The following is a 72089-nucleotide window of genomic DNA, read 5'->3' on the forward strand; positions in this document are numbered from 1 at the left end:
GTGAAGCATTGATGCTAACCACCATGCTACCGTGAGGCCCTTACCGTGATCGCTGTCGGAAAATATAAAACTGGCAGGCTAGGCTTTGAGGGTGACGGAGATGGATGAAGCAAAGACAACATGGGAACAGGGAGAGTAATCGCGACTCGAACCAAGTCTTCACATGGAGGATAAATGCCAAAACTAACTAGTTGTGCTGAATGGCCTGGCTCCATGTTCCAACTTTGCAAACATTGGTTCTCAAATACAAGGTGATTTTTTTTTTCTATCAGTGGGAGCACACTTGCTTCAGAGATTGCGGATCCAAGCCCCACCCCAGCCTTGGACATACTCGAAGCGGACACCTCAATGCAGTAGCATGGGATTTCTGCATTGTCAGGAGCGCCGTCTTTCATTGGGACAGGTGGATGTAGGTATCCAGGAAATTGTCAATTCATCATTAAATCAGATTATCTGATCATTTATCCAATTGCTATCTGTGGAATCCTGCTGGATGCAACTTGGCAGCTGCATTTTCTATTGTAGCAGATAATGGATGTCAAGAGAACAGTGCAAGATCATGAAAGATGCTTTATAAATTCAAGTTCTTTCTCGACTCAATTTTCCTGGCACGCAAACATGTTTGTAATTAAAAAATTCAACAGGTACCATTCAAATTTTTTTTAAAACACTGCTAAAGTCAGATGATTTTTTGAATGAAATATTTGATAAAGTTTACTATGTATAACAGCATTCATATTAATAAATGGTCCGTACAAATGGTGGTACCCGAGTAACAATAGAGATCAGCTCCACTTGCCAAGCTGGTCACTGCTTATACATCATTCCCCTCATTGATCTAATATGTATTATCTAGCAAAACAATTTTGGTTTTGTTCAAGTTTAATAATACAAATTGCTCTCTGACACTAAGCAGAGGGAATAACAGACTCAATTAGACTTCAAACCACACCTCAAGTAATCAGACAGGAGAATGCCAATTATCAAGATCACTGGTTTTTGATTTTGAATGCATAATACTGCTCTAGACAAAACAAAATTAAAAACTGGGGCTGGTATAGCACAGTGGGCTAAATTGCTGGCTTGCAATGCGGAATAACGCCAGCAGCGTGGGTTCAATGCCCGCACCGACCTCCCCGAACAGGTGCCGGAATGTGGCGACTAAGGGCTTTTCACATTAACTTCATTGAAGCTTACTTGTGACAATAAACGATTATTATTAAAAACATAGTAGTTAACCAAATACAATTAGAAACAATGTTGACAAGGAAAGCCCCCCCTAAGGGGGGAAAAAGAAGTTAAGTTTTAAAATAGTGGTTTACCTTAAAGTGCATTTGGAAGGATAGACTATGTTTTAATCAGTAAAGCTTCAAGTACTTTTCTTGTCAATAAGGGCAATTTGTGTGTGAAGTAGCAGGTACTAGACAAGGTTTAGTTGCCTGGAGAATAGTTACTTGCCTGGGGTAAAGCAGAAATCTTCAAAATTGAGTTCAGTTAACAGATTTTTCTCCAGTTGTGCTTTCACACAAAATGTATTTCAAAATAATAATTAATTACAACATGTATTCAAATTTCCCCCCCTAAGTTTAGATTCAGATAGTAAAAAAATAATTGTTGTTTCACATAAAAAGCTTTCTGGACACCAAAAGCACACAATGGTTTCATGCAACTTACGTTCAACTTTGCATACAAATCTTTGAAATACCACAATACCGTAAACTCTCCGTTCGTTGGAAGTTTAATATTTACCATAAACAGTTCAGATTAGAAAACCCTGAGGTGTAACTTCAATGATTATGCACATCACTACATTTTAAATCCAATCCTGGGTGCGTGATTTTAGTTTGCAAAAGCATATTAATGCATAAAATCACTGACAGTTCTCAAGCAAAAAGCAAACAATACATTTAACCATCGGGGACTGTGTCTATTTCATTGAACCAAAAACAAATTAAGCCGGCCAGGTTAACAACCATATATGTTTAAAATCAAAGAAGAATCAATTTTCTCGACCAAACACAGGTCAGAAAGAATAGTTAATTTTCCTTGGTCTCACAAAGTTACGGCTTGGCTCAAGTGAAAAGGAAACTTTTATATTAATAAAATAGGCAACTACACAGCAGTACCCCGCTGGTGATTAACCAGACATACCAACTCATCCCCTTCTCCGGAAATTGAAGCTCAGCGCAGTCTTGGTGCCGTATCTGACCAGCAAAATGAGCTTCTGACCACATACCCTTGCCATCACCAAGACCCTCAATTTCCACCTTCATAACATCACAAGACTTACCCCAGCCTTAATTCACCTGCTGCTGAAATCTTCATCCATCCCCTTGTTACCTCTCGACTTAACTAGTCCAATGCACTCCCGACTGGCCTCCCATAGTCTTCCCTCCATAAACTAATTGCTGCACCATTGGTGGCCATGTCTTCACCTGCCAAAGCCTTAAGCTCTGGCATTTTCTCCCTAAACTACTGCCTTTCTTTTCTTTTAAAATATTCCATAAAACCGGTCTGTGTAGCTAACCTGTCCTGGTATCTTTATTGTGGCTGTATCAAATTTTGTTTAGTTAACACTCCTGTGAAGCACCTTGGAATGCTTTATTACGTTAAAGACACTTACGAATGAATCTTGCTGATGTTTGTTCTTTTCGAAAGTTAAGGAAATAAAATGTCACCTTTTAGAAACAGTTACAATTTTCACAATTGGAACTTTAAAAAATCTTTAAAATCAATTCACTTTGAGATTATGAAGGGTCTTCACCCAGCAGAGGGCGAACCTCCTGTCCGTTATTATTGCAAGATACCAAAGCCTGGATTTTCTCTTGTTGATATTGCCGAGCCCGATTATACAGAAACACTCCAATGATGACCAGAATTGTCCCAAAGGCAGAGAATGCAGTAATCCTGTTACTGAAGATGATGATACTGAGCCAAATTGAAAGGGCATGCTTCACAGTACTGGCAACACTAAATTGTTGGAAGCAAATAGTTAAATATTAAACACATGTGGGTGTCTAATCTTTATTTCACATTGTAAACATTTACTCACTCCTTACCCCAAGTTTACAAGTTTCTGTAACTGTAATTATCAGTGATAATTAGTAAAACAGCCTTTTAAGAAAAAAGATGAACAAATATAAAAGGACAGGAAAAATTAGTTATCATCAGCTAAAATAACACAATCTGAATAAACAGTCTATAAACTAACATTGACTGCAAAGGTGCATATGTGGCAGGTTCACATGTACAAGGCAAGTCAATTTATTTCATCATCTTGGGATGAACTCTATGTACATGGGAAATGATGGACAATCAATACACAGCCAATTCTCAAAAAAGGAATAATTTAATAGGCACAGCTGACAAATTGAAAATGCAACAAGGTTAAGAAATATTTGCTAATCCATATTTAGAGTTTTGTAAACATCTGTTGGGAAGTTTTGGGGATGAAAAAAAAAGCTTCATATCACAAATAGGAGAAACTAGCTTTTGTATTTCAGTGCAAATAGCAAATAGCAGATTTTCTGCATTGATGTTTTCAGCACATTAAATTCTTAGCGAACACCTCAACTGAACCCAATGTGAATATTTCAATCAGGATTTTGAGCCAAATTGACATTGGGTTCCGCCAGGGCTACTGAGCTCATGAATTCATTAAAGCCCAAGTTCCCTCCCGAAACAATTATATTATTACTGGGCGCCGAATGCCGAAAAGGTGGAGCTGGGTCGGGGGAAGAGTCCTAGTGGGTTAGAATAGAGGAGTCTGTGAAGGGGGTTGGGGTTGAGGGCGTTGGCAACAGCACCGCTCCCAATGCCCCCGGGTAAATATTCGGGGAGTCCGGTGGTGGCGGCAATGTTGAAGATCTGGGGGCAGTCGAGGCAGAGGAGTTGGAGTATTAAAGGATTTATTTCTGGGAAGCGTTTTGCAAGGCTGGAGGGGTTAGGGAGAAATATGGACTGGGGCAGAGGGAGGTATTTAGATATCTGCAGATCCGGGATTTTGCCTGCCTCCAAATTGTTGGAGGAAGTCTTGACGGCAGGTAGAATGGAGAGGGAGGTGGTATTGGCAATTTATGGGAATATTCTGGGGGAGGACAAGGTATCATTGGAGGGGATTAAAGCGAAGTGGGAGGAAGAGTTGGGGGAGGGTATGGAGAACGGGCTATGCTGTGAGGTGCTCCGGAGGGTGAACGCCTCAACCTCATGGGTGAGGTTGGGGCTGATACGGTTGAAGGTGCACCTCTTGAGGGCGAGGATGAGCCGACTTTTTGAGCAGGTGGAGGATGTATGCGAGTGCCATGGGAGGATCCCTGGAAATCATGTTCACATGTTTTGGTCCTGTATTGGGGTATTGGTGGGAGGTCTCGAAGATCATCCCGGGGGTGGTGCATGTGAGGTTCAAACCAGGGCCCCGAGATGTCTGAGCTGTTGCCTTGCTGATTGCCCGGAGACGGGTCCTGTTGGAATGGAGGTCAGCTTCTCCACTCTGTACCTTGGCGAGGTGGGGGCACCTGCTGGAATTTGTCACGTTTGAGGTGGTGAAGTTTGAGTTGGGGGGCGTTATCCCATACTGTTAACCATGTATGGGATGACCGTAGATTCTCTTTTTGGTCTTTCTTATTTTGTATTTGGGATGTGGGAAGAAGTTTGGGTTTGTATGTTGAAGGGGATGCTGGTTTGGGGATTGCTATTGTATTTGTTGTGTTGGTTATCTTTTATGGGGTGTATATTTGATAATACAAAAATGGAAAATGAGAAGAATAAAAAGATTTTTTTTTAAAAACGCCCCAAGTTCGAACAATGACAAAAGGACTGAGTTTCAGAGGTAAGGTAGAGTGACTGCCCTTGGGGAAAAAAACCCAGCATTTCACCAATTGTGGCACCAAGAAGCCCGAGCAAATTTGAAGGAGGTGGTGCACGTGAGGTTTAAACCAGGGCCCCCGAGTACATCCATCACTTTGTTTTATTGTATGTTCTTTCATGGCCATGCTCCAATAGATTTCTCTTTTGTATTTTAAGAATCGCTGAATGGATAATAAGGCTTTAAAACTTTCATGTGTGATTCAGTTAGAATTGTCCGAGTTCTATGGTTTGAATTATAAAGAGAGTTTAGTTATAGCAGAACACTTGTGCCATTAAGGACAAGAGCAAGAACCTACACATAACTGAATAAAACATTGCAAATATAATTTAAATTTACTGGGTATGTGCATTGTTCCTCTTTTTGTTGATGTATGAAAAAAACCTCAGTAACATTAACAGAGGAAAATAGATTCTGCTATTCCAAGGCCGTTACACTTAGATCAATGAGAACCATGCTCTCAGCTTAAGTCTCTAAATGTAATTTCTTCTAACATTTAATTAACTGCAGAAGTTGCAGACACACTTTGTTTTCTATTCAAATTCGTACTTTTATCATTTTACTGACTTTTATTTCTCTATACATTAACTCACCTGAAGGTAACAGGTGATATCTTTCCCATTAAAGCATATGCAGTTACACTCTGAATGTGAAATAGGACTCCATCAATTAGAAGCAGCAACACAACATCTTGGGTAAAACTGAAACTCTGTTCACTCTTTTCAAGAACTGGAATATCCTACAAGACAAAAAAGAAAGGAGCTAGGTTATTGACCTTTATGTCAGTTGCATTAAGGTAATTACAACATGGACTGCTTTGAGTCAATGTTAACCGCTACATTCCACAAGCAAATTAAATCTTCCCAGAGGTAATATAACTACAAATGCCTAACTCCATTCAATTGTCAGCAAGCATAACAATAATTAGCCCTACCGTTACAATAGTGCAGTAAGAAGTCTTACAACACTAGGTTAAAGTCCAACAGGTTTGTTTCAAATCACTAGCTTTCGGAGCACTGCTCCTTCCTCAGGCGAATGGATAGGTAGGTTCCAGAAACATATATATAGACAAAGTCTTTGACTTTGGGGTTGTAAGACTTCTTACTGTGCTCACCCCAGTCCAACGCCGGCATCCCCACATCATTACAATAGTAAGCATGGATACATAAAGCATTCCTTATGCACACAGAAAGCCATTTCCCAGTTGCACAATACATGTTATAATTAAAGTTAATCTCGTCTGCTGTTGCTAAGGGCAAAAAGATGTATCCACTGCATCTCCTTTACTCTGCCTTTCCAATTAACTTTCACTTTTTATCTTTCCTTTTGCACTTTTAAGATTATTACATTTCACAATCGTCATTTCTGCACCTGTCAGGAGGCCATTTTCACTTCTTGCAAGTCTGTTTTTTCTTCTGTTTGGACTGTATGTATGTTTGTGTAGTTTGCTTCCATCAATGTCTGTGCCTTCAGTCTAGCATTGGGCTGGTAGGAAGGGCGCCTGAGAAGTCAAACATCAGGGTAACAACAGTGTGGATAAGGATTTTACTGGCAGTGGGAAAAGGTGAGGTAAATGTCAAGGCAGAAATAGAAATGAAAAAAAACTTGATTATGTTTGCATGGGTTTCAAACTCAATTGGAATTCAAATAGGACAAGAATTACCCATCTGAATCATCCTGAGCTGTCAGATGGGAAGACAGGTGGAATCTGGTCAAGGTTTTCAGCAAACTAAATAGGTAGCTTTAGTCAAACTAATGTTCAGTTGAGTTCTGGTTAATTCACAGTTTAATATTAGAGAAACAAATTGAAGGGCGGCAGGAGGTGTAGTGGTTAGAACTGCTGCCTACGGCGCTGAGGACCCGAGTTCAAATCTCCCTGGCTCACTTGTGTGTGGAGTTTGCACATTCTCCCTGTATCTGCGTGGATTTCACCCCTGCAACCCAAAGATGTGCAGGTTAGGTGTATTGGCCATGGTAAATTGCCCCATAATTGGAAAAAAAAATTATAATTGGGTACTCTAAATTTATTTTTAAAATAAATAAATAAAAATTTAAGATAAAGAAAAACAAATTGACACCATAAAGTTGCCAATGGGGGCAGCACGGTGGCGCAGTAGTTCGCACTGCTGCCTCACAGCTTAGAGGTCCCAGGTTCGATCCTGGCTCTGGGTCACTGTCCGTGTGGAGTTTGCACATTCTCCCCATGTTTGTGTGGGGTTCGCCCCCACAACCCAAAGATGTGCCAGGTGGGTGGATTGGCCACGCTAAATTGCCCTTTAATTGGAAAAAATGAATTGGGTAAAAAATGAAAGGCAAATATGCAAATTAGCAAAATTAAGAGGGAGAGAACAGAACAGTGGGCTATTCCCCAGATGTCCAAGAGAGAAGAAAGCATTATTGTGGTGAGTCTATGATTCAGCAACTGGAATAAGACAGTACGTTTTAGTTATATAATATTGAGGGCTCAGCCCATCAGGCTTGCTTGCTGGGTCTCAGTGTTAATCATAGATTGCAGTGTGCCTTAAAAGCAGATTCCAAGTCGGACTGTAAAAGTAGAGCAGCACATGGAGCATGCTTTCCTGAAATACAATGAAATTATAAAAATGCAAGTGAAAGCCTGAATCTTTCAACAATAGTTTATGAGGAGTTTCGGCTCGGTTAAACCCCTTAAAGCTTTAAGGGCTGTAGTAACATTCAAATCAAAATGTAACTTTTTAAAACTGCATGGAGGCGTTGCATAACATGATATCGAGTTTTAACTAAAGCACCAGGAGATGACTTGATAATCTGGTGCCCTACCCCGAAATTGTTTTATAGAATAGACGTCAAAATGTCTGGGAGGAGGTGACCTGCCCATTATTGATCTAGGTATTGTGAGAACACCAAGCAAAAAAAAGAAAAATAATGAATAAAGTTGAATTCCATTGGCCCACACATCGTTCTAAATTTGATTCCTAAAAAAATTATTTTCCCAGTTTCATACCAAAATCTGATCCAAAACAAAGTATGAGAGTCAGCACACACTAATTTTAGCCATTTTATTTAAAATGTTTTGGATGTTGCTGATCTTTATTAAATTTTGAATGCGGTCCACGGGTAAGATGCATGTCCCCGGCTTTCAGTCAAAGGAAGGACAATATTTTCTCAAAAAGAGTGCGTAACTTCATTCTCATATTTTAAAAAGTCAGACATGAAAATGACTTTAAAATAAAACACTAGACTGTTGCAAGTCACAGATAACGCAACCAGGTTGAAGTGTGCCTAGTTTCTCAGGAAGATCCAGGATAAAAAGCTTACATTGGAAATAAAAACCTTGCACTTTTAACAGAAATAAAAAATTGTGGTTTTCCTTGTGCTCTATTCCTTCACATGTGGGTCAGTTAGCTTAGCTGGCTGGCTTGTGCTGCAGAGCGTGCCAACAGTGTGGGTTCAATACTGTGGATATTTCTACTTATCTTAGTTAACCGCGTGCCTTCCCTTATCTCGACCAAATGACCACACAACCAGTTTGTTAAAAAGATGGTTTATTTACATACACAAGAGTTATCTCAACATGCAAACACAATATCTACTACGAGTTAAACTACACCTATCAGCTACAATAACCTATACTTAACTTCAGGGCAACCGTCACTGTGCAAATGGATACGGTCTTTATCTGGATTTCACTTGTCTGGTTCGAAGAAAGTGGCTCGGTCACTGCTGGGCTCATCCGTCAGGTAGCGATCATTGGTCTTGAACTTAGCTGGCTGTTCCTGCTGGAATTGGGCTGGCACAGGCCGGATCCAAAAGAGAACAGTTCTGGGATTTTGCGCTCTTTGGGACGGTCCTTAACCTTGGACCCAATAGTTCGTCAGAGCTCTGATCACGGTCTTCGATTTCGGCCGATAAAGGGGCGGGTGCCTTGGTGGCTGGTCGCTTCCTTAGCGGTTATTGACCTTGGCAGTTGTGTTTTCTGACTAAGGGGAGTGGCGCCGATCAGTCTGTGGCTGTAACGGTTGCTTGATTGGAGCTCTATTGTCCTGGGAAGATGGGCCATTAAAATGCAAACGAGCAGCGGGTGCGATCAGGTCTGGTTACCTGTATTTTAGATACATATAGGCTGTGTATCTGTCTGAGTCCTGGGTTGGCCATAATTCCCATGGTCCTTTGCAGGTGGCCATCTTAGATGGCTACAAATTCCCATACCGCTGAGGTTGTTCATGAAGGCCCCGCCTTCTCAACCTTGCCCCTCGCCCGAGGTGTGGTGACTTTCAGGTCAAATCACCACCAGTCAGCTCCTTCTCAAAAGGGAGACCAGTCTCTGGTTCCTCTGGGGCTGGGACAAATTTCACTCCTTTATCGGTACATACAAAAATTGTAGAGACTGTTGATTGCTGGGAATTATGTTTCCCAGGGTGTTAATGTGTTGTAACCCATTTTGATACATGTTGGTAATAAAATGCATTTTTTAAAAAAAGAATGACATTTGGATTTGGGAGAAAACAACAAATATATTTTGGCTAGCTTAAAGGTCGTTCTACAGCTTTTAATAAATCCTCTTACCATAACAAAAATCCACGTTGGAATTAGCATTACCACAGCCGCAGCACTGGTGTAGAACTGCAGTTCAGGTGGTCTAGATATCCAAAGAGAAAACATTGTAAAATACCTGGAAGTGATAGAATGATTACAGCACAGGGGAGTTCATTTGACCGCTCAGGTCTGTGCAGTCTCTCCACAAGAGCAACTCAGCTTGACCCCCTTCCCCAACTTGTTTGGTAGCCCTGAAAATGTTTCCTTTCAGATAATTATCCAACTCTGTTTTGAAAATCACGCTTGCACCTGCTTCCATCACAAAGCGCATTCCAGGTCGTAATTGCTTGCTATGTAACAGGTGTTTCTTCACATCACCTTTGATCTTTGTTGTTCCCTTAGAACGGTGTTCTCGGCCAATTTTATTTGGAAGGTATTGGAAGTTAAGGAGCTTACAGCCTTACAAACAAAAAGCAGGAATGTAGAACTAAGCGCAACAGCTCTTAAGAATCAGCACATAGCTCCTTCTGTGCTGCCAACTATGATCAAATAAGCTGCGTAAAATGTCTCCAAATTCAATTATACTTCCTAAGCGGCACGATAGTACAATGGTTGGCACTGTTGCTTCACAGCAGCAGGGACCCGGGTTCAATTCCCGGCCTGTGTCACTGTCTGTGCGGAGTCTGCAGGTTCACCCAGTGTCTGCGTGGGTTTCCTCCGGGTGCTCCGGTTTCCTCCCACAAGTCCTGAAAGACGTGCTTGTTAGGTGAATTGTACATTCTGAATTCTCCCTCTGTGCACCCGAACAGTCGCCGGATTGTGGCGTCTAGGGGCTTTTCACAGTAACTTCATTGCAGTGTTAACGTAAGCCTACTTGTGACAATAATAAAGATTAGGGGGCAGCACGGTGGCCTAGTGGTTAGCACAACCGCCTCACGGCGCTGAGGTCCATGGTTCGATCCCGGCTCTGGGTCAATGTCCGTGTGGAGTTTGCACATTCTCCCCGTGTCTGCGTGGGTTTTGCCCCCACAACCCAAAAATGTGCGGAGCAGGTGGATTGGCCACGCTAAATTGCCCCTTAATTGGAAAAAATAATTGGGTAATCTAAATTTAAAAAAAAAAATAATAAAGATTAGCTTTCAAATCACTGAGTTTACTAATATTGTTGTGTCATTATGTTTGTCATATTGCATGCCGTAATACGCTAAGCATGTGCAAGTTTCTAAAATTTATCAAGGGGAGGGGGGGAAAGAGAGAAAGGAAATCAATCGCTCAGTATCCCTAGGAAGGATATCCATTTTATTTCATTTCCCAGCTTTCTTGCTTTGTATAAAGTACATAGGGCAAAAAAAATTATTTATAATCGCAGATTGGGATTAGCTGCTCAGGATATTTTTTATATAAATATGCCAAAACAGGATTGGCAGCTCAGCCGAAACGTTTCTGCAACATTAACGCTGCTGTATAAATGTATATTAAAAATTAATCTACCTCCACATTTTCCATGCAGTAAAGGAAAAGTAATTAAAGCAGCACATTCTCGCATAAGGACACAACAGGAAGACAGATAAAATACACTGGTGGGAGGAAGGCTTGGACAATATTGGTAAGTCAATAGAGTGGGGGAAAAGTGCATATGTTCAAATGGAAATAAAAGTTTGATTTTATTTTGATCATGGGACATGTTACAGATCGAGTCACATCAAGTTAATTAACTGCAATACCAAAACAATGAAATTGAAATAGTTGACACTTACGAGAATTTATATTTGTCTCCACTAAGCAACTTTTTGGAGAAGACATTCTGTAAACTAAAAAGAAATGTGTTACCATAGGTGCCAACTCTGAGCATACTTCAACATAACGGACAGGTTTATGGATTTAAATTAGCAACTATTTTCTTGGCTGGAAATACAGTTTAAAATTAGTCTCACTGTCATATCACACAATTCTATTAAGGAAGCAAATTGCAGACTTCCGGTGGCGGCGATGTCCGAGTGAGCCGCACATTCGGGCTCTCACTCCGGCGGGCGTTTAGGTGCTGATTCCCTCCCGATAGCGGGACCACGAAGCTGAAGGAAGGCGGCAGGGAAAGTGCTGAGGAGCGGGCTGCGGCACATGGAACAGCGGGAGTCCAAGAGGCAGAAGGAGAGAGAGAAAAAGGGACAGAGTCAAGGAGTTGAAGAAACTTACCTGGAACCTAAGATGGCGGACACACGGACCCCGGACTCAGCAATCCAGCAGGCGCTGAATAACATGCTCCAGGTAATGAAATCCAGTTTTGAAGCGCTGAAGCGGGACAGCTTGGACCCAATTCAGAAAGCGGTGGATCAGCTGAACCAGAGGCTGGATGCGCAAGATGTTAAAGTTAAGGAGCTGGGAGAGGCGGTGGAGGAGCAGGCGGATGTGCAGACGGTTGCGGCGCTAGAAGTTGACGGGCTGAAGGAGCGGCAGAGAAGACTGCTGGACAGAGTGGAGGAGCTGGAGAATAGAGCCCGCAGGAACAATCTGAGGATGGTTGGCCTCCCGGAGGGGGCTGAGGGAGCTGATGCCGCAGCGTTTGTAGCAGACCTGTTGATGCAGCTGATGGGGGCCGAAGCCTTTCCGCGACCTCCGGAGCTGGAGGGGGCATACAGAGTGCAGGCGAGGCAGGGGCGGCCAGGTGGACCCCCCCCTCCCGATGGCGATTAGGTTCCACAGGTTCGTGGACAAGGAGCGGGTGCTGCGGTGGGCAAAGAGCGCCAGGAGCAGCGCGTGGAACAACAGTGTCCTCCGTATTTACCAGGACCTAAGCCAAGAGGTGGCTCGGCGGCGAGCAGCCTTTAAGAATGTCAAGGAGGTGCTGTTCAAGAAGCACGTGAAGTTTGGTCTGCTGTTCCCGGCTCGTTTATGGGTCACGCACCAGGGTCAACACCACTACTTCTCCGAGCCTGAAGAAGCGATGGACTTTGCGAGGGATCAGGGGCTGGTCCCGAAAAGAGGCCACACGGGCGCGAATTAGGAACCGTAAACTATCGTATGAAGGGACGCCGAATGGGCCTGGACTGCTGTTCAACGGTTTGCTGGGTCAAAGATGCCAAGCGGAACATTTGGGACTCTTTCCTTTGTTCATGGACATTGGCTTGGGTTTTTTTGGGGGTTTTTTTCTCTTATGTTTTTGTTTTTTTCTGTTTTTAACTTTTCGGGCAGATTTTTACTTTTTGTGCGGCTCGCGGAGGACACTGGAGCCGGCACGGTAACGAAGGGGGGCCGGTCAGCAAGGGGGGCCAAGGACGTGGGTTAGGGGGTTTTTTGGTTTTTGTTTTGTTGATGTCCATGCCTTCCTGTGCCAGTGAGTTTGCTCCAGTGGGTTGGAGAGGGGGATGGGGCGCCAGGGAGTGGGGAGGAGGACGGGGAAACAATGGGAATGAGACAGGAGGGCGCCGGAGTGATGAGTCACCGGGCTAGCAGATTGGCTAGTCAAGGGAGTCAGGTGGGTGGGGGGGGGGGGGGGGAGAGAGAGAGAGAGAGAGAGAGAGATCACAGCCAGTGGATGGCAGGGGTGTGGGTATCGGGGGATGTTGTTGGGGGGGGGTTGTTCTGCTGACGTGGGAGAGACTTGAAATCAGCACTGGAAAGGAGGTAGAGGGTGGAGGCAGCCAACAGGCGGGCCAGGAATGGCGCGACGCACGGGCCGGGGGCTGGCCTGAGAAAGGCTATGGCTGACCAGCGTGTTTAGGCCCCCCGACCAGGTTGATCACCTGGAACGTCTGGGAACTGAATGGGCCGGTTAAGAGGGCGCGGGTGATCGTGCACTTGCGGGCTCTGAGGGTGGACATAATTATGTTGCAGGAGACACATCTGAAAGTGTCTGACCAGACCAGGCTAAGGAAGGGCTGGATTAACCAGGTCTTCCACTCGGACTTGGACTCAAAGTCCAGGGGGGTAGCAATCAAGCGGGTGCAATTTGAGGTGGAGGGCATAGCCGCATACGGGAGAGGGAGGGAGGGAAGAGGGGGGGGGGGGGGGGGGGAGATACCTGATGGTACGGGGCAGACTGGAGGGGAGAAGAGTGGTGCTGGTGAATAGATATGCCCTGAACTGGGATGACGTGGACTTCATTAAAAGAGTGCTGGGGAAGATCCCGGACCTGGACTCTCGTAGGCTAATAATGGGGGGGGTCTTTAACATGGTCCTTGACCCGGCTTTGGATCGGTCGTGTCCCAGAAGGGGTAGGCTCCCAGCAATGGCAAGGGAGCTGAAAGGGCTTATGGAGCAAATGGGGGCAGTGGACCCCTGGAGAGCCAGACAGCTGACAGGAAGGGGCTACTCGTTTACTCGCACATCCATAAAGTATATTCTAGGATAGATTTCTTTGTCCTAAGCAGGGATTGTATAGGGGAGGTAAAGAATACGGAATATTCGGCAATTACTATCTCAGACCATGCCCCGCATTGGGTGGACCTGCAGATCGGGGGGGGGGGGGGGGGGGGCGAACTACCAACGCCCGCAATGGAGGCTAGACGTGGGACTCCTGTCGGAGGGGGGGATCTGTGAGAGGCTTCGGAGGTGTATGCAAAATTACTTGCAGGTGAATGACACGGGGGAGGTCTCAGCGGCGACCTTGTGGGAGGCGCTAAAGGCAGTAGTGCGGGGGGAGCTGATTTCAATTGGGGCCCACAGAGCCAAGGCAGACCGGGCAGAGATGGATAGATTGGTCAGGGAAATGGGTCGGATAGATGAAGAGCACGCGGAGTCCCCGGGGGAGGTTTTACTCAGGGAGAGGCAGAGACTACAGGCGGAACTGGGGGCACTATCCACGAGTAGGGCCATGGAACAGCTTAGGAAGGCGAGGGGCGTGGTGTACGAGGATGGGGAAAAAGGCTAGCAGACTGTTAGCGCAGCAACTTAGGAAGAGGGAGGCAGCCAGGGAAATAAGTAGAGTGATGGATGGGGAGGGGCGCAAAGTGGAGGACCCGGCAGGATTGAATAGGGTATTCCGGGACTTCTATCGCAAGCTGTATACTTCGAAGCCGCCGGAAGAACCGGAGGAGATGAAAAGGTTTCTGGACGGGTTAACATTCCCAACAGTAGATGGGGGCGAGTGGATGAGCTGGGGGCCCCGATTAGAGTGGAGGAGGTATTGGGGAGCCTGAAGGCCATGCAGTCGGGGAAAGCCCCGGGGCCGGATGGATACCCAGTAGAGTTCTATAGGAAGTTCTCTGAGCTGGTGGGCCCGGTCTTGGCGAGGGTTTTCGATGAGGCAAGGGACAGAGGGACCCTGCCGCCGACAATGTCGCAAGCCACTATATCACTGATATTGAAGCGGGGTAAAGACCCGGAGGAGTGCGGGTCCTACAGGCCAAGCTCCTGGCAAAGGTACTGGCGGTTAGAATGGAGGACTGCGTACCGGAGGTGATTGGGGAGGACCAAACTGGGTTCGTGAAAGGTAGGCAGCTGGCGGCCAACCCGAGAAGATTACTTAATGTGATAATGATGCCCCCGGCAGGCAGGGAGGTGGAGGTAGTGGTGGTGATGGACGCCGGGAAGGCCTTTGACCGGGTGGAGTGGGACTATCTATGGGAGGTGCTCGGACGGTTTGGGTTCGGGGGGGGGGGACTGGTGAATTGGATCAAATTATTATATCAGGCCCCAAAGGCCAGCGTCAGGACTAACAGAGGAGTGTCGGAGTACTTTAGGCTATACCGAGGGACCAGACAGGGCTGCCCGCTCTCCCCGCTGCTGTTTGCGCTGGCCATAGAGCCGCTGGCGATTGCGCTGAGAGCCGCAGAGGGATGGAAGGGGATGGTGAGGGGCGGGGTAGAACATAGGGTCTCTCTTTATGCAGACGACCTGCTCCTGTACGTGTCGGACCCAGTGACCGAGATGGGAAGTGTACTGGGAATGGTGAGGAAGTTCGGTCAGTTTTCAGGATACAAATTAAATACGGCCAAGAGTGAAATGTTTGTGGTACAGGCAAGGGGCCAGGAGAACAGATTGAGAGGGCTACTGTTTAGGCTGGTTGAGGAAAATTTCCGGTAATTGGGAATCCAGGTGGCACGAGACTGGGGCAGGCTGCACAAGTTAAATTTGGCCAGGGTGGTGGAGCAAATGAAGGGAGAGTTTCGGAGATGGGTTGCACTCCCGCTGTCAGGGAGGGTGCAGACTGTAAAGATGACAATCCTCCCTAGATTTCTGTTTGTTTTTCAGTGCCTCCCGATCTTTGTCCCACAGTCCTTCTTCAAAAGAGTTAATAGGATGATCATGAGCTTTGTTTGGGCGGGAAAGTCTTCGTGGGTGAAGAAGGCGATGCTGGAGAGGAACCGCAGCGAGGGAGGGCTGGCTTTGCCGAGTCTGATTAATTATTACTGGGCGGCCAACATCGCTATGATAAGGAAGTGGATGGTGGGTACGGGGTCTATCTGGGAGCGGGTGGAGGCGGCTTTGTGCAGGGGCTCCAGCCTGGCAGCCCTGGTCACGGCTCCTCTACCGCTGCCGCCGGCCAGGTACTCCACCAGCCCGGTAGTGGTGGCGACCCTGCGGAAATGGGGCCAGTGGAGGAGGCATGTGGGGGAGATGGGGGCGTCTGTTTGGGCGCCAATCTGCGACAACCATCGGTTTGCCCCCGGGAGTATGGATGGGGGGTTTCGAGCATGGCGGCGGGCGGGGGTGGGAAGGGTGGGCGATATGTTCCTGGAAGGGAGCTTTGCGAGTTTGTGGAGCTTGGAGGAGAAATTTGGTCTGTTAAGGGGAAATGATTTTAGGTACCTACAGTTGCGGGACTTTGTCCGTAGACAGGTCCCATCTTTCCCACGCCTCCCGCCAATGGGGATCCAAGACAGAATAGTCTCTAGGGGGGAAGAAGGGGAGCGTAGAGTCTCTGATATTTATAAGGTGCTCATGAGGGAGGAAGGGTCCCAGACGGAGGAACTGAAACTTAAATGGGAGGAGGAGCTAGGCAGGGAAATGGAGGACGTGCTGTGGGCAGAGGCCCCGAGTAGGGTAAATTCGACCGCAACATGTGCCAGGCTCGGGCTGATTCAATTTAAGGTCGTTCACCGGGCCTATATGACGGTGGCTCGGATGAGCAAATTCTTTGGGATAGAGGACAAATGCTCTAGGTGCGCGGGAGGACCAGCGAACCACGTTCACATGTTTTGGGCATGCCCTAAGCTTAGGGGGTACTGGGAGGGATTTGCGGGCGTCATGTCCCGGGTGCTAAAAACAAGGGTGGCGATGGGTCCAGGGGTGGCAATTTTTGGGGTTTCGGAAGACCCGGGAGTCCAGGGGGAAAAAGAGGCCGATGTTTTGGCCTTTGCTTCCCTGATAGCCTGGCGACGAATACTACAGGCGTGGAGGGACTCAAAGCCCCAGAGACTGAGTTGTGGCTTGCGGACATGTCGAGTTTCCTGGGTATGGAAAAAATTAAGTTTGCCTTGAGGGGATCTGTACAGGGGTTCGCCCGGAGGTGGCAACCATTTATTGACTTCTTTGCGGGAGAGTGAGCGTCAGCAGGGGGTGGGTGGGGGAGGGGGTAAGAGTAGAGTAGAGTAGGAGGGATAAAATGGCGGGTAGTACCGGTGGAAGAGGAGCGGGCTTGTGCAGTATGTTACGATTGAAGTATTGAATGTACGTGGATGTTTGCACATTTTTGCTTTCTTTCTGTTGATGTCTGTAACAGTTTACAAAGCCAAAAACTACCTCAATAAAATTGTTTATTAAAAAAAAGGAAGCAAATTGCAACACGAGGCTGGGATTTAGAACAGTGTTGAAACATGCCCCCAATGTAACCAAATTCCATACAACACAACAATTCAAGATTAGAATCAAGGCCAATTTGCAGCAATTAAATTACTTCATTTGAACAAGGTTTGAGATTGTTGCTGATTTTAACGGAGATGGAGGGAAATAAAGACAATTTTGAGGAACTGCAGTTTTTTCTTAAATTAAAGGCATTTTTGCTTTGTGTTCAGGTTATTTTAAGGTGTGAATAAAGATCATAAGATACAGGAACAGAATTAGGCCATTCGGCCCACTGAGTCTGCTCCGCCGTTCAATAATGGCTGATATTTTTCTCATCCCCATTCTTCTGCCTTCTCCCCATAACCCCTGATCCCCTTATTAATCAAGAGCCTATCTATCTCTGTCTTAAAGACACTCAGTGGTGTGGCCTCCACAGCCTTCTGCAGCAAAGAGTTCTACAGATTCACCCACCCTCTGGCTGAAGAAATTCCTCCTCATCTCAGTTTTAATGGATAAATAGTGAGATAAATTTCAGAAAGCCGAACAGACTTGGGTCTTAGCAATGTTGAGACTTGCTGATGCTAAAATGCTTAAAAATAAAATTAGCTTGTTAAAGGCCATTGCGGCTAAAAAGTAATATGTGGAGGCGAGCGGAAAACGTATAGCTAGTCACGTATAGTCCTGAGAGTTAACATGGAAAGGGGAAGGTTTGAATAACTATAATTTTAATTTAAAATAAGCATTCGGAATTATAATTGATGTGTATGCACTAATTCCAGGCAGATGGTCAATAAATATTCATCTGAAATCTTCTGCATAGGACAAAGAATTACAGCAGAGAAACAGGTCATCAGACCCAACTGGTCCAAGCTGATATTTAATCTCCGAAAAGCCTCTTCATATCTCTCTTCATACCGCTCAATTAATATAACATCCTCTTCCTTCATACGTTTATCTGGTAGGCATCAATGATATTTACCTCAACAATTCCTGTAGCCATGAGTACCAGATCTCACCATTCTCTGGGTAAAGAGGATTCTCCTGAATTCCCTACGGATTCAATTGTGACTCTTAGGTTTCTGGTCCATATGCTTGGTCCTCACAGTAAAAGCACATTTTCTACATCTAACCCAAATCTCAATCTTGGTCACAACAAACCTCTTCTTTTTAGAAAAGAGACCCAGCCTGTTCGATCTTTCCTGATTAATATAACCTACCAGTTCCAGGACTCAATGGGGACTCTCTCCTCCAGCCTCTCTCTCTCCACCAATGGGAAGGACAATCAATTGATCGAACTTTCCTCTGGACTCTAATCTATAAAGATCCCTATAGGATGCTTCGAGAGCCGCATTGACTTTAGACGGGACAGAAACCAGGCTGCCACTCAAGTCCCTAATGTGTATAATCTCTCAGGAAGCCGCCTGCCGAACCGATGAGCTAAAAGGTGGCTGGCCTTCCCCCTGTATTCACCCTTTGAGCGCCACAGCTGACTCACCACCTTACCTGTTGATAACAATTCAAATTGCATCTGCAACTTTTACCGACTCCCAAGCAACTCAGGGGTAGAGTCAAGTGAGTACTATGTTTCTATGTTCTCATCAATGTCTATGCACCAAACTGGGACAATATGGAGCTTGTTAAGAGGTGCTGGCTTTCTGCTGCTCCACCACACCCACCCCCCACACACACGCATATGAAACAATCATCCCACCGAAGAAATACAAACATACATGTACAAGGAATCTTAACAACCATCCACACCCACTTGCCATCCCCCAACAACCAGAAACCGCGCAAATACACACACAATCAACTTCAACCAAGCCCGTGTCTTTATAGGAAGGCACCCGCATTCTCCAACACAGTCCAAGTCTCAAAAGTCACCCAGAGCTGTGCCAGGTACGCCATCCCAAACTGACTCCACTCCTATACAGAGCGGCTAGAGTACCCAATTCTTTTTATTTTCCAATTAAGGGGCAATTTAGCCTGGCCAATCCACCTACCCTGCACATCTTTTTGGGTTGTGGGGATGAGATCCATGCAGACATGGGGAGAATGTACAAACTCCACATGGACAGTGATCCAGGGGTCCTCGGCACCATGAGGCAGCAGTGCTAACCACTGCACCTGCCTAAACTTGACTATTCTAATGTCCTGGCTGGATGCTCAGGTTTTACAGTCTGTAAAAGGATGTGAATGCTTTAGGGAGGGTGCAGAGGAGGTTCACCAGGATGTTGCCTGGTATGGAGGGTGCTAGCTATGAAGAAAGGTTGAGTAGATTAGCATTGTTTTCGTTGGAAAGACAGAGGTTGAGGGGGGACCTGATTGAGGTCCATAAAATTATGAGAGGTATGGACAGGGTGGATAGCAACAAGCTTTTTCCAAGAGTGGGGGTGTCAATTACAAGGGGTCACGATTTCAAGGTGAGAGGGGGAAAGTTTAAGGGAGATGTGCGTGGAAAGTTTTTTACGCAGAGGGTGGTGGGTGCCTGGAACGCTTTGCCAGCGGAGGTGGTAGAGGCAGGCACAATAGCATCATTTAAGATGCATCTAGACAGATATATGAACGGGCGGGGAACAGAGGGAAGTAGATCCTTGGAAAATAGGCGACAGGTTTAGATAAAGGATCTGGATCGGCGCAGGCTGGGAGGGCCGAAGGGCCTGTTCCTGTGCTGTAATTTTCTTTGTTCTTTGTAAGCTTGAGATCATCCAAAACCCAGCTGTTCCTATCCTAGCTCACAGCAAGTCCTGTTTTATTCATGACTGTGTGCTCGCTAACCTACACGGAAGTATTTCTTGACTGGGTGCGATTGATCAGATTCTCCTTTTGTTTTCAAATCCCTCCTTGGCCTCGCCCCTCCCTATCAATGTAAACTCCGCCAGCCCCACAACTCAAGATATTTGTACTCTGTTAATTATGACCTCTTCAGCATCTCGATTTTAATTGTTTCACTATTAGAGCCGTGCCAAAGTTTAGTGTCAAATTTTCCTCAATAATTCTCCTGTGAAGCACTCTGATACATTTGATTACATTAAAAGTGCTGTACAAAGTTAAGTTGCCATAACTAAAAGCTTAAAACAGAAATGCAGCTGTATTTCTGATCTGTAATCCAGCCATTTATATCAACATGCAGTGGGAAAAAATGCACTAAATGTATAAAATGTATTCTGTATATTCGAATAGCATTAAACCAGGACTTTTAATTCATATTAGAATTTAATTATGGAGGAATTAATAAAAATCAATAAATAAGAATATAATTAATTTGCCTGTTCAGTCAAAAATTCAAGTCAAAAATTGAACTAAAACTGCATGCCTAGAAGACTCATTTGTTAACACCAGAACAAGCAGACAGAACTCCACAGTACCAGAATGACATGTGGCTTTAGAATACACTGCCTATAAGATAATGGACACAGATTCAACTGTAGCGTCCAAAAGGAAACTTTATAAATGCTTGAACGAGAAAGGGGTTGCAGAGACATGGGCAAAATATGGGAAAGTGGGGCTAACTGAAGTGCTCTTTAAAAGAACCAGTACAAAAATCAATGTGTTGAATGGCCTCCACTATGCTGTACTATATGACTGTATATTGAAGTCAGGAATCCATAGTAATGAACATTACACCCTCAATTCTCTCTCTAAGTACCAGATGGGTTTCTATGTGTTGGTTCATGGTTATGCTGGACAAGGTATGGGCAGCACGGTGGCACAGTGGTTAGCATTGCTGCCTACGGCGCTGAGGACCTGGGTTCGAATCCCGGCCCTGGGTCACTGTCTGTGAGGAGTTTGCACATTCTCCCAGTGTCTGCGTGGGTTTCGCCCCCACAACCCAAAGATGTGCAGGTTAGGTGGATTGGCCACGTTAAATTGCCCCTTAATTGGAAAAAATAATTGGGTACTCTAAATTTAAAAAAAAAAATGCTGGACAAGGTACTACACTGACTTCTCATTGTCTTCTGCAGGTTAAGACTGACCAGGAAACTCCTCGCTATTACCACCTGATATACACACATTAGAAGGATTTGCGGGTTAACAATCAAACTGTTTGGCTACATTATGAATGTACCATCTATGGTCATCAAGTCCCTGAGCGGGACTCAAAGCTAGAGCTTCGGGTAGAGAGAGAGGAACGCTATCCACTGCGCCACAAGGTTTCCCAGCACCAAAAACTGGTTAATCATTTATATAATTAATATTTGAGAGATTTTGCTGCATTTTATCAACATAATAATGATTGCACAGCAAGTATAAGAATCATTAGAAAGATGACAAGGCAACATATTAACTCATGTGCTTTCTCCCAAAATAACTGCATTTGTTCTTTGTGGTATAGAAACCATGCTACAATCCTCGACGATACACATTATAGAAAACAGGTTGGCAACATCACATGCCCCATTCCAGATCCAATGCTGATGAGCCAACAATTCTAACCTGTAAGCTTGCACATGGCTATATGCGTTATTTAGAAGCAATGTGGCTTATAAGCAAAAACAAAGATTTGCTATTTTTTAACAATGGCAAAGCACATCAAAAAGTACTTACCAATCCATGATATTGGTGGATAAAGCAGCTGAGAATCCAAGCATGTTAAAGCTGATTTCTGTGATTGTACACAATGCCAATCCACCCATTATAGGCATTAAAGACATATTAACCCATAAACCTAGAATTATAAAGCAGAATGCATAATGCAACGTAGCACTCAATGTCACAAAACATCCCTATATACTTCACAGGAGCATTGTCAAACAAAATTAGACACCGAGCCACATAACGATAAAGATTAGGGCAAATGGCTTGGTCAAAGGTAGATTGTAAAGGAACACCTTAAAAGAGGAGAGGTATGGATACAAAGAGGTTAGTGAGGGAATGCACGAGTATGGGGCCTAGGCTGCTGAAAGCACGGCAATCAATACTGGACTAATTAAAACAGAGGATCCTGAAGAGGTTCGAATTAGAGAAATGCAGAGATCTCAGAGGGCATCGGGAAATAAGGATGAGAATATTAAGATTGAGCTATTGCTTAAGCAAGCCACTGTAAGATCAGTGAACACCAGGGGTGATGGGTGAATGGGACCTGGCATGAGTAGAATATGGGCTAAAATTTATGAAGGGTCGAAGTTGGCATGCTGGCCAGGGAAGCATTGGGGTTTCAGTAACAGATGACCTTAGGCATGGGAAGAGTCCATTATACTTGCTTGCATGAAGGATGTGTATGGTATTCATATTTAATAAACTATAGTTTAGATATTTGTTGTGGTGCAGACTGCAAGAATCCCCAAATATCCCAAGTAATGCCCGAGCAGTCATGATGTCAAAAATTGTTTTTATTTTTGGAGGAAGGGATTAACTGAGAAACAACACAAATAATTGAAATCAGGATCATTATAACAAAAGTAATAAGTGAGCAAAGTTGGGTAAGTGAAGTAAAGTTAGCGCAAGGAGATAACTTAATAGTATTCTTATACAAGCATAATCGGATGTAATGGTGTTACAGTTACATGGTGTTACAGTTAAATAAAGGTAATTACGAGGGCATGAGAGAGGAACTGGCGAAAATCGACTGGAAGCAGACCCTAGTGGGGAAGACAGCAGAGCAAAAATGGCAGGAGTTTGTATGCATAATTGAGGACACTGTACAGAGGTTCATCCCCAAGAAAAGAAAGATTATCCGGGGAGGGATTAGACAGCCATGGCTGACAAAGGAGGTCAGGAAATGTATCAAAGAAAAAGAGAGATCCTATAAAGTGGCCAAAAGCACTGGGAAATCAGAAGATTGGGAAGGCTACAAAAATAAACAGAGGTTAACAAAGAGACAAATAAGGAAGGAGAGGATCAAATATGAAGGCAGGCTAGCCAGTAATATAAGAAATGATAGTAAAAGTTTCTTTCAATACATAAGAAACAAACGACAGGCCAAAGTAGACATTGGGCCAATTCAAACTGATTCCGGAAGGCTAGTGATGGGAGACGAGGAAATGGCTGGAGAACTTAATAAGTACTTTGCGTCTGTCTTCACAGTGGAAGACATGAGTAATATCCCAAAAATTATAGAGGGTCAGGGGGCTGAGTTGAGTATGGTTGCCATTACAAAAGAGATGGTGCTAAAAAAGCTAAAAGGTCTTAAAATTGACAAATCTCCTGGCCCCGATGGGCTACACCCTAGAGTTCTGAGGGAGGTGGCTGAAGAAATAGCGGAAGCGTTGGTTGAGATCTTTCAAAAATCACTGGAGTCAGGGAAAGTCCCGAACGATTGGAAGATCGCTGTTGTAACCCCCTTGTTCAAGAAAGGATCAAGACAAAAGATGGAAAATTATAGGCCAATTAGCCTAACCTCGGTTGTTGGTAAAATTCTAGAATCGATCATTAAGGATGAGATTTCTAAATTCTTGAAACAGCAGGGTCGGATTAGAACAAGTCAACATGGATTTAGTAAGGGGAGGTCGTGCCTGACGAACCTGTTAGAATTCTTTGAGGAGGTGACAAGTGGGTTAGACCAGGGAAACCCAGTGGATGTGGTCTATCTGGATTTCCAAAAGGCCTTTGATAAGGTGCCACACAGGAGGCTGCTGAGTAAGGTGAGGGCCCATGGTGTTCGAGGTGAGCTACTGGCATAGGTTGAGGATTGGCTGTCTGACAGAAGGCAAAGAGTTGAGATAAAAGGTTCTTTTTCGGAATGGCAGCCGGTGACCAGCGGTGTCCCACAGGGTTCAGTGTTGGGGCCGCAGCTGTTCACCATATATATTAATGATCTAGATGAAGGGACTGGGGGCATTCTAGCGAAGTTTGCCGATGATACAAAGTTAGGTGGTCAGGCAGGTAGTGCTGAGGAAGTGGGGAGGCTGCAGAAGGATCTAGACAGTTTGGGAGAGTGGTACAGGAAATGGCTGATGCAATTCAACGTGAGAAAATGTGAGGTCTTGCACTTTGGAAAAAAGAATCCAAGCATAGACTACTTTCTAAACGGTGAGAAAATTCATAATGCCAAAGTACAAAGGGATCTGGGAGTGCTAGTCGAGGATTCCCTAAAGGTAAACATGCAGGTTGAATCTGTGATTAAGAAAGCGAATGCAATGTTGTCATTTATCTCAAGAGGGTTGGAATATAAAAGCAGCGATGTGCTACTGAGCCTTTATAAGGCTCTGGTTAGGCCCCATTTGGAGTACTGTGTCCAGTTTTGGGCCCCACATCTCAGGAAGGACATACTGGCACTGGAGCGTGTCCAGCGGAGATTCACACGGATGATCCCTGGAATGGCGGGTCTAACATATGATGAACGCCGAGGATCCTGGGATTGTATTCATTGGAGTTTAGAAGGTTAAGGGGAGATCTAATAGAAACTTACAAGATAATACATGGCTTAGAAAGGGTGGACGCAAAGAAACTGTTTCCGTTAGGCGAGGAGACGAGGACCCGTGGGCACAGCCTTAGAATTAGAGGGGGTAAATTCAGAACAGAAATGCGGAGACATTTCTTCAGCCAGAGAGTGGTGGGCCTGTGGAATTCATTGCCGTGGAGTGCAGTGGAGGCCGGGACGCTAAATGGCTTCAAGGCTGAGATAGATAAATTCTTGATGTTGCGAGGAATTAAGGGCTACGGGGAGAATGCTGGTAGGTGGAGTTGAAATGCCCATCAGCCATGATTGAATGGCGGAGTGGACTCGATGGGCCGAATGGCCTTACTTCCACTCCTATGTCTTATGGTCTTATAATTTGTTAAAAAAGGAGTAAATAAGGGGCTTAAGGATAGTCATGGCAGGAGAGCCCACAGCATCTGTGATGCTGAGCACGTCGTAGATAGGACATTCAGTGAGGTGGTCACACCGCAGGTGAGGATTAAACAGGCAGAAAGGGTTTGGTGACCGTCAGGCAGGTAGTGCAGGATAAAAGCAAATTACTGCGGATGCTGTAATCTGAAACCCCCTCGCAGAGCCCCTTAACTCATACTTTATCTTTATCTTCTCTAATCGCAGGAAGTCGCACAGGTCAGAGAGGCGAAGGTCACAGCATCGGCCTTCCTCCTCTCCATGAGCTCCGGCTTCTCTGAAACCCCAATAGGGCAGCAGGGTAGCATGGTGGTTAGCATAAATGCTTCACAGCTCCAGGGTCCCAGGTTCGATTCCCGGCTGGGTCACTGTCTGTGTGGAGTCTGCACGTCCTCCCCCTGTGTGCGTGGGTTTCCTCCGGGTGCTCCGGTTTCCTCCCACAGTCCAAAGATGTGCGGGTTAGGTGGATTGGCCATGCTAAATTGCCCGTAGTGTCCTAATAAAAGTAAGGTTAAGGGGGGGGTTGTTGGGTTACGGGTATAGGGTGGATACGTGGGTTTGAGTAGGGTGATCATGGCTCGGCACAACATTGAGGGCCGAAGGGCCTGTTCTGTGCTGTACTGTTCTATGTTCTATCACCAAGGGGTCCGGGTCCACCTCCTCCACCATTATCCTGGCTAAGACCGCGAACAGGCCCGCCCTTCCCAATTTTTTTGCAACCCCAAAACATGTGAGCGTGATTCGCTGGCCCCCACCCACACCTCACACTCATCTGCTACCCCCTGAAAGAACTCACTCATTCTCGCCCGAGTCACATGCACCCTGTGCACCACCTTAAACCGTATCAGGCTCATCCTTGCACAAGAGGAGGTCCCGTTTACCCTACGCAGTGCCTCACTCCATACTCCCCAATTGATCTCCCCTCCAAACTCTGCTTCCCATTTCTCCTTGATCTTCACCACCTGCTTGCCTCCCTGCTCCCCCAGCCACTTGTATATACCCCCAATTCTTGCCTCCCCTTCCACATCCGGCAGCACCAGTCACTCCAGCAGGGTGTATCCCGGCAACCTAGGGAACTCCTTCCAAACCTTTCGCGCAAAGTCCCTAACCTGCAGATACCTGAACTCACTCCTCCTCAGCAGCTCTACCCTCTCCCTTAGCTCCTCCAGACTGGCAAACATTTCCTCCAAAAAGAAATCCCTCACCTTGACCAGCCCCACTTCCCACCACCTCCTGCACACCCTGTCCATCCCCCCCAGCTCAAACCCATGATTCTCGCACAGCGGTGTTAGCACCGACATCCCTTCTACCCTAAACTGCCTCCTCAACTGGTTCCATATTTTCACCGTGGACTGCACCACCGGGCTCCCTGAATACTCGGAGCCATTGGCAATGCTGCCGTCACCATAGCCCTCAAACTAGACCCCTTATAAGGTTCCTCCTCCATCCTAACCCACTCTACCCGTTCTCCTTCCCACCACCGCTGCATCTTGTCCACATTCGCCGCCCAATAATAATGCAGGTTCGGCAATGCCAACCCCCCCCCTGCTGCCTCTGTCGCAGGGTCCTCCCCACCCTCGGCACCTTCCCCGCCCATACAAAGTCCGAAATGATCGCGTCCACTTCCCGAAAGAAAGCCTTTGGTATAAAGATCGGGAGAGTCTGAAAGATAAACAAGAACCTCGTCAGAATATTCATTTTCACCACTTGGACCCCCTCTGCCAACATTAAGTGCAGTGTTTCCCACCTCAAGACCCTCCCTGGCCTCCTCCACCAGCTTTGTTAAGCTCCACTTATGAAGTCCCGTCTATTCCATCGCTACCCGAATCCCCAAATGCCTAAACCTATCTCTCACTAGCGTAAATGGCATCCCCCCAAAATTAGTCCACTGTCCCAGCTCATTCACCGGGAATACCTTGCTTTTCCCTACATTCAGCTTGTACCCAGAGTACCCTCCAAACCTCCCCAGCATAGCCATAATCCTTCCCATACTCTCCCAACGGATCCGAAACACACAGCAAGTGGTCATCGGCATAGAGCGACACCCGATAATCCCTCTGTCCCCTCATTATCCCCCTGCCACTCTGCCAACCCCCTGAGAGCCATCGGCAACAGCTCTATGGCCAGCGCAAACAGCAGCGGTGACAGCGGGCACCCCTGCCTCGTACCCCTGTGTAAGTCAAAACTTTGTGAGCTCATATCATTCGTCCTCACCCTCGCCCTTGGTGCCACATCAGCAACCGCACCCATGCCACAAATCTCGGCCCAAACCCAAACCCTCCCAAAACCTCGAAGTACAGTCACTCCACCCGATCAAATCCCTTCTTCTCGTCCATGGATACCACCACCTCCGGTACCAGAGCCCCCAACGGATTCATCACCACATTCTACAGCCGTCTTATATTACTCGTGAGCTACCTGCCCTTCACAAAGCCCGTTTGATCTTCTGCAACCACCCCCGGGATGCAATCCCTCATCCTCTCCACTAACAACTTAGCCAATACTTTCACATCAGTGTTCAATAGTAATGTGGGCTTATACGACTGTGGAGAATATTTAAAGAAACATTTAACAAGATATAGAGCAAGTATATACCCCGGAGAGGAAAAGGCTCCACTTCAGTCATGGACAAAAAGGTTAGGGACAGCATAAAACTAAAAGAGCTCACAAAAATGCAGTCATAGCACAGATCCGGACAAATGGGATAGGTACAAGGACCAAAGGGTCACAAAGCAGCTTATAAGAGCTACTAAAAAGGAATGGAAGGAAACTTGCAAGGGACATTAAAATGAATAAGAAGAAATGTTATAGTTATGTAAAGGGAAAGCTGGTGGTAAAGAGCAATGTCGGCCCATAAAAGCAGAGAATGGAGATATTGTCAGTGATAATGGGGAAATGGCAAACATGCTAAACAATTACTCTGCCTCAATATTTATAATTGAAAAGAAGGATAACTAGTCGGAAATGCCAAAAAAATTAATAGTCAATAGAGGACTATTGACTAGAGGTCAATAGAGGGGCAGCAGGGTAGCATGGGGCAGCAGGGTAGCATGGTGGTTAGCATAAATGCTTCACAGCTCCAGGGTCCCAGGTTCGATTCCCGGCTGGGTCACTGTCTGTGTGGAGTCTGCACGTCCTCCCCCTGTGTGCGTGGGTTTCCTCCGGGTGCTCCGGTTTCCTCCCACAGTCCAAAGATGTGCGGGTTAGGTGGATTGGCCATGCTAAATTGCCCGTAGTGTCCTAATAAAAGTAAGGTTAGGGGGGGGGGGGGTTGTTGGGTTATGGGTATAGGGTGGATACGTGGGTTTGAGTAGGGTGATCATGGCTCGGCACAATATTGAGGGCCGAAGGGCCTGTTCTGTGCTGTTCTATGTTCTAGGACAGGGACTTAATACGATTAACACAAGTATAGCCATCAGCAAGTAGGAAATTAATGGAACTAAAGAGAATGACAAATCCCCAAGGCCTGGCGGTCTCCACTTGAGAGTGTTAAAGAAGTAGAGGGATACCCTCTAGTAGATGCCCTAACTATAAACTTACAGTGTTCCCTAGATTCAGGGTGGCCCCTTTGGATTGGAAAATTGTACACGTCACTCCACTTTTTAAGGAGGGTAAAATGGGGAAACCAGAGAATTACAGACTGGTTAGCCCAACATCTGTGTTGGGGAAATTGCTGGAGTTTATAATCAGGGATGGGGGTAACTGAACACCTCGAAAACGTTTGGTCAATCAGGGAGAGCCAGCATGGATACGTGAAGGGAAGGTCATGTCTGAATAATCGTATTGAATTTTTTGAAGAGATCGACAGGGGAATGTCTATGGATCTTATTTATATGGATTTCCAGAAGGCATTTGATAAAGCCCCACACAGGAGACTGTTAACTAAGGTGGAAATCCACAGAGTTGAGGGCAAATTATTGACTTAGTTAGGAAATTGGTTGGGTGGCAGGCGACAGAGTGGGGATAATGGGTTATCACTCTAATTGGCAGGAGGTGACCAGCGATGTACTACCGGGATCTGTGATGAGGCCTCAATTATTCACATTAATGACTTGGATGATGGCATAGAAAGTCATACATCCAAACTTGCTGATGATACAAAGTTAGGTGGCATTATAGACAGCCCAGATGATAGCACAAAGTTGCATGGATATTGACAGACTAAGTGAATGGGCACAATTGTGGCAGATGGAATTTAATGTAAGCAAGTGTGAGGGTATCCATTCTGGACCAACAAGGATAGAATAGGGTGCTTTCTAAATGGAAAGAGGTCAGGTACAGTGGACATCCAAAGAGACTTGGGTGTTCTGGTGCATCGGTCCTCAAAAAGGAACAAGTGCAGAACATAATCAAAAAGGCTAATGGAATGCTAGCCTTTATATCCAGAAGATTGGAATATAAAGACACAAGGCACTATATGCTGCAGCTTAAACACCCTTGGTTATCACAGCGTCAAGGGCAGCACGGTGGCACAGTGGTTAGCATTGCTGCCTACGGCGCTGAGGACCCGGGTTCGAATCCCGGCCCTGGGTCACTGTCCGTGTGGAGTTTGCACATTCTCCCCGTGTCTGCGTGGGTTTCACCCCCACAACCCAAAAGATGTGCAGGATAGGTGGATTGGCCACACTAAATTGCCCCTTAATTGGAAAAAATAATTGGGTACTCTAAATTTATAAAAAAAGAAAAAAGAAAAAAATCACAGCGTCATGGTCCCAGGTTTGATTCCCGGCTTGGGTCACTGTTTGTGCAGAGTCTGCACGTTCTCCCTGTGCCTGCGTGGGTTTCCTCCGGGAGCTCTGGCTTCCTCCCACATTCCTGTTAGGTGAATTGGACATTCTGAATTCTCCCTCTGTGTTCTTGAACAGGCACCGGAGTGTAGCGACTAGAGAATTTTCACAGTAACTTCATTACAGTGTTAATGTAAGCCTACTTATGACAATAAAGATTATTATTAGCCCCCACTTGAAGTACCGTGAGCAGTTCTGGACACCACACCTTAGGAAGGATATTTTGGCCTTGGAAGGAGTACAACGTAGGTTTAATGTTACCTGGATTACAGGGGCTGAGTTAGGAGGGAATACTCAAATTAGACCTGTTTTCACTAGAATGTAGAAGGTCAAGGGGTGATCTTAAGGGGTATTCAAGGTATTAACAGGGAAAGACAAGGTAGATAAAGATATTTCCATCAGTTGGAGATTCTAAAACTAGGGGGCATAGTCTACAATGCCCCGTAGTCTTTCCATTCAGGAAAGATTTTAGGAAGAACATCTTCACTTCCACAAACAGCAGTTGAAGTTAGATCAGTTATTCATTTTAAATCAGAGATAGATAACTTTTCCTCAAAGATATTAAGGTATACAGGCAGGTATATGGAGTTCGTTCACAACTCAGCTCTGATCTCAATGAATGGTGGGACAGGCTTGAGATGCTGAATGGCCTACTCCTGTTTCTATGTTCCTATAAAAGTGTGAGGTGATGCAGTTGGGCAGGACAAACAAGGCAAGGGAATACATGATGAACGGTAGGACCCTGGGAAGCTCAGTGTGCATGTAGACCGGTTCCTTAAGCAGAACAGGTGGATAAAATGGTTAAAAAGGTATATGGTATACTTGTCTTTGTTAGTCGAGGCATAGAGTTTAAGAGCAGGGTGGTTATGCTGGAATTGTTTACAATTTTGGTTAGGCCACAGCTAGAGTATTGTGTGCCATTCTGGAATCCACATCATAGGAGGGATGTGATAGCACTGGAAAGGGTGCAAAGGAGATTTACCAGGATGTTGCCTGGGCTGGAGAGTTTTAGTTATGAAGAGAGAATGTTGGGGGTGTTTTCCTTTGAGCAGAGAAGACTGACAGGAGACATGATTGAGGTGTATAAAATTGAGGGGCATAGATAGAGCAGACAGGAAGAAATTTTCACCTTGGTGGAGGGGTCAATAACCAGGGAGTAGATAAGGGATAGGAGGTAAGTGGGGATTTGAGGGGAAAACTTTTTCACCCAGAGGATAGTGTGAAACGTACTGCCTAAAAGGGTGGTGGAGGCAGAGACCCTCATAACACTTAAGTATTTAGATGTACACTTGCGATGCCAAAGCATACAAGGCTATGGGCCAAATGACGGAAAACGGGATTATAATATTTGGGGTGCTTGTTTTTGACTGGTGCAGAAACAATGGGCCAAAAGGTCTCTTCTGTGATGTGCACCTCTATCACTCTAGGTTCCAGAAAGATACGACACGAGTCTGTACCTAGGGAAATCTATTTTCCAACAGGGGCAAATGTTTTGCCAATAATGTTATATTTTCTATTGAAGCAGGATTTCTTACCTGTATATTCTCCCAGAATAAGCCGGGACATAATTACAGTGAATATTGGTGCTGAACTTTTTATAGTTTCTGCAAATGAAACAGCTACATTTTTTAGGCTTATCAGTCCCAATACTACAGTCGTAAACCTGCAGAAAAAAAACACATCAGTGAATCCTAAAAGTACCCAATGTTTTTTCCCCCCAGTTAAGGGGCAATTTAGCATAGCCAATCCACCTACTCTGCACATCTTAGGGCTGTGGGGGTGAGACCCCTGCAAACATGGGGAGAATATGCAAACTCCACACAGATAGTGACCTGGCGCCGGGATCAAACCGGGGTCCTCAGCGCCGTGAGGCAGCAATGCCGCCCTACACAGCGAATCCTTTTAGCAAAATGTAAAAACAAGCAGAAAGCAGGAGCATAGCTATTGTCAGTATTAATCATGAGACAGTGTGCATTTGTGAGGGATGATATAGGAATTTCAGATACATTATATGTATTTGGGGTGTACGGCTTAAAAGCCTGAGTTAGTATGACCGCTGCAATAATGTTTTTATTAATCCTGGTTTGAAAGGCAGTAAGGTTTTTGACTACAGAGTGCAATCCTAAAAATTCAGCTAATGGAATTGTGTTAATATAAAGAAAATTCCCCAAGGAGTAGATAATTAGAGACTGTGTTTAGGTTTTGTAAGATGATGTAGTTAACAGGAGGAGATAGGGGCTGAAGCAGTCAGGTGTTGAGTTTCAGTTCAGTCAAAGATTTGATTGTGGACAAACTAGCTGTTTCTCCCAAACCAGAGGCGAAATTCTCCGACCCCCCCTGCAGGGTCGGAGAATCGCCCGGGGCCGCAGAAAATCCCGCCCCCACCATGGCAGAAATTCTCCGCCACCCGGGAATTGGCAGGGGCAGGAAACACTGCCCGCCGATTGGCAAGCCCTCTGAGGCGATTCTCCGGCCCGAAGTCCCGCCACTGGGAGGCCTCTCCCGCCGCCGTGGTTTGAACCACCTCTGGTGGCAGCGGGATCAGCGGCGGGAGCGAGCCCCCGGGGTCCGGGGGGGCGCGGGGCGATCGGACCCCGGGGGGTGCCCCCACGGTGGCCAGGCCCGCGATCGGGGCCCACCAATCGGCAGGCGGGCCAGTGCTGTGGGGGCACTCTTTTTCTTCCGCCGCCGCCACGGCCTCCACCATGGCGGAGAATCCCCCAGCGCACATGCGCCGGTGGTAACGTCAGCGGCTTTGGGGAGGCCCGACGCCGGAGTGGTTGGCACCACTCCGCTACGCCGGGACCCCCCGCCTCGCCGGGTAGGGGAGAATCCCACCCCAGATTAGTGCTCTGTCTGCAAACAGACCAGTAGTTTCTGGGAAAACAGCAAGTTAAAGTTTTGCACGAAAACAGGGCAGAAGCAGTTTTTCCAAATTGCGAAAGAATTCCCAATGTGTTCAATTTGATGCCTCATGTCAATAATTAACTTTGCCCTTTGTTCAAGCTGTTAGTTCAGAAACTGACTATTACTCCAACAGTTGAGTGAAAATGTGTTAACAAACCATCGAATTTGCTGCAATGGCAATATTAATCACAAACACAGTGGCCTGGCTTAGCCATTTCTTCTTTAGTGAATTCGGCTTTTGAATTATTACCTTAAATAACTCATCTTTTCTATAACAAGAAACTTGCTGTGCAACTTTTAACAGCACTGTGGGTGCACCACCATGGACTGCAGCGGCTCAAGAAGACAGCTCACCACCACCATCTCAAGAGCAATTAGCGGTGGGCAATAACTACTGGTCCAGCCAGTGATGTACGGTAGCACAGTGGGTAGCACTGTTGCTTCACAGCTCCAGGGTCCCACGTTCAATTCCCGGCTTGGGTCACCGTCTGTGCGGAGTCTGTGTGGGTTTCCTCCGGGTGCTCCGGTTTCCTCCCACAAATTCCGAAAGACATGCTGTTAGATAATTTGGACATTCTGAATTCTCCCTCAGTGTACCCGAACAGACGCCGGAACGTGGCGACTAGGGGCTTTTCATAGTAACTTCATTGCAGTTTCAACGTAAGCCTACCTGTGACAATAAAGATTATATTATTATGCTCAAATCCCGTAAAAAACATTTTTTAAAGTAAAAGGTCCTCATCTTAGGCAGTCCCTCGGGATCGAGGGTGGCTTGAACCACCACAGTTCAATGGGTCCCAAGATGGCCAGTAAGTCCAGATGGCCGGCAGACTCTGCCATATGCAGGGCAGATGGTGCTTGAAAGGTTGGGTAAATAGATTGTTTGGAGGTGGACGGTCAACACCAGCCCTGGGTTACAAAAAGAGCAATCAAAGTCTAAGATCATTTTACCAGCTAGTGAATTCAGATAATTAAATTAATGGTTTAATTTTCTAAAAGCTGACTTCCAGAGACTAAGGACCTGTTGCACAAACAAAAGTTTGTATTTTAGTTAATAACTAATTATACAGCAACTGTCTATCCTGTGTATCTAAGAGCGACGAGCAGAAATCTAAAGAGCAAAATAATATGTAATAATTTTTTTTAAAAAGAGGATGGGTTGACTGATCAATTTGCTTATTCTTCTCCAACTCACCTCATTAATCCTACAAAGAACATAATCATGAGGAAGTTTGGTGGATATTCAGCACGGGTTTTATGCTGATACAAACAACATGGAACGTACATTTTGAAACCACCAATCACAGTGGTTGTAAGTATCTGAACAGCACCTGCAAAAATCAGACAGAGTAACAAAAGATGATTAAGAATGAATAAAAATATCATGTCAATTTTTACTAATCAAGAATTCAATATTAAATCAATAGTGGTCAAAGCATAAATTCTGTGCCTGTTGGCCATAAACAAAGCATGTTGGGAAACTGTTGTATCACGAGGAATAATACAGCTGAACTCAATCATGTCATCTTCTGGTATCCACATTCTTGTATAGACACCTCTTTCCTAGCGGGAGTCTAAAGCAAAAGACAAGGCTTATTGTTCCTAATGCAGTTTCAGGTTTCTGAGGTCAAACACAACATGCATAACACTGCCTTGCTGTTCTCTCAGAGAAGACCAGAAATTAAAACTGAACTCAGTTTTAAATCTGTAAAATGGTGAATTTACCCACTAAGCCATTGTTAGAGATTAGCATTTTCTTCTTTTGTGAATTTTACTTTTGAGTTATGACCTTCTATTACCACCATCATCGTTCCTACTTCAATAATTATAATCTTGTTATGCAACTTTGACAGCATGGGCTGCAATGATTCAAGGCAGTGGTTCACCATCACCTTAAATTGCAATAACATGGACGGCATGGTAGCACACTGATTAGCACTGTTGCTTCACAGCGCCAGGGTCCCAGGTTCAATTCCCGGCTTGGGTCACTGTCTGTGCAGTGTCTGCACGTTATCCCCGTGTCTGCATGGGTTTCCTCCAGTTGCTCCCACAAGTCACGAAAAACGTGCTTGTTAGGTAATTTGGACATTCTGAATTCTCCCTCCGTGTAGCCGAACAGGTGTCGGGATGTGGCGACTAGGGGCTTTTCACAGCAACTTCATTGCAGTGTGAATGTAAGCCAATAAGCGGAGTCTGCACGTTCTCCCTGCGGAGTCTGCACGTTCTACCCGTGTCTGCGTGGGTTTCCTCCAGGCCCTCCGGTTTCCTCTCACAGTCCAAAGACGTGGTTAGGTGGATTGGCCATGCTAAATTGCCCTTAGTGACCAAAAAGGTTAGGAGGGGTTATTGGGTTACGGGGATAGGGTGGAAGTGAGGGCATAAGTGGGTCGGTGAAGACTCGATGGGCCAAATGGCCTCCTTCTGCACTGTATGTTCTAAGTTCCAATAAAGATTATTATATTCTAACTGCTGAGCTAGCCAGGAAAACCCACGTCCCGTGAAGGGATTTTTAAAAAAAACTTAAAACTTCTCCCTCTTTTTTAGGCAGTTCCCCAGGAGGGGCGAGAAAAACAGGAGTTTCTAGACTGGAAAAAGACATTCCTAATATAAACAAACACTCCAGTGGTATCTAACACCATAGCGCTGCCAAAACAAACTTTTAAAATAGCATTCCTATGTGGTTAAAAAAATTCCTATACAGCCTTTTTAGCAGTAAATCATTTTGAGGTCTGACAACATTTCTGGAGAGAAACAGAGTTAATGTCTCAAGTCGATTTCATCAGAAATGTTAGCTGTTTCACTCTCTCCAGGTACTACATGACCTGCTGAGTATTTCCAGCATTTTATTTGTATTTCTGCACCTGCAGTTTTTATTTGTATATTTCTACTTTTCAAGGTTTGACAGAAGAAAAATACGCAACAGTAATAATCTTTATTATTGTCACAAGTAGCCTTACATTAATACTGCAATTAAGTTACTGTGAAAAGCTCCTAATCGCCACACTCCGGCGCCTGCGAGTACACTGAGGGACAAATCAGAATGTCCAATTCACCGAACAGTACGTCTTTCAGGACCTTGTGGGAGGAAACCAGAGCACCCGGAGGACACACACAGACACGCAGGCTCCGCACAGTGTGATCCAAGGCAGGAAACAAACCCAGGTACCTGCTGCTGTGGTGTAATAGTGCTAACCACTGATTTCTGGTGGCAGTCACGGAGGGGTCGGTCGCACATTTGATAGCTCCCTCTGTAATGGACTTTTGGACCTTTCTCCTCCTTTTTTTTTCAGATTTTAATGGGATAAAGCAGTGAAGTGTGAGACCGTAAGGAGAAATCCCCTCCGGTGTGTGGACAACTGGACCAGAAATGGCCGTGTGAGACGACAAAGTCCTATAAGGGAGACACAAGCAGAGCTGGTAACACAGGGCAGCATGGCGGAGGGCAAGAGCCTCGGGGAGACGACACAGTGGTCGCCGGAGCAGCTTGTGAAGTTTTTCAAGGATTGCTTCGCCAAGCTGAAGAAGGACATGCTGGACCCGATTAAGGCTTCGATTGATCAAGTGGTTCAGAATCAGGAAACCCACAGGAGAGCGATCCAGGAGGTCGAACAAAAGTTGTCCGAGCACGAGGATTATATAACCGTGCTGGAAAGCAAGGTGGGGATGACGAACGACCGCCAGAAAAGAATGCAGGAGAAGCTGGAGGTCCAGGAGGCAGAATCTCAGAACTGTTGGCCTCCCTGAAGGCACCAGGTTAAAGTCCAACAGGTTTGTTTCAAACACAAGCTTTCGGAGCGCAGCTCCTTCCTCAGGTGAATGGCGAGGTATATTCCAGAAACATTTATATAGACAAAGTCAGAGATGCTGGACAATGTTAAAGAGGTGATTATCTGTGATTAACCTGTGATTATCCCTCTCCCTGGATCTGTAATGATTTGATTACCTGCAAATGCTCGCATTCCAAGCACTGTCCAGCATCTCTGACTTTGTCTATATGTTTCTGGAATATACCTCGCCATTCACCTGAGGAAGGAGCAGTGCTCCGAAAGCTCGTGTTTGAAACAAACCTGTTGGACACTAACCTGGTGTTGTAAGACTTCTTACTGTGCTCACCCCAGTCCAACGCCGGCATCTCCACATCATCCCTGAAGGCAGTGAGGGATCGGATGCGTGACGGCCTATGTGATGGACATGTTGGAGAAGTTGATGGGGGCTGGGCGTTCCCTCTGCCCTAGAATTGGACAGAGTGCACAGAGCCCACGTGAGGAAGCCCAGAGTGAACGAACCGCCGAGGGCCATGGTGGTACGTTTTCACCGTTTCATGGCCAAGGAACACGTTTTGCGGTGGGCCAAGAAAGAACGGAGCAGCAAGTGTGAGAACTGAGTTACGCATTTATCAGGACCTGGGAGTGGATTTGGCCAAGAGGCGAGCTGGGTTCAATCGGGCAAAAACAACCCTCTTTAAGAAGGAGGTGAAGTTCGGGATGCTGTACCCAGCCCGCCTGTGGGTCACACATGAGGAACGGGACTTCTACTTTGAAACGCCAAGATCCAAACGAAGTATGGACCTTTATTAAATAAATGAAGCTGGAGGCGAATTAAAAGACACTCAAGCCTTGGGGAAGTACTGTGACAGCGATTTGCGGTGCTGGATTGTAAAGATTTAAGTAGCTCTATGTGAAATAATGGTTGTGTGGATGGTTAAAGGTTGATCTGTCTTGGCAGGCACCCTGTTAGAGAGGGGGTGGGCTTGGAATTTAATTCTGCTTTTTGGGTGACTATTTTTTCTTTTAAAAATAGTTATTAAAGCTTTCTTCAACCAGAATTTCTACATAACAAAAAACAAAAAATATTTAACAAAACAAGGTGGCTGCTATCACGATACAAAACGAAAATACACATTATATCAACAGTTCCCCCCACCTGAGTCCCCCTCCGCCCCGTTGCTGCTGACACTTTACTGCTCCCCTAGAAAGTCAAGGAAAGAACCCATCAAGGACCCTCTCAAGGCAAACTTTATTCGCTCCAGGCTGAGAAACCCAGCCATGTCACTAACCCAGGTCTCCACACTCGGGGGTTTCGAGTCCCTCCACATTAACAAGATCCGTCTCTGGACTACCAGGGAGGCAAAAGCCAACACCTCGGCCTCTTTCGCTTCCTGCACTCCCGGATCCTCCGACACCCGAAAGCTCGCGATTGTTGGACTCGGCTTCACCCGCGTGTCCAAAGTCCTGGACATAGCCCTCGCAAAGCCCTGCCAGAATTCTTTAAGCGCCGGGCAATCCCCAAAACAGATGGACATGGTTCATTGGACTCCCTGCACATCTTACGCACTTGTCCTCTACCCAAAAAAATGTGCTCATTCTCACCGTCGTCATGTACGCCCGGTGCACCACCTTAAACTGAATTGAAAACTGAGCCTGGCACATGATGCGGACGAATGCATCCTGCCCAGGGCATCAGCCCACAGGCCCTCCTCTAGCACTTTGCCTAGCTCCTCCTCCCACTTGCCCTTCAGCTCCTCCAGAGGCTTCCTCCGCCTCCTGCAGCTCCTGATATATGTCCGACACCTTCCCCTCTCCTACCCAGACGCCAGACACAACCCTGTCATGTATCCTTCGAGGGGGTAGCAGCGGGAATGTCCCCACCTGTTTTTTGAGAAAGCCCCGGACCTGGAGGTATCTGAAAGCATTTCCCGGGGACAGGCCGAACTTCTCCTCTAGCGCTTGCATGCTGGGGAAAGTCCCATCTATAAACAGGTCCCCCATCCTTCTAATGCCTGCCCTATACCAGCCTTGAAATCCACCGTCTATCCTGCCCAGAGCAAATCTATGGTTGTTCCGTATCAGGGTCCAAACGGAGGCCTCCTCCTCCTTCCTGTGCCTTCTCCACTGACCCTCGGTGCCGCCGCCGCCACCACTGGGCTTGTGGTGTATCGTGCCGGCGAGAACGGCAGCGGTGTCGTAACTAGTGCCCCTACACTGGTGCCTTTGCATGACGCCGCCTCTAGCCACCCCACGTCGACCCCTCCTCCATTACCCATTTCCTAATCATGGCCACATTAGCTGCCCAATAGTAGCTACAGACGTTCAGCAGTGCCAACCCTCCTCCCCACCCCACCTATGCTGCAAGGATAGTCTTTTGACTTGCAGGGTTTTATTTGCCCACACAACCCCAGTGATAATCCTGTTCACTCGCTTGAAAAAGGATTTTGGAATGAAAATGGGGAGGCACTGAAAGACGAACAGGAATCTGGGAAGAACTGTCATCTTCACAGTCTGCACTCTTCCCGCCAGGGAAAGGGGGAGCATGTCCCACCTTTTAAAGTCTCCCTCCACCTGCTCTACAAGCCGAGATAAGTTGAGCTTGTGAAGGGCATCCCAGTTCCTAGCCACCTGTATACCTAACTATTGAAAGTTCCTCTCCACTATCTTGGGCGGGGAGCTCCCCCAGTCTCTCCTCCTGACCCTTAGCATGGATCACAAACAGCTCACTTTTCCCCACGTTCAATTTGTACCCAGAGAAGCTCCCAAAGTCCCACAGGATCCGCATGACCTCCCCCATCTTCTCCAGCGGGTCCGAAATATACAACAGAAGGTCATCCCCGTAGAGGGAACACCCCCCCCCCCCCCCCCCCCCCCCGGGGACCAGCCCCCTCCAGTTCCTTGAAGTCCTAAGCGGTATGGCCAACGGTTCAATTGCCAGGGCCGATAGTAACAGGGATAGGGGGCACCCCTGCCTCATCCCTCGATGCAACCTGAAATACTCCGGCCTCAGCCGGTTCGTGGACGCACTCGCTAGGGGGGCCTGATTAGCTTGACCCACCCTATGAATCCCTCCGGAATCCAAACCTACCTAACACTTCCCACAGGTACTCCCACTCCACCCTGTCAAAGGCCTTCTCCACATCCATTGCAGCCACTACTTCTGCGTCCCCTCCCTCTGAGGACATCATAATATTTTTCAAGTGCATCCTCAAATTTGTGTTCAGTTGCCTGCCCTTGTCGAAACCCGTCTGCTCCTCCTCAATCACTCCTAGGACACAGTCCTCTATTTTGGTGGCCAGAATTTTTGCCAGCAATCTGGCATCTACATTCAGGAGCGATATCGGCCTGTAGGACCCACACTGAAGCGGATCCTTCTTCTTCAAAATGAGCGAGATCAATGCCTGCAACATTGTCGGGGGGAGGGTTCCTCGCTAAAGGTTCTTAGCAGGAGTGGGCTCAGTAGCTCCGAGAAATTCTTATAAAATTCTACTGGGAAGCCGTCCGGACCCGGGGCCTTGCCCGACTACAAACTTGCCAATCCCTCAACTACCTCCTCCAACTCAAATTGGAGCCCCCAGTCGTCCACCCGCTCCTCATGCACCCTTGGGAACCTCAATCGATCCATAAATTGCTTCATCCCTTCCCCTCCCCTTGGGGGTTCTGACTCGTATAGCTTCCCATAAAACATCTTGCTCTCCACCTCTTTGATCGCATTCTTCTGAACCTCCACCATCTTTTCCATGGAAGCCTTCATAGGGGCTGGCGTCTCCGTTTTTAGTTCTGCAAAGCAGCCCCCCTGGGGGGGGGGGGGGGGGGGGGGGGGGGGGGGGGGGGGACGAGAGGAGAGTACCATAGGGAGACAGACTGCTTGGTGCCAGGGACAGGAGGATCGAGTCAGCATGGGTCAGCTGACTCTCGAAAGCACAGTGGGGGGTGGTCACGTGTTAAGCTGGAGCTTGACTCTGGGGATTGGGTTTTTAGTGTTGTTGCTGGGGGGGGGGGGGGGGGGGGGGGGGTTGCTTAACTGACAGGGGAGGAACTGTTACTGGGGGACAAATGGGAGGTCAGGAATGGCGACAGCCCGAGTGGGGACTCGAGGCAAGCTCGAGGCTGGCCTAAAAAGGGTGATGCCTAGTGGTGGTGGGGGGGATCACATGGAACGAGAGAGGACTGAATGGGCCGGTCAAGACGGCTCGCATGCTCGTGCATTTGAGAAAACTGCAGGCGGACGTGGCAGTGCTACAAGAGACACACCTGAAGGTTACAGACCAGACGAGATGGACAAAGGGGTGGGTTGGTGGATTACACAAGTGTTCTACCCAGGACTAGACACAAAGACCAGGGGGGGGTAGCGATCTTCATCAGCAATTGGGACGACATGAAATTTATGAGATGGGTGTTAGGTAAGATCCCAGACTTCGAATCACGTAACATGGGAGGAGACTTCAACACAGTCATTGATCCGGAATTGGACCAGTCAAAATCCAGGATAGGGAGGAGGCCGGCTGCTGCAAAGAAATTGAAGGGGTTTATGGAACAGATGGGGGGAGTAGACCCATGGAGGTTTGCATGGCCGAGGACAAAGGTGTTTTCCTTTTTTTCACATGACCACAAGGTATACTCTCGCATCGACTTTTTTGTTCTGAGCAGGGCACTAATACGGAGGTGATGGATACTGAGTACTCGGCAACTCTAAAATTTATATATAAATTTGGTTTTCTAGGGGGGTGGTGTATGTGGACGGTCCAGGGGGTAGTTTTGTTAGGGTGTATGGGTGGATCTACGGGTTAGTGTGGAGAGAGGGCAACGCCCGCTGTGGAGACTGGATGTGGGGTTGCTAGCGGACGAGGGCAGTCTGTGGGCAGGTTAACAAGTCCATCCAGAACTACCTGGAAACAAATGAAACGGTGGAGGTCTCTGCAGCGACTGTCTGGGAAGCTTTGAAGGCAGTAGTCAGAGGGGAATTAATCTCAATCCGGGCCCACAGAGAAAAGATGGAACGGGCTGAGAGGGATAGATTAGTGGAGGAGATACTCCAGGTGGACAGGAGATACTCAGAGGCCCCAGACATGGGGCTACTGAGGGAGCAGTGGAGGTTACAGATGGAGTTTGGGCTGTTGACCACAGGGAAAGCAGTGGAACAGTTGAGGAAGGAAAGGGGAGGCAATTTAGGAGTACGTGAAAAAGGCAAGCAGAATGTTGGCGCACCATCTCAGAAAAAAGAGGGGCGGTCAGGGAGATAGGTAGAGTAAAGACGGTAATACTGTCCTGGACCCAACGAGGGTGACGAGGTGTTTAAGGACTTTTATAGTAAATTACATGAGTCGGAACCCCCGGCTGGGGTGGAGGGGATGAGGCGATTATTGGATCAGTTGAGGTTCTAGAGGGTGGAGGAGGACCTGGTGGAGGGGCTGGGAGCCCCAATTGAGATCGAGGAAATAATCTTCATCCGAGGCCTTTTTCAAGCGGGTGAATCAGATTATTATTTCGGGCTTTGTGATTTCAAGTAAAACCCCGCGAGTGAAGAAAGTGTTGCTGGAGCGCAGTCGGGGGAGGGTAGGTTGGCGCTGCCGAACTTCTGCAATTACTACTGGGCGGCTAAGCTAATATAGCCATGATCTGGAAGTGGGTAGTGGGGGAAGGGGTCAGCATGGGAGCGAATGGAGGTGGCATCATGTAAAGACACCAGTTTGGGAGCACTGATAACGGCACCTCTGCCGTTCTCGCCAGCCCGATACTCCACTAGACCGGTGGTAGTGGCGGCTCTGACGATCTGGGGGCAGTGAAGGGGTTATAAGAGAGTGGAGGGAGCATCAATTTGGACCCCGATTTATAACCACAGGTTTGTACCGGGTAGGCTAGATGACGGGTTCTGGAGTTGGCAGAGGGCAGGAATTAGAAGGATGGGGGATCGATTTATAGATGGAAGCTTTCCCAGCTTGAAAGCTTTGGAGGATAAATTTAAATTGCCAGCAGAGAATGGTTTTAAGGGGCATCTTGACAAATACATGAAGAGGATGGGAATAGAGGGATACGGACCCAGGAAGTGTCAAAGATTTTAGTTTAGACGGGGAGCATGGTCGGCACGGGCTTGGAGGGTCGAAGGGCCTGTTCCTGTGCTGTACTTTTCTTTGTTCTTTGGTTTTAGGTATTTGCAGGTGCACGACTTCCTGAGACAACAGTTGACGGATTTTCCTCTGCTGCTGCCATAGGGGATACAGGATAGAGTAGTCTGGGCGGGGGTTTATTTTACCATGTTGATGTCATTGCTTTTGATACTGTTATAAAAATTTTCAAATACCTAAACAAAATATTATTTTTTTTTAAAGTGCTAGCCACTATGCTACCGTGCCACCCAACAACTATTCCTTCCATTTTAAAAAAACCCTTTTAAGTTATAACAGATCAGTATTCAAAGAAAAAATAACTCACTTATTTTGCCTTTAGCTTGGTATATGATTGCATTTTTCTGAAAATGAGTGACTATATAGTGTCTAGTACATGGCTGGAGAGTAGTTGTACCAGCATGAACAGAGCTTTAAAAACAAGTTGCTTTGTTCAAAGATTCTAAATATGCAAGTAAAGGTAGAATACAGAACTAACCAAAGTTCAGCCAGAACTGTCAGTGCTAAAACAGTAACATATTAACATTAAAGATTGATTTTACCCAGCACTCCTGGCTCTCCTTCCAACAAAGTGAGGATGTACTTGTTGAGGAACAGTGTACAGAAACTGAAAAAGTACCAGAGGCTGAGATACATCATGGCCTTGACACTCCAAACTCCAGAGTTTGATTCAATGACTATAGTCTCGGTGATGGTGATTTTTAATACATTTTCATCTGTGCAACTGTCGCTTCTTGTGATTACTAACTTTTCATTCCTATTTAAAAGGGAGCAACGTCCTGGAAAATTCTTTTCTTTTGATGACTTCTCATCAGGAGGCTTTTTCTTGTCCGTCAGAGGATGGGAATTGTCAGTTAGGGACATGCTATAGCTGGTTATCTATGGCTTGGCCAGATACTGAAAACAAATGTCTGAAATGTTCCAGTACGACAAAATGGTCACTCAACCAAAAACATGTTCCAGTACGACAAAATGGTCACTCAACCAAAAACATAAAGCCACAAAAGGTTTATATATAAGGCTCCGTTAATGTCAAATGTGTAATTTGGTCACCATCCAGTTCCTGCAGCATTGGTAATTTCCACCTTGTTAATGTTGCACCATCCATTCAGCAGCTGAAAGGAAAGAAAAAGCTGTTTTAAAAGTTAAGGGAAAAAAATTGCCTCTGCTAAAATCCTAACAAATATTTAAATCTAAACAGGCTTTAAAGATAAAACTATATAATTGGATAGTTCTAACAGTTTTCTTGTCATGCTTCGGATCAAGAAACTCAAGTATCCTTCAGTGAAGTTGAAAATCGTGGATTGAGAATTGTAGCCACATTTTTCTCCACTGAAACGTTTAGGGAGGGAGAACAAATAACAAATGAAGTTATGCACTTTGGTAGGAAGAATAAGGGAGCTGAATATTATTTAAATAGAGAAGGGCTGCAGGAAACTACAGCACAGTGGGATATAGGTGGTGCTTGTGCATAAATCACAAAGACTAGCATGCAAGTTTAGCAGGTACCTGGGAGGCAAATGGAATTTTGGGCTTTCTTCCAAAAGGGAATGGAGTAAAAAACACAGGGAAATTTGCTCAAACTATACATGGCACTGGTTAACCCACACCTGAACAGTTTTGGTCCCTTTACCTATGGAAAGATATATTGGCATTGGAGGCAGTCCAGAGAAGGTTCACTATGTTGATCCCAGGTATGAAGCAATTTTTTATGAGAGGTTGAGTAAGTTGAGCCCATACTCACTGAAGTTAAGAAGAATGAGAGGCGCCCTTATTGAGACATGCCCCTCAGGGGGCTTGGCAGGGTAGATGCAGAGATGATGTTTGGGAGAGTCTAGGACCAGAGGGTCGATATAACTCTTGGGTCTAATGTGAAATTTGGGGGGGTTAGTGGCATAAAGTACAAGCGCAAGGAGGTTATGCTGAACTTTCATCAGACACCAGTTAGACCTAGAATGGTGCGTTGTGTACAGTCTGGGCCTCATACCTTAGGAAAGATGTGAATACATTGGAGGGAGTGCAGAAGAGTTTATAATATTGGTTCCAGGGATGCAAACCTTCAGTTATGGAGAGAGATTGGAGAGGTTGGGACTGTTCTTTGCTCCTCAGAGAGACGGTAGAGGAGATTTAGTAGGTGTCCAAAACCATGAGGGGGCTGGACAGAGGATGGGGAAACCGTTCCCACTCATTAAAGGATCGCAAATGAGGGAGCACAGATTTAAAGTGATTTGCGAAAGAAACAAATGTAACAGGAGAAAATACTTTTTCACACAGTGAGTGGTTTGGGTCCAGAATGCACTGCTTGGCAGTATGATGGAGGCAGGTTCAATCAAGGGAACATTAGATGATTATTTGAATAGAAACAATGTGCAGGGTTATAGAAAAAAGGCAGGAGAACGACAAAATCATATGCTCGTTTGATGAGCTGGTGGAGACCTTTTTTTCTCTTTTTCTTTATAAATTTAGAGTACCAAATTCTTTTTTTTCCCAATTAAGGGGCAATTTAGCGTGGCCAATCCACCTATCCTGCACATCTTTGGGTTGTGGGGGCGAGACCTACGCAGACATGGAGAAAATGTGCAAACACCACACGGACAGTGACCCGGGTCCAAAGCATAACTCCAAAGCAAACTTGGAAAGGAGTAAACTCAGAGGGTTAGTTTATTTGCACAGACTAAAGATGCAGGACACTGTCTCGCTGTGTAACCCCGATGCATTCATACAATAAAAGAGGGATAGAGAAATATTTACAGTATAAAGGAAGGGTGCCGAGCCCTTAGTAGATTCAATGGCCAGGCTTAATTTATGAAATGCAGATGTGGTTTTTGTATAATTCCCCTTGAAGTTTGTTTCTGCAGATTACAGGATCATTAGCGTCTTTTCAGAAATAATGAGATGCAAATTTCTTCAATACATCTAGATTAGCTCCTATTGTTTGAAGGTCATAGCCAGACATAGCTTCAATCATTTTAAAGGGTCATTGTCCAGTTAATTTTCTTTTAAAGCAACGATGATATATGTATATGTTTCATAAAAATAATGAGGTTTTCACTCCGTTACAACATATTTTTGTGGCATTGTAAAACAAACAGTAGGTGTATTTTACTCATCTGTCTGTCCCTGACTTGAACAAGAGGTGGGATGACGAGATTATTGGTTCCACCAAGGCACGGATCGCTGGATTCAAAGTCCAGAGTACTAACCGTTAATCCGACCATGCTCCAGCTCAGGATCCTTTGCTATTCCCTCAATAATCAAGTCAGATTACTCCTTGGCATATAAAAAAGATTGCGAAGATTTTTTGATTGGTAGTAAATATCCCACCATTAACAAGAGAAAAGGCAGACTTTCAAACTGGCTCAGACATGGCATGTTTGCAGGTGTTGCATTGTCTCAGTATGATAGGGAGTTAAATTTTCACTCAAGACAATTAAGCACATGATTTAGGTACATTTCAATAGTCTTGGGGCTGTGCTATTAGTGGATGTTGCCCAAGGTACAAGACACTAAACAAGGCTGTCTCTGCTCTCATGATTATGATCTCTGACACATACTAGCAAGGAGTTTTCCAGGCATACTGGCCAGTAATTGCTCAAACAGTAGCTTAGTATGGAATGGACAATACGTTTCACCGTACCTCATGACAATAAAACAAATCCAATTGCAACATTTTCACTGGCTGTAAAGCATTCTGGGACATCCCTATGGTCATGAAAGGCGTTACATAAATGCAAGTTATTTCTTTGTATTTCTACTGTATTTCTGTAGAAACTGTATTTCTACAGTTGGCACAATGCCAGGCAACAATGCTTGTCTATTTTCAAGGAAAAGAATAGTATTCCACCTGGTATTTTTCACCAGGCTGCAAATTATGGTAGCTGCAGAACAGATAATGTAACTGAACAAGTGTACTCCCAGATCAGTGCAAAGTAAAGATGTGAGGGTTTTTTTTTATTCGTTTATGGCCCAGCATGTATTGCCCATCCCTAATTGCTCTTGAGGGGCAGTTAAGAGGCAACAATGCTGTAGACCTGGAAGTCACATGTAGGCCAGACCAGATAAAGACGACAGATTTCCTTCCTTAACGGGCATTATAAAATGAAAATCGCTTATTGTCACAAGTAGGCTTCAAATGAAGTTACTGTGAAAAGCCCCCATCCGCCACCTTCCGGCACCTGTTCAGGGAGGCTGGTACAGGAATTGAACCCACGCCTGCTGGCCTGCCTTGGTCTGCTTTCAAAGCCAGCGATTTAGCCCTGTGCAAAACGAGCCCTGGTTTTAGAGAAGCAGGTGGGTTTTTACAACAATTGACAATGATTTCATGGTCATCATTAGACCTTTAATTCCAGATTTTTATTGAATTCAAATTTTGACAGTGGCAGTATTTGAACCTGAGTCCCCAGAGCATTTCTCTGGGTCTCTGGTTTACTAGTCCAGTGACAATACCACTACGCCACCGTCTCCCCAAAAATGTTAAAGGTGACTAATGTACTGATTTGTCTCGGCGTTACTTATCAAAATAAACAGGTTGATGAATTTTAAATACAGTGAACTGCTTTTAATCAGCATTCAGAATCTGGAATTGGGATTATTTTTGCATAACTTACATCAAGAGAGCAACGTTCAGTGAAACAAACTAGTTTCTTGTCACATTAACTGACAAAAGGTGAGAATGGGGCAGCACGGTGGCGCAGTAGTTAGCATTGGTGCCTCACGGCACTGAGGTCCCAGGTTCGATCCCGACCCTGGCTCACTGTCCATTTGGAGTTTGCACATTCTCCTCGTGTTTGCATGGGTCTCATCCCCACAACCCAAAAATCCCAAAGACGTGCAGTTAAGTAATTTGGACATTCAAAATTCTCCCTCATTGTACCCGAACAGACGCCGCAATGTGGTGACTAGGGGAATTTCCACAGTAACTTTGTTGCAGTGTTAATGTGACAATAAAGATTATATTATGCACAGGCTAGGTGGATTGGCCATGCTAAATTGCAATGGAAAAAGAATCAGGTACTCTAAATTCATAAAACAAAAAAAACAAGAAAGGTGAGAACAGATGAAAAAGCTAATGTTTTTACGAAGTGTTGGCCTGAGAGCTTGCTGTGTAGACATAACTGTGGGCAATATTTTCTGTGATGTGGGTTTGTGATGGTCTCGGTCAAATCACTGCACACAACAGAAAAATAACTTTTTTAAAAATGCAATTAATTGCGTGTAAACCTCCAAAAGGAATTATGTGGGGTGAGACTCAAGTTATGTTCAGCACTGCAGGGAACACACAAATCGACTTTCACACACCCCGTCAGAGAATCATGAACACTGCCCAGTCCATCACACGAACCTGCCTCCCATCCATTGATTGCATCTACATCTTCCACTGCCTTGAGAAAGCGGGCAGCATAATCAAAGACCCCTCCCTACACACTCTTCAAACTTCTTCCATCAGGCAGGAGATACTAAAGTCTAAGAACACACACAGACAGATTCAAAAACAGCTTCTTCCCCGCTGTTACCAAACTCCTAAATGACCCACTTATGGACTGACCTGATTAATACTACACTCCTGTATGCTTCACCCGATGCCAGTGCTTATGTAGTTACATTGTGTACCTTGTGTTGCCCTATTCTGTACTTTCTTTTATTTCCTTTTCTTTTCATGTACTAAATGATCTGTTGAGCTGCTTGCAGAAAAATACTTTCACTGTACATAGAACATAGAACAGTACAGCACAGAACAGGCCCTTCGGCCCTCAATGTTGTGCCGAGCCATGATCACCCTACTCAAACCCACGTATCCACCCTATACCCGTATAGGGTGCGGAGGGGGGGGGGTATCCACCCCCCCCTCCGCACCCCCCCACCCCTTCCGCACCCCTCCACCCCTTCCGCACCCCTCCACCCCTTCCGCACCCCCCCTCTTTCCGCACCGACCACACCCCATTCCGCACCCCCCCTCTTTCCACACCCACCCACCCCCTCCCCTCTTTCCGCACCCACCCACCCCCCTCCCCTCCCCTCTTTCCGCACCCACCCACCCCCCCCTCTTTCCGCACCCACCCACCCCCCCCTCTTTCCGCACCCACCCACCCCCCCCTCTTTCCGCACCCACCCACCCCCCCCTCTTTCCGCACCCACCCACCCCCCCCCTCTTTCCGCACCCACCCACCCCCCCCCTCCCCTCCCCCCGCAACCCCTCGCCCCCTCCCCTCTTTCCACACCCCTCCCCTCTTTCCGCACCCACCCGCCCCCTCCCCACTTTCCACACCCACCCGCCCCCTCCCCACTTTCCGCACCCACCCACCCCCTCCTCCCCTCTTTCCGCACCCACCCACCCCCTCCTCCCCTCTTTCCGCACCCACCCACCCCCTCCTCCCCTCTTTCCGCACCCACCCACCCCCTCCTCCCCTCTTTCCGCACCCACCCCCTCCCCTCCCCTCTTTCCGCAACCCCTCGCCCCCTCCCCTCTTTCCGCACCCCTCCCCTCTTTCCGCACCCACCCGCCCCCTCCCCACTTTCCGCACCCACCCGCCCCCTCCCCACTTTCCGCACCCACCCGCCCCCTCCCCACTTTCCGCACCCACCCGCCCCCTCCCCACTTTCCGCACCCACCCGCCCCCTCCCCACTTTCCGCACCCACCCGCCCCCTCCCCACTTTCCGCACCCACCCGCCCCCTCCCCACTTTCCGCACCCACCCATCCCCCCCTCCCCTCTTTCCGCCCCCACCCGCCCCCTCCCCACTTTCCGCCCCCTCCCCACTTTCCGCACCCACCCATCCCCCCCTCCCCTCTTTCCGCACGCACCCACACCCCCTCCTCCTCCCGCAACCCCTCGCCCCCTCCCCTCTTTCCGCACCCCCTCCCCTCTTTCCGCACCCCCTCCCCCGCCCGATCCCCCTCGGCCGCCGCTTCTCGCCACCTCTCGCCCTCACCGCACGGCACACTCACCTTTGACAAACGAAGCCGTCCTCCCGCCCTCACGCGCACCTGTTTTGACGGCAAACCTCCCAGCAGGCGCGCCGCCGGTCACAGGGCGCGCGGCTCAGACTGAACAAAGAGACAAGAGGTGCCCCGCCCGCTGGGCATTGTGGGCTGTGGCGTGTCAGCCAGAGCCGCCGGGCGCTGATGACGCATGGAGGGTGGGCGTGGCCCCGCCATGATTGACATGCCGGGCGACCACTGGGGGGGGGGGGGGGGGGGGGCAAGTCTCGGTGGGAGCTGAGGTGATGACCTCTCCCGGAATCTGCCCAGCTGGAGTTGGCAACCCCACATCCAATTATTTTTAAAAAAATAAATTTAGAGTACCCAATTCTTTTTTTCAATTAAGGGGCAATTTGGGTTGTGGGGGTGAAACCCACGCAGACACGGGGAGAATGTGCAAACTCCACACGGACAGTGACCCAGAGTCGGGATCGAACCTGGGACCTCAGCGCCGTGAGGCATGAAGTAAAAAACTCACCACTATTAGAATTCCCCCTATACCAAAAAGGGTCAGTAAGACATTCTAAATGGGGAACAGGGATTCTCACTCCCTGACTCCTATGCTGACTTAGGTGGATGTTATTCGGGTCAATCTATATTTTCAAGTTATCCCCTGGTATAACCCATATCTTCATAGAAGATTTTATCTACTTACTACTTAGTAGCATTGTTCCTGTGTCCTGCGTTGCTAAGTACACAAAGTAGACTTTGTAATAGCCACTGTTTCAGGGGTTTTTTTTCTTCTAAAAGATAAAATCACCGTCTTTACAGAAAAGTAAAAAGATCTTGTTTCTGGATCCTCCTGGTTGGTTGAAAATACCTTCAGATCTACCTTGACAATCTCTCTTCTTTATCTTTTGGTTTTCTCCTGATGGATTCGCTGTTCTGCTCGGCTTCTGTGTTCTATCCTTCCCACGACCGAGGGCAGCTATGAGAGCTGACTCTGCCGGCTGTTACCAATTTAGGGTTTATATTTCCCTTCTAGCAGTTATTAAGTTTATATGACATTATCATAAAGTAATTTTGTTTTGCTCTTGATTGCTCAATGTACCTTTAATCTTAATTACTTCCAACACCATTATGTATTCATGTTGAGCATGACTTTAGCTCATCGAACTCTGATTACATTTCTTCCCTTGTAGTGTTCAAAAGTGCTTTGATCCTGGAGGAGTGTTACATCTGGTTCCTGTCACTTCTAAAGTTGATTTATTACCAAATAATGCCCTTAGCTTGTCAGAACTCTGACTCCGATTTGGGTTAACTTGTGCTCTCGTGGACACGTCGTCTCCGGCTTCCCATATTCAACTGGTGTCAGCAAGATTTCACACCTAAATATTTGTCACCTAATTCAACTGAAGATCCTGGAAATTCTTTAATAACTGCTTACTAAAATAATTAACTTCAAAGAAGGTGCGAAATATTGTTTCATGTAACTAAAAGTTCAATCTGCTTTAACTTGAAAGACAGGCATCAGTTTTACAGCTTGAGCTGTTACAAGCTGTTTTCTTAACGCCTGTTTGATAAAGGCTTTCTGCATTTCAAAACTTCTTTTGCTGCTGCTGTTAACCCTTCGTGGGGTTTTTCCCTACATATTCTCATGTATCCTCAGGTCAGGTTTTGTCAGACTTCCATGTTTCAAATGACATATTTTCCCATTTTTACTTTACAGGCAGCAATGCTAGCCACTGCACCACCGTGCTGCCCTCTACATCCAATTATTGAAAACAACAGTTAGGGACCATGGTTCATAACCATATTTCAATTAGATTTATGCCTTGTTTTCTTGAAAAAAAGAATCAAGGCTTTGTTTGTCACAGATCAAGTATCAACTATTCCGCTCTATTTTGCTGTGTGCTGGGTAGGGTATCAAACTCCATTTAAAAGTCTTGTTTATTTTAGCCAACGATGATCACTTCAACAAAATAAGGTAGCCTGGTGCAGTGATTTTCAAATGAGGGTCACCACTCAAGTTGGGTCACGGGATGGTGCAGAATGGATCTCCAAAATGTCAGAAAAACGAGCCCCAAAGATTGCCTGACCATTCTTTCCATTTTCTCTCTAGATAAATTCTTACTGCAGTACAATGTATGAACACGTGAGGCTGATGTAGAAGCCAGTGCCGTGGACTCCCTACCTCTGTGGGCCAAAATGTAGTTGGGGCGGTTTGCAGCCAGTGACCTGTAATGGTCTCTTTGGGTGGCATTTCCTGCTACTGTGTTCAGCGTCAAGATCTGTATTATTTCTTGCATTCAGCGTGTCACTAACAAACTCCGTGCGTCCTTTTATCAGTCTCTCAGTTAACCCCGACATATAGCCTCCTCCAACCCTACAAGCCCCTATGTCCACCCCTTCAACTTCCAAATTGTCTCTCCACACCGGAGCTCTCGTCCTTCAATTATGCTGTTCTTATCACCTCCAGCCACTATTCATCCCCTCTTCCCAGGTACTCTCCCAAGTATTGTCTCTGCCGTGTGGCTACATGGACTCCAGCAGCTGAATCAATTCCTCTACAGCAAGGACATTTGCATCTACCTTAATCGGGACTTCAATTGTTCGCCAAGTATGGCATTAGCTGGTGACTAAACTACACTCATGTATGCAAGAGCCGGTGAAATGTTGCAGGTGTATGGAATGGAATGGGTCTGCACGTTTTGCATATTGATCAGCTGAGTTGTGCCCAGCATTGTTTTCTTTCAGCATGTTTTCAGTCTGGTTTCATATTCACCTGGGAAACGGTACTGAGAGGCCTCCAGTGACATTCTTTGTGACCGTGTTTTTAGTTCAGCAGTTAAGGCTCCTGTTCTGAAGTGGAAGTTTAATTTCCTATCCGAGGTCATGTTACGTTTTGATCAAGTGAAAATCATGTTGTTCAAAATGTGCAATACTTGAGCCTGTTAATCTTTCCAGTGCTTGCATGCTATCATCCAAATGCAAACAATGGGTGTGAGAAAACAAAATAATCAAATAATTCTGAGTTATACCCTTCAGCAATGTGTCAATGTGGAGCTGTTGTTTAAGGCGAAGCAGCAGCTCAATTTACAAATTTACATTTAACAATACAGAAGTGCCAACAATGAGTGGCATTTTTAAAAGAAACTGTGGAGAATCTTTTGTAAATGTGGCGTGGGTCGCGAGAGTTGGCCATTCTGTAAACGTGGGTCGCCAGATAAAAGTTTGAAAAACACTGGCCTGGGGGGTTGGTGGATCTCACACACAGGTAGACTGTCACGCAAATTTGAAATACATGTGCCTCAGGCCATAAGAAAGGCAAAGGCAGATTATTCTAACCACCAATTTACTGTTTCAGGGTCTACGCCCTTCAAAAAATTGGCAAATTGTGAAATGTTTAGAAAATAAATTCTCCTCTTCTCAGTTATATACATCTATATCTTTCAATTATACAGTAGCTACAGATAAATGTGTATGGTGGATGTACAATTCTCATTTTAGTAAAGCAAGACAGGCATTCGATTGGTTATATCTAATAATAGAACAATTGGGCGGTGACGGCGGGCGGGAGGCAGCCGCACAATGGAGGGCCCCCGTTCGGGAACGGCATTTTCGGGGCTTCAAGCCCAGTCCCAGGGTCCACGGAGGCGGCAAAAGCAGGGAGAAGGCACGGAGGAGGCACAGAGGAGGCACAGTGAAGGAAAATGTCGAGGGTGAGCAAAAAAACGGCCGTAAAAAAAAACAGCTGAAGGTCCGTCGGGGAGTGCAAAGTTCACCGCGGGGTCACCAAGGAAAATGGAGGCTGGAGCGCCAGGGGAGGCCGCATTGCTTACAGCTGAAGAAATGACTAAGGTGATGGCTACAGAATTTGAAAGGCAGTTTGCTAAACACATGGAGGCACTGAGGAAGGAGATGAGGGAGATTTTGAGTGTGCTGGTGGAGGAGGCGATTTCCCCGGTGACGACGGCGGTGGCGGAGGTGCGGAAGCAAGGGGAGGCGCTGAAGGAAGTGGAAGGGACATTATTGCAGCATGGTGATCAACTTACCTCGATGGAGAAGGAGATGCGGAAGGTGATGGAGATTAACAAGGATCTGCGAGGGAAAATGGAAGACCCGGAAAACAGATCCAGGCGACAGAATTTGAGGAATGTGGGGCTGCCCGAAGGAGTTGAAGGGCCGATGCCGACTGAGTATTTTGCTGCAATGCTGGCGAAGCTATTGGGGGAGGGGAGGATCCCTCCCGATATGAACTGGATCGGGCTCATTGGTCGTGGAGGCCTGTACCAAAGGCGAGTGAGCCACCAAGGGTAGTGACTCTGTGCTTCCGTAGGTACTGTGTGAAGGTGAAGCTCCTGTGCTGGGTCAAGCAGAAGCGGGTGGTGCAGTGGGCTGGAGCTGGTATACATGTATACCAGGACTTTACGGTGGAGCTGGTGAGGAGGCGGGCTGCGTTCAACCGGGTGAAGAGGGCACTCTACGTTAGCAAGGTGCAGAGCGGCATTGTATATCCAGCGAAGCTGAGGGTGACTTACAAGCTCAAGGACTTTTATTTTGGAACGGCGGAAGCAGCGGAGGAGTTTGCGATGGCAGAAGGACTGTGGCAGAACTGAGAATTGAGAAATGGCCATGTGCTGATGTAACCTCAGGACTGTATTTACAACAGAGCCAGCCTGTTCCGCGTTGAACTCTCGATGAACTGAACGACTGGCTCTGAGCATTGGTATTTATACAGCAATCCAGGGGGAGGAGTCGTGCGCGGAGCCAAGGGTGGAGCTCTGTACAAACTCCTAAGCATTCCCAGCGCTACTCCCCGTAGTGGTCGGGCAACGCAACTGCGCTTACAAATGCATGGTCTCATGTATATACAATACAGTGTGAATTACGGAGTTACATTCACCACATTCACCCCTGTTGCTTGTTTTACTGGAGTGTGATTAACACGCCTCCGTTTAAAGGCCGTGTGCTTAACCCTACTATGGCTCTGTATGTGTAATTATGCTCGGAGTCACCAGGTGCCGTATTGAGACACCGTCACAAGTATATCAAGGTCAGGTTCAAAGTAATAAATCCGTACACCGATTAGTAAGTCCAAACGATTGGTGTTTATTATAACAAATATAATAAATACACATGCATACGCTAAAGAGACTAACTTACTTCTAATACTAAACAACTAAATACTTATCTAGACAGGAACAGGCAAGGTCAGGGGACAAGGCCTTCGTCCCGTTCTTGGTCTGCAACTTTCTGATTCGCAAAGTTGTCAAGATCTAGCAAGGTCTGGATCACGTAGCGATCGTTGTGTTGGCACTTACAGTTCGATGGCTGATGCTCAACGGCCGGTGATGAAACTGGAGTCAGGATGCGATGTAACAAGTCTGGGCTGGAGTCTGGAAGCAACAGCAGATCTGGGCCGGAGCAAAACAGACCGAACCATGTGCGGGACCTACTCTTATAGGTCCTAGAAGTCTGTGTCCCCTTGGGGCGGTTCTTTCACCTGCCAGGTATCGATTGGGTCTCTCCCAATCGATATCTTTCAAACTCCCCAATCTGAGGGTCGTTCCTCGATGGGTGGGGCGGTCCATACGGCTCTTTGTGTTGGTTGCTTTGGCGCCGTTCTGTCTGGGCGTCTAAGGAAAAGTATCCATTGATACTAAAATGTTTCTATTGTGCGGGATCTGGATCTGGATCACCTCATTACTATGCAGATCTGTTTCCCATTTGCACCTTTGGCTGAAACTCTGCACCTGGCCAGAAACTGGTTTCTGTACGTGCAGAATGCAAAACAGTCTTCTGCAAGCTGCTTGTTCTCACTATGACTGTTTTTCCCTGCAGTCTTAGCAGTTCTCCATTTTGTTGCCCAGTGTCCATCTTAGATGGCTACACCCCCTACAAAAAAATCAAGTCCGGCGGGGTGGTGGTTCAGAAATTGAGTCTGTCTGGAGGTCGGACTGTCCGCTGTGATCTGCGGAGCACCGGGGTTGCAGCCTCTTGCGGTGGCTGGACGGGTGTTGTGGGTTGGGGTACGATGGCGGACTCCAGGGAAGATCTCGTTCGAGTTCCATACCCGTCTGGTTCGACTGGGGACTGAGGGCACTGGGGGTTAGCCGGTGCGGGCGCGCGGTACAGGTGGAGCGAGCTAGTGGGCTCAGTGGGCTCGGGAACGCGAGGGGGCGGCTGGATGGGGTGTAGGGTGAGGGGTGCATCTGTAGTGATAGAGGGGATGCTGGACCTGGTGGGTACAAGGTCCCGGAGGGATTTGGTGTCCTGACGGTCATCGGGGAACTCGACGAATGTGTACTGGGGGTTGGAGTGAAGCAGGCGCACCTTCTCAAAAAGGGAGCCGGTTTTGTGCACCCTGACGTGCTTCCTCAGGAGTACAGGGCCCGGTGTCTTCAGCCATGCCGGGAGTGAGACCCCCATGGTAGTGCCCATGGAAAAAATAAAGAGCCTCTCGTGAGGGGTCTGATTGGTTGCTGTGCATAAGAGGGACTAATAGCGTGGAGCGCGTCTGGGATGACTTCGTGCCAATGGGAGACTTGGAGATTCCTGGACCGGAGGGTCAGTAGGACGGTCTTCCAGACCATCGCATTCTCCCTCTCCACCTGCCCGTTCCCCCTGGGGTTGTAGCTGGTAGTCCTGCTCGAGGTGATGCCCTTGTCGAGCAGGTACTGACGCAGCTCGTCGCTCATGAAGGATGAACCCCGGTCGCTGTGCACGTAGCTGGGGAAACCAAGCAGGGTGAACATACTATGCAGAGCCCTAATGACTGTGTGGGAGGTCATATCGGGGCACGGGATAGCGAATGGGAAACAGGAGAACTCATCTATGACGTTTCAGAAGTAAACGTTCCTGTTAGTTGAGGGGAGTGGCCCTTTGAAATTGATCGCGAGGCGTTCAAAGGGCCCTAGAAGCCTTGACCAGGTGGGCCCTGTCTGGTCTATAGAAGTGCGGTTTGCACTCCGCACAGATCGGGCAGTCCCTGGTGACCGCTTTTACCTCCTCGTTGGAGAAAGGCAGATTTTGGGCTTTGATGTAGTGGGCGAGCCGGGTGACCCCCGGGTGGCAGAGGTCGTTGTGGATGACTTTCAGGCGGTCGATCTCCGCGCTGGCGCATGTCCCGCGGGATAGGACATCTGGGGGCTCGTTGAGCTTCCCCGGTCGATACTTAATCGTAGCTATAGGTGGAGAGTTGATCCTCCACCGCAGGATTTTATCTTTTTTAATTTTGCCCCTTGTGGTGGTATGATTAGCATAGCTGCCTGCCATTGGTGCATAACACCGGCTTACCATTGGCCCTGGTTGGTCATGTGCCTCTCGACCGCTTGGTTGAGATTAGTCATGTGACGGCTCCCCGATTGGTCGAGAGGCTGAGTTAACTCCACCTCCAGGGCGGGGTATAAATACCCAGTACTCCCGGCGGTCGTCCTTCTACTGTAATTGACCGCAGGGCTAACATCTAGCAGATTAAAGCCATACTTTTGTTCAGCAACTTGTCTCGCGTTCAATTGATGGTACATCAATTTAATCTGCTAGAAATTTGAAGATGGAGCTCCGGATCAAGCCCGACTGCCTCCGCATCAGCCCGCAAACTCCGAACGCATCGGCAATCTTCAAGCATTGGCTGGCATGTTTTGATAGCTATCTAGCGACCGCAAGCAGCCCCCCCACCATGGCACAGAAACTTCATATTCTCCATTCCAGCGTGGGCATGGCGGCCTACGCGATGATAGGGGAAGAAAAAGATTACGACGCGGCCATGGATACGCTAAAAGGACAATTTCTTAAGCCGGTAAACCGAGGGTTTGCCCGACATCTGCTGGCTACCAGACAACAGCTCCCCGGTGAGTCCTTAGATGATTTTTACCGGGCCCTCGCTGTCCTGGGGAGGAATTGCTCCTGCCTCCAAGTTTCAGCCACTGAGCACATGGAACCTTGGATCAGAGATGCTTCTGTGGCTGCGCTGCAGCGCCCTGGGCCACCTGGCACGCTTCCCCACCGCCATCCACCGCTCCCGAACCACCTCAGGCCTGCGCCGCGGGACGCCCCGACAAGTCCGCGGGGCCCCGCTGCTATTTCTGTGGGCTTGCCAAACCCCCCCCCCCCCCCCCCCCCCCCCCCGCGCTGCCCGGCCCTCTCCGCCCTTTGTAGAGCTGCGGGAAGAAGGGCCATTTTTCGTCGGTCTGCCAGGCCAAATCGGTCGCTGCTGTACCGCGCAGCGACCGGGGATCTAACCTCCGGGCACTTCCGGGCCCTTCCAGCGCACCGCACCAATCTCCCCCCCCCCCCCACCCCGGGCCCCTGCGCCCGGCCTGCGTGCCTCTCTGCCCCGCTGTCAGCCGCTCCGATCGGCCCACCGGCACCGCTAAACCCCGCCCCCAGCAACCACGAGGGCCCTGGGCGCCGCCATCTTGGGGCCCCGACCCCACGTGCGGGCCCTGGGCGCCGCCATCTTGTGGCCCCGACTCCACGTGCGGGTCCTGGGCGCCGCCATCTTGGGGCCCCGACCCCACGTGCGGGTCTTGAGCGCCGCCATCTTGGGGCCCCGACCCCACGTGCGGGTCCTGGGCGCCGCCATCTTGGGGCCCCGACCCCACGTGCGGGTCCTGGGCGCCACCATCCTGGACTGGCACACAAGGTCCTGCCAGCACCCACTCGGACGGCGACGACGGACACGGATTTTCTCCACGGCTCGCGGCCATTCAGCTCGACCAGTCACGGCCACGCACGCTCGCCAAGACGACAACGCAAATACACCTCAACGGGCACGAGACGGGTTGCCTGCTGGACTCCGGGAGCACGGAAAGCTTCGTACACCCTGACACGGTAAGACGCTGCGTGCTCCCTGTCCATCCTGTAAAACACAAAATCGGGTTAGCCTCAGGTTCGAACTCCGTCCGCATCACCGGCTGCTGCATCGTGGACCTCACGGTCCAGGGGAAGGTTTTTAAAAATTATAAACTCCTTATCCTCCCTGATCTTTGCACACCGGCACTCCTAGGACTGGACTTCCAGTGCAACCTGCAGAGCTTGACCTTCCAATTCGGCGGCCCTATACCCCCCTCACTGTCTGCAGCCTCGCGTCCCTCAAAGTGGACCCCCCCTCCTTGTTTGCTAATCTCACCCCCGATTGCAAACCCGTCGCGACCCGGAGCAGACGGTACAGCGCCCAGGACCGGACCTTCATCAGGTCCGAGGTCCATAGGTTGCTGAAGGAAGGGGTCATCGAGGGTAGCAACAGTCCCTGGCGAGCCCAATGCTGGTGGTCCGGACTGGGGAGAAAAACCGGATGGTTATCGACTATAGCCAGACCATCAACCGGTTTACGCAACTGGACGCGTATCCTCTCCCCCGTATTTCCACCATGATCAACGAGATTGCGCAATACAAAGTCTTCTCCACGGTGGACCTCAAGTCCGCCTATCACCAGCTCTCCATCCGCGTGAGTGACTGCAAGTACACCGCGTCGAGGCTGATGGGCGCCTCTACCACTTCCTTAGGGTTCCATTCAGTGTCACAAATGGGGTCTCGGTCTTCCAACGGGAGATGGACCGAATGGTCGACAAGTACGGATCACGGGCTACCTTCCCGTATCTCGATAACGTCACCATCTGCGGCCACGACCAGCAGGACCATGACACCAACCTCCGAAAATTCCACAAAACTCCTTAACCTCACTTACAATAAGGATAAGTGCGTGTTTAGCACCGACCGTCTAGCCATCCTCGGCTACGTAGTGCGTAACGGAGTGATAGGCCCCGACCCCGAACGCATGCGCCCCCTGATGGAACTCCCTCTCCCCAATACCCTCAAATCCCTCAAACGCTGCCTGGGTTTCTTCGCTTACTACGCCCAATGGGTTCCCAATTACGCCGACAAGGCCTGTCCCCTCATTCAGTCCACGACTTTCCCGCCGTCGACAGAGGCCTGCCAGGCCTTTAGCCGCATCAAAGCGGACATCGCAAAGGCCACGATGCGTGCCATCGACGAGTCCCTCCCCCTTCCCGGTCGAGAGCGACGCATCAGAAGTAGCTCTGGCGGCCACCCTGAACCAAGCGGGCAGACCCGTGGCCTTCTTCTCCAGAACCCTCCAGGCTTCCGAACTCCGCCACTCCTCAGTGGAAAAGGAAACCCAGGCCATAGTCGAAGCTGTGCGACATTGGAGGCACTATTTGGCCGGCAGGAAGTTTACCCTCCTCACAGACCAACGGTCAGTAGCCTTCATGTTCGATAATGCACAGAGGGGCAAGATTAAGAACGAAAAGATCTTACGGTGGCGGATCGAGTTGTCCACGTACAACTACGATATCTTGTATCGTCCTGGGAAGCTGAATGAGCCGCCTGATGCCCTGTCCCGCAGTACCATCGCTAGCGTGCAGATAGACCACCTCCGCTCCCTCCATGCATACATCTGCCATCCAGGGGTGACCCGTTTCTATCATTTCATAAAGACCCGCAACCTGCCCTACTCCATCGAGGAAGTCAGGACAGTAACCCGTGACTGCCACATCTGCGCAGAGTGCAAACCGCACTTCTACCGCCCCGAGCGCGCGCATCTGATCAAAGAATCCCGCCCCTTCGAACGTCTCAGCATTGACTTCAAGGGGCCCCTTCCCTCTAGCAGCCGCAACATTTACTTCCTGACGGTCATCGATGAATACTCCCGCTTCCCCTTCGCCATTCCCTGCCCTGACATGACCACATCGACCGTCATTAAGGCCCTCCTCTCCATCTTCTCCCTGTTCGGCTACCCCGCATACATACACAGCGATCGGGGGTCCTCATTTATGAGCGACGAGCTGCGTCAATTCCTGCTCAGCAGGGGCATTGCCTCTAGCAGGACGACCAGCTATAACCCCCGGGGTAACGGACAGGTCGAGCGGGAGAATGGTACCATCTGGAAGACCATACTACTGGCCCTCCGGTCCAGAGATCTCCCTATTTCCCGATGGCAAGAGGTGATCCCCGATGCCCTACATTCTATCCGCTCACTCCTCTGTACTGCAACAAATCAGACACCTCATGAACGTCTTCTTGTTTTCCCCAGGAAGTCGTCCTCCGGATCCCCTCTCCCGACGTGGCTGGTCACCCCCGGACCCATCTTGCTCCGGAAGTATGTGCGGGTGCACAAGTCCGACCCGTTGGTGGAACAAGTCCAGTTACTCCACGCTAACCCGCAGTATGCGTACGTGGAGTACCCCGACGGTCGGCAGGACACGGTCTCCCTCCGGGACCTGGCACCCGCCGGCGTGCGGCCCTCCCCTCCCCCTTCACCACAGACCCCTCCCTGTTCTTTTTCCCCCTGCGCCCCACCCAGGCCACCCCTCCCCCATCCATGGCGTCTCCCCCACCAGCCCGGGGTACGGAGACAGTTCAAGGACCATCGCTCCCGGAGTCCAGGACATCAGCTGAACCACCACCATCGGCTGAACCAACGTCACCAACTCCCCTGCGGCGGTCTGCCAGGACGTCATGGGCAATGAAAAGGCTGATCGAGTCCATTTAACTTCAACACCACCATGGACCTTGTATGGACACTATGTACTGTTGCTAAATATCTGGGCCAGTGGGAAGCCAAGGACACATTTTTTTTTCCTTCTCTCCTTACTACTCATTCCACCAGTTCTCCCCCCCCCCCCCAGCTCTCGTTGACACCCCCCCACCCGGCTTCTTTCTCCGCAAGGGGTGAATGTGGTGGTATGATTAGCATAGCTGCCTGCCATTGGTGAGAACACCAGCTTACCATTGGCCCTGGTCGGTCATGTGCCTCTCGACCGGTTGGTTGAGACCAGTCATGTGGCGGCTCCCCGATTGGTCGAGATGCTGAGTTAACCCCGCCTCCAGGGCAGGGTATAAATACCCAGTACTCCCTGCGGTCGACCTTCTACTGTAAACGACCGCAGGGCTAACATCTAGCAGATTAAAGCCATACTTTTGTTCAGCAACTCGTCTCGCGTTCAATTGATGGTACATCACCCCTATGCGAGTTGTCAAACATAAAGGCAACCGATTGTTGGTCGGTGATGAGGGTGAACCTCCTACCTGCGAGGTAGTGCCTCCAGTGACGAATAGCCTCCACAATGGCTTGTGCTTCTTTTTCGACTGCCGAGTGTCGGAGTTCCGAAGCGGAGAGGGTACGGGAGAAAAATGCAACTGGCCTTCCTGCCTGATTTAAAGTGGCTGCTAGAGCTACCTCTGAGGCGTCGCTCTCAACCTGAAAGGGAGTGGATTCATCCACCGCCCACATGGCTGCTTTGGCGATATCCTCCTTGATGCCGTTGAAGGCCTGGCGCGCCTCAGCTGACGGGAAATCGTGTGGCCTTAAAGAGTGGGCGGGCTTTGTCCGCATATTGAGGGACCCACTGGGCGTAGTAGGAAAAGAAACCCAAGCACCATTTGTGGGCCTTGGGACAATGAGGGAGGGGGAGTTCTAGGAGGGGGCGCATACGGTCCGGGTCTGGACCCAGGACTCCGTTTTCCACGACATAGCCGAGGATGGCTAGTCTGGTTGTGCGGAAAACGCATTTCTCCTTGTTATAGTTGAGGTTGGCGTTGTGGTCCTGCTTGTCATAGCCGCAGATGGTGACATTGTCCAAGTACGGAAACGTGGCCCGCAGCCCGTACTGGTCCACCATTCAGTCCATTGCTCGTTGGAACACCGAAACCCCGTTAGTGACGCCGAAAGGGACCCGGAGGAAAGGAAGAGGCGGCCATCGGCCTCGAACGCCGTGTAGTGGCAGTCCTCCGGGCGGATTGGGAGCTGGTGGTATGCAGACTTCAGATCCACCGTGGAAAAGAGCCGGTACTGGGCGATCTGGTTTACTATGTCTGCAATCCTGGGGAGGGGATATGCGTCAAGGAGCGTAAATCTATTTATGGTCTGACTATAGTTGACCACCATACGGAATTTTTCCCCGGTCTTCACGACTGCCACCTGAGCTCTCCAGGGACTGTTGCTGGCCTCTATGATCCCCTCACTGAGAAGCCTTCGGACCTCCGATCTGATGAACACCCTATCCTGCAGGCTGTATCGCCTGCTGCGAGTGGCTACGGGTTTACAGTCCGGGGTGAGATTGGCAAAGAGGGGAGGGGGGAGATTCTCAGCGTGACGAGGCTGCAGATAGTGAGTGGGGGTAGGGGCCCGCTGAAGCTGAGGGTGAGGCTCTTAACGTTACATTGAAAATCTAGGCCTAATAAGAGTGGCGCGCAGAGTTCGGGCAAGACGTAGAGTTGAAATTTAGCATAGCTAGCACCTCGGATTGTGAGTGTCGCGGTGGTGCGCCCCTGGATCTGGACAGAGTGGGAGCCTGAAGCGAGAGAGATAGTTTGCTGCACGGGGAAAACGGGGAGCGAACAGCGTCTTACCAGATCTGGGTGTATGAAGCTCTCAGTACACCCGGAGCCGAAAAGGCATGGCGTGCTGTACCCGTTGATTTGGACCTCTGTCATTGAGTTTCGCAGATGCTTCGGGCGCGATTGGTCCAGAGTGACTGCGTTGAGTTGCGGGTAGTCGGCGGCTCGATCAGCTGTGCTGGAGTGGCCCCGTGATGACTGCCCTCTGAGTTCGTAGTCGTCGAGGTGAGTTTCAGAGTTTGAAGGGGATGGATCCCAAGATGGCCGCCCCCATGAGTCGCACATGGCCAGCCGCATGGAGGAGGATTGCCAAGATGGCCGCCCCCATGAGTCGCACATGTCCGGCCGCATGGAGGAGGATTGCCAAGATGGCCGCCCCCATGAGTCGCACATGTTGGGTGGGGGCGGAGTCGGCATACAGACTGCAGCATTTCGGGGCCTGCGGGCCTGTGAATTCAGGGAACGAGTGCTTTGAGCCGTGGGAGGGTTAGAGGCTGGGGCTTTCTTCGCCAGACACACTCTGGCATAGTGTCCTTTTCGCCCATAGCTGCTGCAGGTCGCGTTGCTGGCCGGGCAGTGCTGCCGCGAGTGCTGATTCTGGCCGCAAAAGTGGCAGGCTGGGGCAGCATTGTGGCTGGGCGGCCGCACGGCACAGGCCTGGGGGAGTCGCTGGTCGGGGGCCCATGACGGGGTCGCAGGGTCCGCGGGGAACGAGGTGAGGCTGCGGAAAGAGACCTTCATGGTGGTAGCAAGTTCAACAGTCGCTTCAAGATTTAGGGCCCCCTTTTCCAGCAGTCGCTGGCGCACGTAATTTGACCTAAGGCCCGCAACAAAGGCATCGCGTACAGCAAGTTCTCTATGTTCTGCCGCGGTAACCGCCTGGTAATTACAGTCACTAGATAAAGTTTTAAGCTTTTTCAGGAATTCTGCGAGCAATTCTGTAGGCTGCTGGCGGCGAGTAGTGAACACGTGTCGTGCATCAACTTCATTAACAGGCCTCACATACATTTTGTCGAGTAGCGGTAGGGCTTCAGTATACGAACCGGCACAGTTTAGTTGAGTAGAGATTCTGTGGCTCACCCTCGCGTGCAGTAGGCTCAGTTTCTGCTCCTCCGTTGTTTCGGCTGTGCTTGCTTCCGCCAGGTAGGCTTTAAAACACCGCAGCCAATGAGAAAAAAATTCTTTTGCCTCTGCATCCTGCGGGTCGAGTTCCAGTCGCTCAGGCTTGAGGGCTGATTCCATGATTGATCCTGACTGTTTCTTAAGTAGATTAAATTGATGGAACCATCAATTCACTAGACACGTGGTTTAAAATATGAACAGTGGTTTTACAGCCTGCCTGTTCCGCGTTGAACTCTCGTTGAACTGAACGACTGGCTCTGAGCATTGGTATTTATACAGCAGTTCAGTGGGCGGAGCCAAGGGTGGAGCCCTGTACAAACTCCTAAGCATTCCCAGCGGTACTCCCCCTAGAGGTCGGGCAACGCAACAGCGCTTACAAATGCATGGTCTCATGTATATACAATACAGTGTGAATTACGGAGTTACATTCACCACATGGGCTTTCCTAGGGCTGGGCAAGGGGGAAAGGGACCCGGGCGGGGGCCTCCGCGCTGGCCGGTTTAAGCCGGCCAGTGAACGGGAGTGAGGTGGGGGGAGGGGCTGCGGCCATCGGAGCCTGGCAGAACAGGATCCGAGTGGTCTAGCCGGGGTGGAAAGTTGGGGGAAAGGAACCGAGGTTGGGGGGAGGAATTTTACAAGAGGCAGTGGGGGGGAGGAGTTGGAGAGGGGGGGGGGGGGGTTCACAACTCTTTCTTTTTCTTATTTGTTTTTTGTTTCCACCCTGGGAGGGTTTGTTTTATTGGATGCATATATTGAGAGGTGGGCCGTTGTTTGGGGTGGTGGGAGGATGGGATCGTTGTTATTGTTAAGGGGATTGATTTTGTATTTGTTACTCTTTACTGTCTGTGGGCGGGGTGTAAATTTTGAAGGAAAATGTGAAAATGGTGAATAAAAACATTTTTAACAAAAATAGAACTATTGAGGATTCACCAATGTTCATCAATATCAACTCTGTCTCTCGTCCTCACAGTTTTTCTTTTCTGTCTGTCATAAGACCCTAAGACAGGTGTGTTGTCTGCACGTCACCTTATCCCATATAAGGTGATCGAGGTGCCAGAAAGTCTGGCTTCGTCTGGGCAATCCACAACAATCCAACCATTTAAATGGGGCCAATTATCTTCCAATTTACAGGACAGGCCCAGACTTGCCCTGGCAGTCTCTCTGTGTCCAGTGTATTGGAATTTGGATGTTTGACTCCCCTCAGGCCTGTCTGTGGTTCTGACCTGTGGCTTTAATTGAAAGTGTCCAATTCTGCATCGGGCCTAAGAATCAGGCTGTTGGCCATTTTACCACAGAACCATTCCAAAGCCAATCATTGGAAAATGTCCACCAATGCATCCACTGTTTCTCGGGCCACTTCCTTAAGATCTCTGGGATGTAGATTGTTTGGGGATATATCGGCCTATTAGCGGATAAAAGTGGGAAATACTTACCGACCATACTCACCCAATCAGCTGTTTCCTCTTCACTTATGTTAGTTTTGAATCCTGATATCACCTCAGGAATCTCAAACTCCAAGCTAGCACTCCACTCTGAATCTCGTACTTTCTCATGCTCCTTTATCCTCCTGGCTCCGCTCACAGTCTAGCGCTTTCTTGCGTTCTTTTATCTACCCGGCTCCATTCTCAGTCTCACGCTCTTCTTTCTGCCTGGCTCTGCTCTCTAATTTCTTCTTACTCGTTGGTCTAGGGGAATGATTCTCGCTTTGGGGGTTTCATTCAAGGGGCGCACGGTAGCACAGTGGCTAGCACTGTGTTTTCACAGCGCCAGGGTCCCAGGTTCGATTCCCGGCTTGGGTCACTGTCTGTGCGGAGTCTGCACGTTCTCCCCGTGTCTGCGTGGGTTTCCTCCGGGTGCTCCGGTTTCCTCCCACAGTCCAAAGACATGCAGGTTAGGTGGATTGGCCATGCTAAATTGCCCCTTAGTGTCCAAAAAGGTGAGGAGGGGCTATTGGGTTACGGCGATAGGGTGGAAGTGAGGGCTTAAGTGGGTCAGTGCAGACTCGATGGGCCGAATGGCCTCCTTCTGCACTCTATGTTCTATGTACGGGGCCTCACGGTAGCATGGTGGTTAGCATCAATGCTTCACAGCTCCAGGGTCCCAGGTTCGATTCCTGGCTGGGTCACTGTCTGTGTGGAGTCTGCACGTCCTCCCTGTGTGTGCGTGGGTTTCCTCCGGGTGCTCCGGTTTCCTCCCACAGTCCAAAGATGTGCGGGTTAGGTGGATTGGCCATGCTAAATTGCCCGTAGTGTAAGGTTAATGGGGGGATTGTTGGGTTACGGGTATACGGGTTACATGGGTTTAAAGTAGGGTGATCATTGTTCGGCACAACATTGAGGGCCGAAGGGCCTGTTCTGTGCTGTACTGTTCTATGTACTTTGTTTACTACATTGCCTTATTTTATTTTGGCTTGATTTAGTTTTACTTCCCTATTGCTAGTGCTCCTTACTGAAATTCAAGGAGCTACTTCTTCATAAATGGTACGTTTTCCTAATTTAAACTGCTTAAACACAATTAAAGTGGCCTCCTCAACCTCTCTTGGTAAGTTAGACATCCTCCTTCACTCTGCGATTAGCTTTGTAAGTGGAGCCCCTTTTCACATCCATCATAATGACCTGTACTCCCTGATTAACAGGTCCTCATTGCATACAAGGCACCAACTCTACTGGCGTCTGTTAATTTATCGAACCTTGCTCGGCAAAACACCTGCCTATTTGAAAAGTTTGTTACATTTTAGTGTCTTCTTATAATCTGAGGTGCTGAGATGTACTTGATGCGCTAACAATTGCACACAGAAACACGAAACGGTACAAAAGAGGCTTTGTTACCGTGAGATGCTAATCCCTCAAGTGGAGCTGTAAAATGGCAGCTCAGGAGACCTCATGGATATTTATACTGCTTCCTGTGGGCGGAGCTAGCCGGCAGAGACTTACCGACAAACTATGCAGGGGCTTACAAGTTAGCCAGGAAGGACCTAAAGGGAGAGTTAAGAAGAGCGAGGAGAGGACACGAAAAGTCGTTGGCGGATAGGATCAAGGAAAACCCTAAGGCTTTCTATAGGTATATCAGGAACAAAAGAATGACTAGAGTAAGATTAGGGCCAATCAAGGATAGTAGTGGAAAGTTGTGTGTGGAATCAGAGGAGATAGGGGAAGCGTTAAATGGATATTTTTTGTCAGTGTTTACACTGGAGAAAGACAATGTTGTCAAGGAGAACACTCAGGTTCAGTTGACCAGGCTAGATGGAATTGATGTTCAAAAGGAGGAGGTGTTAGCAATTTTGGAAAACGTCAAAATAGATAAGTCCCCTGGGCCAGATGGGATTTATCCTAGGATTCTCTGGGAAGCCAGGGAGGAGATTGCAGAACCTTTGTCCTTGATCTTTATGTCGTCTTTGTCGACAGGAATAGTGCCGGAAGACTGGAGGATAGCAAATGTTGTCCCCTTGTTCAAGAAGGGGAGTAGAGACAACCCTGGTAATTATAGACCTGTGAGCCTTACTTCGGTTGTGGGTAAAATGTTGGAAAAGGTTATAAGAGATAGGGTTTATAATCACCTTGAAAAGAACAAGTTGATTAGCGATAGTCAACACGGTTTTGTGAAGGGTAGGTCATGCCTCACAAACCTTATTGAGTTTTTTGAGAAGGTGACCAAACAGGTGGATCAGGGTAAAGCTGTTGATGTGGTGTATATGGATTTCAGTAAGGCGTTTGATAAGGTTCCCCACGGTAGGCTATTGCAGAAAATAAGGAAGTATGGAATTGAAGGTGATTTAGCGGTTTGGATCAGTAATTGGCTAGCTGAAAGAAGACAGAGGGTGGTGGTTGATGGCAAATGTTCATCCTGGAGTTCAGTTACTAGTGGTGTACCGCAAGGATCTGTTTTGGGGCCACTGCTGTTTGTCATTTTTATAAATGACCTGGAAGAGGGTGTAGAAGGATGGGTTAGTAAATTTGCAGATGACACGAAGGTCGGTGGAGTTGTGGATAGTGCTGAAGGATGTTATAGGATACAGAGGGACATAGATAAGCTGCAGAGCTGGGCTGAGAGGTGGCAGACGGAGTTTAATGCGGAAAAGTGTGAGGTGGTTCACTTTGGAAGGAGTAACAGGAATGCAGAGTACTGGGCTAATGGCAAGATTCTTGGTAGTGTAGATGAACAGAGAGATCTCGGCATCCAGGTACATAAATCCCTGAAAGTTGCCACCCAGGTTAATAGGGCTGTTAAGAAGGCATATGGTGTGCTAGCCTTTATCAGTAAGGGGATTGAGTTTCGGAACCACAAGGTCATGCTGCAGCTGTACATAACTCTGGTGCGGCCGCACCTGGAGTACTGCGTGCAGTTCTGGTCACCACATTATAGGAAGGATGTGGAAGCTTTGGAAAGGGTTCAGAGGAGATTTACTAGGATGTTGCCTGATATGGAGGGAAGGTCTTACGAGGAAAGGCTCAGGGAATTGAGGTTGTTTTTGTTAGAGAGGAGAAGGCTGAGAGGTGACTTAATAGAGACATATAAGATAGTCAGAGGGTTAGATAGGGTGGACAGTGAGAGTCTTTTTCCTCGGATGGTGATGACCAACACGAGGGGACAGAGCTTTAAATTGAGGGGTGATAGATATAGGACAGGTATCAGAGGCAGTTTCTTTACTCAGAGAGTAGTAGGGGTGTGGAACGCCCTGCCTGCAATAGTAGTAGACTCGCCAACTTTAAGGGCATTTAAGTGGTCACTGGATAGACATATGGATGAAAATGGAATAGTGTAGGTCAGATAGGCTTCAGATGGTTTCACAGGTTGGCGCAACATCGAGGGCCGAAGGGCCCGTACTGCGCTGTAGTGTTCTATGTTCTATGTTCTATGTTCTAAACCTGTAATAGCAGGTACTATTGTACATCCCCTAATAGAGGCACACACATGTATATACAGTGGTATTACCACAGTACTCAAATTGATCTCTCCAACAGTGAGCACAGTCTTTGGTCACAACACATTTCAGTTTGTAGCTGCCAGTGACTGCAACAAGTAAAGCTGACGCAAGCTAATTTTTAATATTGTGCGTAGCTTCCATCGAAGGATTAAGGCTTTGTTGACTTAAAAAAAATAACAACAGCCGTGTCTGAACCCCAATCAGAACTGAGTTGAATTGGTCTAAAAAATTCTGAATGCCTAAATGTTCAAATTAACGCTTGGCACTTGCCCTTTGTTAGCTTGTAATACTTTCAAATTTAAGAACTGTGTTTTAATTCACACATCGTCTCAGGGCATCTGTAGGTGGCAGTGTAATATGATGTCCGAAGTTAACGTACAGCCTCTCCGTGTGAAATGTATCAAAATTGCTCCACCTTGTACAATTGTGGTCTGTGATTGCCAGATCATACTAGAGAACAATATCATGTATCTCTGTCAAGGTAAATGTTGACTGGGGATTTCCTGATTACCAATGCAGATATTACAGTTACATTTTCCAAACATTCTGGAAATACACAGTACACGTGCATTTCAATTAGCAGAATTTAAGGAACTGAAAAAATTTAACTAATATATCTCAACCACACACTTTCGTTCTACTTCTTCCTTGTATTGCCAGTAAAATAAGAGTTTCTGATTTTGGCCATGTTGTATCACAAGAGAACAACAAATTGAGGTGAATTTTTGTCATACCTGGTTTAAGAGTGGTAGCAGAAACCATCCTATAAATCTGATCTCTAAAAAAATCTGCTGAGGCTCTATTTAAAGAAGGGATATTCCTCTCAAAGCAAATTACCTTTCCTTCTGTAGATCATCTCAAATGGAAATTAAAATTAACAAGTACTTCATAAGGATGAATTACCCAGTGAAGTGAAATGAAAGAAAAGGGTTTGTACTGATTGATAAACTCCAGAATTACATTGGAATGAGTTAAGTGTTGATGGCTAAAGGCCATCCACTGAATCCCCACCATTGACATCCTTAGAATTCCCAGAAACGTACTGCCCACGGTTAACCACATACAGACGTGTGGCTACAAAATTAGGTTAGAGACTGGGAATTCTGCAGTGAGTAACTCACCTCCTGGTTCAAAATAAAAAGAAACTTACTCAAAATTGGCGGCACGGTAGCGCAGTGATTAGCATTGTTGCTTCATAGTGCCAGGGACCCTGGTTCGATTCCCAGCTTGGGTCACTGTCTGTGCGGGGTCTGCATGTTCTCCCCTTGTCTGCGTGGGTTTCCTCCGGACGCTCCGGTTTCCTCCCACAAGTCCCGAAAGACGTGCTGTTAGGTGAATTGGACATTCTGAATTCTCCCTCTGTGTACCTGAACAGGCGCCGGAATGTGGCGACTAGGGGATTTCACAGTAACTTCATTGCAGTGTTAATGTAAGCCTACTTGTAACAATAATAAAGATTCTTATTAAATATTCAGGTGTTTTTTTGAACAAATTCCTTAAATATATTACTGCATTATATTCAGCATATTTCTTATGTTAATCACTCATAATCTCAATGGTGAGAATGTCTGTACAAAATAGTTATATTTCACTGCCAAAGATTATTCAGAGTAAAGGCCATTCATCACAGTACTTTTAATTAACCAAAACACAGAATTAAATGTAAAGGGATGAAGTTCCAAAATCTTTTTTTCTAAGTCATCCTCAATGGCACTTGGCTTATCTCTGTGATAATATGTGTTTATTCCATACAATTTCTGCATGCTTCCCAAGATTATTCAACCAATAACTTTTCCTTTATCCCAGCTGTCACATGTCCTTGCATTACACATATCTAGTTCATTTTTCATGTTAATATTTTAGAGGTAATGTTTAGTTCTGGGAAGATTATTGTTGTGAAGGTAGGGTAACTAAATACTGGGCTTTAGAGATTGCCAAAAACACCTAAAGGAAATTGGCAGATCAGAAATTTCTGCATGTTTAGTTAATAGAGTCAGGTACAAGAGATGGAACCACAAAATAGGAAGGGATGGGTGAGGGGGTGCTGTGGTGATATACTTAGTTGGAGAACTGCAGATGTATGTTTATACTGCTTGCTAAAAAGAGTAGTCAAGAGAGAGGTTTTGCTTTGGGAGTTAGAGCTAAATTTGTTCAACAAAGTTCAGTGAATCCTGAAAGGCCAAATCGCTATGAAGATGGGCAGAGCTGGGGACTTCCGGTGACGGCGGGCGGGAGGCAGCCGCACAATGGAGGGCCCCCGTTCGGGAACGGCATTTTCGGGGCTTCAAGCCCGGTCCCAGGGTCCACGGAGGCGGCAAAAGCAGGGAGAAGGCACGGAGGAGTCACAGTGAAGACACAGTAAAGGAAAATGTCGAGGGTGAGCAAACGGCCATAAACAAAACAGTTGAAGGACCGTCGGGGAGTGGAAAGGTCACCGCGGGGTCACCAAGGAAAATGGAGGCTGGAGCACCAGGGGAGGCCGCATTGCTTACAGCTGAAGACATAACCAAGGTTATGGCTGCAGAATTCGAAAGGCAGCTTACAAAATACATGGAGACAATGAGGAAGGAGATGAGGGAGGTTTTGAGTGTGCTGGTGGAGGAGGCTATTTCCCCGGTGATGACGGCGGTGGCGAGCGCAGTGGCGGAGGTGTGGGAGCAAGGGGAGGCACTGAGGGAAGTGGAGGAGACATTATTGCAGCACGGTGATCAACTTACCTCGATGGGGAAGGAGATGCAGAAGGTGATGGAGATTAACAAGGATCTGCGAAGAAAAATGGAAGACCTGGAAAACAGATCCAGGCGACAGAATCTGAGGATTGTGGGTCTGCCCGAAGGGGTGGAAGACCCAAGGCCGACGGAGTATTTTGTTGCGATGCTGGCGAAGCTATTGGGGCAGGGGGAGGATCCCTCCCGATATGAACTGGATCAGGCTCATCGGTCGTGGAGCCCTGTACCAAAGGCAAGTGAGCCACCAAGGGTAGTGACTCTGTTCTTCCGTAGGTACAGTGTGAAGGAGAAGGTCCTGTGCTGGGCCAAGCAGAAGCGGGTGGTGCAGTGGGCTGGAGCTGGTATGCGTGTATACCAGGACTTTACGGTGGAGCTGGCGAGGAGGCGGGCTGCTTTCAACCGGGTGAAGAGGGCGCTGTACATTAGCAAGGTGCAGAGCGGCATTGTATATCCAGCGAAGCTGAGGGTGACTTACAAGCTCAAGGACTTTTATTTTGGAACGGCGGAGGCAGCGGAGGAGTTTGCGAAGGCAGAAGGACTGTGGCAGAACTGAGAAATTGAGAAATGGCCATGTGC

General features: G+C 47.8%; 1 protein-coding gene across 1 annotated transcript; it reads right to left on the minus strand.

Annotated features, from left to right (window-relative positions):
* Nucleotides 1-600: 600 nt before the first annotated feature.
* On the minus strand, nucleotides 601-49539 carry si:ch73-236j9.2 (solute carrier family 35 member E2A). Its single transcript, XM_038821697.1, has 9 exons — nucleotides 49404-49539; nucleotides 43001-43573; nucleotides 33762-33897; nucleotides 31195-31322; nucleotides 21650-21770; nucleotides 11137-11190; nucleotides 9410-9482; nucleotides 5458-5603; nucleotides 601-2970 (listed from the first exon to the last, which is right to left on the minus strand). The coding sequence occupies exons 2-9, from the start codon at nucleotides 43320-43322 to the stop codon at nucleotides 2748-2750; spliced, it is 1203 nt and encodes a 400-aa protein (XP_038677625.1). The 5' UTR covers nucleotides 43323-43573; nucleotides 49404-49539; the 3' UTR covers nucleotides 601-2747.
* Between the last annotated feature and the right edge of the window lie 22550 nt (nucleotides 49540-72089).

This window comes from Scyliorhinus canicula, chromosome 16 (assembly GCF_902713615.1).
Source record: "Scyliorhinus canicula chromosome 16, sScyCan1.1, whole genome shotgun sequence".
NCBI lineage: Eukaryota > Metazoa > Chordata > Chondrichthyes > Carcharhiniformes > Scyliorhinidae > Scyliorhinus > Scyliorhinus canicula.

Bases quoted from the DNA above. Each gene is read 5' to 3' on its own strand.
- si:ch73-236j9.2 (XM_038821697.1), bottom strand. From the start codon at position 43,322: ATGTCCCTAACTGACAATTCCCATCCTCTGACGGACAAGAAAAAGCCT. The intron at 31,323-33,761 runs GTGAGTTGGAGA...TTTTTTCTGCAG, and splicing joins TTCTTTGTAGGATTAATGAG to GTTTACGACTGTAGTATTGG. The intron at 2,971-5,457 runs GTGAGTTAATGT...CCAACAATTTAG, and splicing joins ATATCACCTGTTACCTTCAG to TGTTGCCAGTACTGTGAAGC.